We start from the raw sequence: 72,089 nt of genomic DNA, 5'->3' as shown, positions 1-72,089 counted from the left end.
TCCGGTTTACAGTCCGGTTCAAGGGAAATATGTTCTCCCACAAAGCTCTGAAGCGCTCAAATCCGGTTTAACAATGTCCGGTTCAAAAAGGGAATTAACCTCTCGCAAGTTCGAGTTTAAAGGCCGTCAGAAAATTTTCTGGCTGAAAATGAAGATTCCGGTTTAAAATCCGGTTCAAGGGAAAGATGTCCCCCACAAGCTTTGAAGCTCTTAATATCCGGTTCAAGATCCCGGTTCAAGAAGAATTTATCTCTTGCAAAAAGTTAAAAATTGCCAAAGAGGACCTGCTGCCATGATGCGCGGTTCAAACATGGGTATCCCGCCTTACTGGCCTGACATATTATTGATCACATGGGGGCTTTTGCTTCATAAAGCGGGGTCTCTGTTCTTTTACAGCATGTGTGGTTACACAGAGTTGTTCTAAAGCGGCCTCCGGTTTACCCCTTGAGTTCGCTTTGCTAAAAGCATCGTGTTATATCACTTGGAGGATTGGTCGTGTCCGAACCAATACCATACCTCTTGATAGGCGAGAGCCACCAGATCACTTGGGGACTTGGTCACGTCTGAACCACTCATGCCTCTTGATCGGCCTAAGGCCACAGAATCACTTGGGGGTTTGGTCGAACCCGAACCATTACCATGCCACTTGGTCGGCATAAATGCCACGATTTCATTTGGGGACCTGGCTGACTAGAACCATAGTTACACCTAACGGGAGCTTGGTCGTGTTCGGCCATGGTAACGCCATTTGATCAGCTCAAATAAACCTTTTTTGCAAACGGTTTTGTCATTGCCTTTGCTTCACAATTTTCTTTGATAGATATTTCTTTCTTTTTGTTGTGTTTTTAAACCGACAAAGTTTTTTAACCAATCAATTGACGGAACACAGTTCACATCAATCCGGAGACTATTTGCCCAGTTTGATCCTTGTTGTTAACATCCTCTTATGGAGTAAACCGATGTTTATCACAACCCGGTACGGTTTTATCATAAACCGGCACAATATGGAAGAAGTTATCAGTACTCAAGATTTGGGTTATCACCCTTACTACAAAAAGTTGGTAAAACCAACAATGTGATTCAATGTCACAGGTATGATATATTTCATATTTGATTATTCTTAAGTGCAGCCTTGGTTATAAACCCGGGTTATATGTTGGGCATTATGACCCGTCCGGCGGTAAACCGCCAGGACACTTTAAACGTGTTGTATGCAGAAACAGGTTTGTTAAACCGGCCTGGCTTTGGACTATAAGCCGCCGGTATATATATTTTTGGATTGTGCCATTGGAATCATGCGCTTATAAATCATTGCGTTATATTATTCAAATAGCCAAACTTGGCTGAATTTTCATTATGATATTGAATGAATAAGGTTTTCACCAGATTATATTATCTTAAATAGCCAACATGGCTGGATTTTTATGGTTATTAATAACTGGTACTATTGAGTTTTCAAAGTCGCTTTAGCGCAATGGCTATTATTTTATCAAAGGATATGATTTATTCTACAATGGAAGGAATAGTCCCGAGTCGCTGCAGGCTTACAACACGACACTTGGGGGCTACATTATTCAAATTGAGATTACATGCAAGTCTCATGTCGCTGCAAGCATGCATCATGACACTTGGGGGCTAATGCAAAGTCATTTTTACTAGTCTTATTGAAGACCCGACTCATCATATTATAATGAGCCGGCCCTTGGGGGCTACCAATTGCTCCTGTCAACAATTCAAGGTACACAAGTTTTCGTCCATAATATTGAAGAATCCATTGCTCAGTTGGTAAAGCACAAAGCTCTTAACCTTGTGGACGTGGGTTCAAGCCCTACGATGGAAGCTACATTATAATATGTTATTTTCATTAAAATATATATATCAAGTCCCGGTTCAAGTATTATCTTACTAAAGCCGGCCCTTGGGGGCTACACATCACTGCTCAAGTCTACATGATTATATTTACAAAGTCCCTGCTCATTATTGCATAATGACTCGGCCCTTGGGGGCTACACTGATTGAAGTTTTTATAAGCAAATTACAAGTCCCAGGTTGCTGCAAGCATGACAACCCGGCACTTGGGGGCTACATATATGGAGTATTCAGTTTATATGATTGAGATGAACTAATTGGATTTCTTCAAGGTTGAAACACTTATTGGAGCAAGTCTTAAGTTATCACTATGTTCTCCTCTTAAGACTTGGGGGCTACAGGTATTATGCATATAAAGGAGGAATATCTTCATTTTATCAGTTTTGAGCAAATCAGGAAGATCAATTACATGACCCAGTGTCGACAACAATTATGACCCGGTGCCATCAATATTTATAAACCGGCCATTTTGGTAATATTAAACCAGCAAGTTTTATATCTTCAAACCGGCTGGATATCAGACCAATGTCGTCAATGTCACAGCCCTAGAGTACCTGAGTGAAATAGTTGCATCTGCACTCATGCATCATGTCTAAATTCTGAAAGTTGAATTGAGGTTAGTTGAAACCATCATAAATCACTTCAAAAATAATCAACATTAAAATCTTTTCAAAGAAGTCCAAGAAAATGTTCCTCTTAGTCTCTGAAAATATTGGCAAGAGGTAAAACTTAAAACAATATTTTGGAATCTCAGAGATATTTATTTTGGGCTTTTAAATTAAATCAATAACTATTTGCATTGGATATATATTTATTAATTAATTAATATATGTCCAATAATTCTGATCTTTGCTGAAGGGCTTTGGAATAACCCAACTAGTCCCTACAAGAATTATCAGAAGCAACAAAAATGATTTAGTGTCTAAAACTAAATCAAAACAAATTACAGAAAAATAGAAAACATAATTTAATTAAAAGAGAGAGAGAAGGACTAACCTGGCACTTACCTCGGCCCACCTACCTGTGCGGCCTGCTGTTGAAGCCGGCCCAGCCCAGCCACCCCCCTGCCAGTTGTCTTCCTCCTCTCGCCAGAAGGCAGAGGAGAAGCTAGCCACGGCGCCGCGGCGTGCCACGCCGGCAGCAGCCTGCCTGGCTGCCCCCTCGTCGCCCTGGACTCCCTCTGCGACGCCACGCTACCCCCCTGGACCCCCTCGACCACTCCCTTCTCTCCCTGCCTCGCTCTCTCTCCCAAAGCCGAGCGGAGCCATCGCCACCGCTCGTCGTTGCCGTGTCCACCGCCTACCCCTCGCTTCCCCGACCAGTCCAGGCGCTCCGCCACATCGTCCCCGACCTCTCCACCAAGTCAAGCAAGACGGGACGCACCGCAGCACCGCCATCGCCGTCTTCTTCAACCTCGGTCCGCCAAGATCGCCGGCGATCATGCGCCCGCTCCGTTGCTTCCCCGAGCTCCCCAAGACCACCGCTGCACTTCCCGTGAGCTTCTCCTTCGATCCCCACTTCCCCGTTGCTCGTTTGCGCCGTGTAGTCACCGCCCTCTTCTAGCCCGAGAGCATCTCGCCGGCGGCCATGGCGTAGCCGTGGCCACAGCCGCGCAAGCTCGCAACCGAGCACTTCACCGCACTCGCTGTGTCCCCAGGAGCCCGCAGCACCCCTTCGCACCTCCTGCTGTGCCTCCTAGAGACGACCCCGAGCTCGCCCGAGCTCCGGCAGCCGCCAACGTCGTCGCTGGCGTCTTTTCCGACCACCCCGAGCCCAAACACCACCACCACTCGACGCGGAAGCCCCCCAGCTTCACGTAGATGCTCCCCGTGTGCCAAATAGGGCCCTGCAGCAAAATCCCGACTCCCTCCGCCGCGGATTTGGTCGCCGGCGGCTAAACGCCGGTAGCTGACGTGGCCGTCATTAGCGGTTAAACATCCCACTAACCAACCCCTCTAGAGCCACTGCCATGTGGGCCCTAGTGCCCAGTTAGTTAGTTAACTACTCTGTTAGATTAGCACCGATCTCAGGAGGGCCCCACCTGTCATTTTGTCTTTGCCACGTCACACGTTGACCGACCCCACACGTCAGTGTTGACTCGGCTGACGTGGCAGTTGACTAGGCCCACCTGTCATCCACCAAACCAGCCTGTGTCACTGACGTGTGGATCCCACACGTCAGGTTTGACCTAGAGCCGCCTATTGACCTGTTGAGGTCAGCATGACCTAATGCTGACGCAATAACTCATTTCCTGGATTTATTATAATTCAGAAAATTCCAGAAATTAGTATAAACTTCTAAAATTCATAGAAATTCAACCGTAACTCCAAATGAAATAAATTATATATGAAAAATGATCAGAAAAATCCAAGGAATCTGAATATGGCATTTCCATGCATGTTTGAACAACTTAACCTTACTGTCTAGTCCAAAACATGATAATGCACTATTTGAATTCATAGTTTGAATTTGAATTTGAACCTAGTGTTCAAACCAACTTCATTTAATTGTGTAGCTAGTTGCATTAGCTCAATCAACAACATATTGCCATGTCATTATCATGCATCATGTTGTGCATTGCATTGATTGTGTTCCTTCTCTATTGCCGGTGGTTGTCCCCTCTCGATAGACGTTGTACCGACGCGGTGGTCGTTGACACTGATGAAGACCCAATGATATCTTCAGAAGTGTCAGGCAAGCAAAACCCCCTTGTTCATTCCGATACAACCCCACTCTCTCGCTCCTGCTCTCTTTTACTGCATTAGGATAACAACGATTCATCTGTTACTTGTTGCGGTAGTTGAACCCCTTATCCTCTGCATGACTTGTCATTGCCACAGTAAATAGATGAAACCCACTAGCATGAGTAGGAGTTGTTTGAGCCCTGATGTGCCTACTCATTCATGATTGTTTGTCATGCCTGCTATTGCATAGAGTTGTGTCAGGTCTGATTCATCGGGAATGAATCGGAGGTGTGTGAACATGTCCTACTGTGTGTGAGCTAAGTGTGTGAACATGTTTTGGTAAAGGTAGCGGTGAGAGGCCATGTAGGAGTACATGGTGGGTTGTCTCATTGAAACCGTCCTCAGGAACTGAGTTCTGTGTGTGTGATCCATGAACAGCTACTACCACTCATTGGGATCCTTAATTGACCCTCTCGGCTTCTTAATCACCCTAGTACTCTGTCCAGGAGTTGCAACTAGTTTCTGGTGTTTGTAGGTTATGTGTTGGAGGCCGTGCGTAGCGCTGACCCTAGGGGTGGGCTATGTTGCAGGTAGATACACCGTGGCACGGTGTACCGGGCGCCCGTTTGGTGACTCGGGAACCCTGTTCACATCGTTCGGGAACGTATGTGGAAACCTCGGCCGCACTCCCTGCGGAAGGAACCTGGATAGGCGATAAACCTGGACTAGAGACTTAAGTGTTTAGGTAGGCCGTGGCCGACACCCTCGCCAGGCTTCCGCTTGAAGGTTGCCGAGATACATGACGTGTATATGGTGGTAAGTGGTGGGAGCATGTGTGAAGAAGTACACCCCTGCAGGGTTATCATTATCTATTCGAATAGCCGGATTCCTCGGATATGGAAATTTGGACCCCTTGCATAGTTCATAGACAAGTGAAAGTGGATACTCTAAAACTCGCAAGATAAGTGTGAGTGCTATGGATGGCCTTCTCGTAGGGAGACGAGAGCGGATCCATAGTGGTGTATTGAATGGTGAATATGTGGACTCGTGTGCGCCACCTCAAAAGAGTTGCTTGCAGTCGTAGTTCAGGTTAGCCACTGAGTCAAAGCTGGCTTGCTGCAGTTAAACTCCACCACCCCCCTTGTTGATACCGATGCATATGTAGCTAGTTCTGATGTAAGTCTTGCTGAGTACCTTTGTACTCACGTTTGCTTAATTTATGTTTTGCAGAGAGACTTCAGTTTCGCTAGTAGTTCCGTGTGGACTTCGACGTTTAGCTTGATACCTCAGCTACGATCTTGTGCCCTCGACAGGATCTGGTAGATAGTCAGGCTTCTTAGCCTTCTTCATTTGTAGATGTCTATACTCAAACATGTTAAGCTTCCGCATGTGCTTTGAATTGTATGCTATGATTGTTGGGTCATGAGACCCATGTTTGTAATTTCTCGCTCCTCGGAGCCTAGTGAATAAATACTTGAGTCGTAGAGTTATGTTGTGATGCCATGTTGTATTTACACATAGCGAGCATATTGTGTGTATGATTGAAATGCTTGGTATGTGTGGGATCCGACAATCTAGTTTTTTATCCTTGGTAGCCTCTCTTATGGGGAAATGTAGTCTAGTGCTTCCATGAGCCATAGTAGTCCGCTACAGCCCGGTTCACCGGAGTCCTGTTAGCCCAGCACTACTGCTCAGGACACTTGACTGGCCGGCATGTGTTTCACTTTGTTCCTGTGTCTGTCCCTTCGGGGAAATGTCACGCGGTGACATCCGGAGTCCTTCCTAGCCTGCTACAGCCCGGGTTCCCGGAGTCCTGTTAGCCCAGTGCTACAGCCCGGATTCACACGCTGCTGACCGACATGCTCGATGTGATTCATGTATGCCTGTTCCCATAGGTTAGTGCCGCTTTGGGTTAACGACTAGCCATGTCGGCCCGGGTTCTCTGTCATATGGAAGCTAGCGACACTATCATATACGTGAGCCAAAAGGCACAAACGGTCCCGGGCCATGGTAAGGCGACACCCGTGGAATACCGTGCGTGAGGCCACAAAGTGATATGAGGTGTTACCAGCTAGATCAATGTGACTTGGAATCGGGGTCCTGACAGCGTTGGTATCAGAGCATGACTGCCTGTAGGATTACCAAGCCAAGAAGGTCGAAGTCGTGTCTAGAAATGCTTTAGTTATGTAGGGGAATTGATTATGGAAGGGAACGTAAGGCTCTTTTTACTCCTTATTTCTTATGCCCTTCTGATCTGAGTCAACCTCTTCTTTTCTACGGGGATTAAGAACTAGGCCTTCTCATCTATCTATCAGGATGACGTGTTACTAATCCATAGACTTATAGAATTTTTAGTTTCAAGCCTCAGTTCCGTTCCTACTACCTCCGTATGTTGTCAGTTGATCTCGGAACCTTGATATTGTTGTTGAGTGGCAATGCCACCATTTTTGCAGGTTGTCTCAAATCTTTTTGAGCATTTACAACCGTTATGCTGTCCGAGTCATCCCAGGTTTCTAAGTAGTCTGATGCATTTGCAAACCCCTTCCTCCTGTTCCTGATGTCCATTTGGGCCAGATTAATCACACTAATCGGTGAGTTGAGGTACTTTGTTGCCTCGACATATATGCTGGAGCTATTACTATGACCCTAGGTGTTTTAGGGAGTCACCTAGTGATCTAGCCATGTTTTGTATCCCAGTGGGTGATTCTGGCCATTATTCTCAAAAGCATCCTGTGATGCCATGTAATGGTAGGTATTCTATTCATGGGTTCTTGAACCCGAGATTCACCCTACTTACCTCATGTTGATAGTGTTTGATAGTTCCTTTAGGATATTAGTAACCTTGCGACAGCCCTCGAGGTCCATGGTATTTCCTCCTTCCACATACCATGAACCATTAAGGCAGAAGTTCTTTGAACCAAAATATCACAATCAGAGTACTCTTGAGGAGTTCTCCATTCATAATTGTGATTATGTCAGTTCTACCTTTTTGCATGGGTTATCCGGAAGAAACCTGTTGAACTTGATTCGACATACTAATCTATGCATCCACAACTCAGAAAGTTATATGTTCCTTTGAGTTGTCCCTCTTTAGTTGTGCATTCGTGTTATCGATGCTTATTTTTCTTGTGGTCCGTCGAGCCATTCTATTTCAGAATGACTAGGAGAAACAAACTCCAGTACCTCATCCATATCCAGGATTGGGTCAAAGTAGTTGTGTTCTGCAGATCAAATGCCATCCAGCTTTTGCTCTGTTCTACCCTGGAGTATTACCCCTTTTATGTCAGGACTGTCATGAGAATTGCACCACCTCTTATGAATTCTTGACGTAGTAATGCTTCTTGCCATCATTGTTCATTCCTCAGTTCCTTGTTATTATAACCGGAATGCCGACAGGTGAACCGTGATGTGTGAAAGCAATATTCCTAGCAACTCCGTTGCTTGGTAGTTAATGGACAATACTCTCACTCTTAGTGTGCTGGTAATTAGATCACCATCCTAAGATTGATCGTGCTACCTAGTCCTAATTTCCTGGTGCACTCTTCGATCAACGAGTTAGGATTTTGACAAACCCTTGCTCTATTGATCATATCGTCTTGCTCTAAAAAGCAAGATTGATCTCGAGCTTAGTATCATATTAGTGGTTCGTGATGTTCCGATTATCTTCTCGGAAGTATTACCTGGTTGTCACCTGACCGCTATGTTGAGTTCCTGATCATGTTGGTTTTCCACCAAACCACCCATTCTCCAAGAATCTATGTTGGATACCCTGAGCTAGTTGGTTAAGCTTAACAACAACTTGGAGAGTTGGAAGATGAAAACTTGTCTGATTTAGCTCATCACTAAGGGATATCCTTGTGTGTGTGTGTGTGTTGAAGAAAGATGATGTCGTCATCGACTGATCCCCGTGATCAGCTGTTGAATCTATTATCTTGTCCAAACCTTGATTTGAGTGTGGGCTATCGTCAAATCAAATCAGAACCAACGATGTTCGTAATGTTGTCTTACTTGCGGTTGTCCCTCGAGCATACACCATTATATCTTTGGTCTAACCAATACTATCACATTGTTCACATAGTGGTGGAAGTCCAGTGATATGGAGATTCCGATGAGTTGCTGTTAAGCCCATCAGCAGCATTTTGTCTCCCCCATGATTCACGTTGAACATTACACTAGTGTTGGAAACTTTATAAGCATTGCCCTCATGTCCCGATCATGAAGCATATGTCCGGTTGAAAGATGTGACTTCCTCTAATTCATGTGCATCTGATGTAAGTTGCCGCCGTGAATTCGAGAAAGTTTGTTTTTGCTTCCTCTGGAATCATCCCAAGTCAGTCATGCATGTGCGAAGTATTCTATGGTCTGATAGACTGATCATCTACATTCTATACGTATCCCTAGCACACCAAGCCACTGATTGATTTGTTCAAGGAGAAGAAGTTTCTTCTTAAGAGTTAGACCTACGCAAGGACTTCGATATCCTCGTTGATGGTTCCCCCTGAACTCGGTAGTGTTTCATTTTAAGACTACCAGGTGACCATGCTTGTCTAGGACAATGTGTTCACATGCTTGTAGCAGAACCGGCTCATGTTTTGGAGCTTACTACCGTAGTTCATTCCCCCGAGAATCTCGCAACATTGTCTCGTCGATTTGTGTTGCAAACCTTCATTTTCCTTTCTAGACTCGATGAGTCTGGAATATCCTAACACCAACCAGATCTGAATCTCACGCAGATATGATGGTTGGAGCATTTTCCAAGAACTATAATATTGGTCTCTTGATAACCGGTAAAGTGGATGTCGTGGCCAACACATCCAGCCGGAAGACCTATTATTGTAGTATCTCGATTGAAGAAAGTTGGCCACCTTCCCATGAGGATTTCGTAGGATTTACCTCCGTAGTTAATCCTTACGGATTCTTGTGCTCCTGAAGTCCGACCTTTCACTTGATGTCCTAGATACCAAACCATATCAATAAATGAGTTATCCTAGCACATCAAGGAGAACATTAGAAGCGGAGTGCTAAATGTCTCTCGGTTGATTATCCAGATTTTGTTTCCTTGGCCTCGCTAAGGTGAAATCTGAGAAAGTGTTATCTTCCTTTGCATCGGCATCATCCATCACCATTCATCATGGTGGTATGTTGTGTTGCCAGGATCCTTGATACGGATATTGGTAAAACCTTGACGAATATGGAGATACTCAAGTTCTTGAGAAGACGCGCAAGCACCAGGTTTTACCGTTGGCGTTAACTGGGATTTGCCTCCAGTTTCCTCGGTTAGGTTATAACCTTTTCAAACAGTGGAATCACTCTCTACTGTTGAGTGTATCCCCACTTACTAGAATCATTCCCACATTTGCATTTTGTTCCCAGCTTGCACCGCCATTGTGCCATTCTATCTTGGACTACCTTCCTGGTAATTCCTGGTCAGGATCATCTTCAATAGTGGTACTACCATAGGTTCCATCCATTTCCGATGATAAGCAAAAATCATCCATTGCGCTGCCTTCAACAAGGTAGTTCACATCATCCATTCTAGTACGGGTATGCCATCCCTTCGTACTCCTCTAAGCGATTGTTGTGATTTGCCTTAGACTGGTATAAAAAGTTTCAATGATCTCTGAATCAAAAGTAATTCTTTTTGCCACTTAAGGGAATATTTTTGCGAGTCACCTTCCTTAAGATGTCTCGCTATGGTATCATGGCAACCCAACCCCTCGCTACGTTGACACCATTCACCACCCTCCTAGGTGTGGGAATTTCGCTACTTACTTAAACCTTGTCATATGCTCATTTCCATCATTCTTGATGTGTGTATCGTGTCTCATCTCGACAGATGTCGCTATGTCTCGTTCTGTGAGTTGATCGTCGGTTGCTCGATCTTCAAGAAGATCGATTCTTCGAGAGTTTCTTTTCTTCTCGTCATCGCGTGGATGAAGATCTGAAAAGCAAGGATGTCAGAGTCAACGTATGCAACGAATCAACAACCCTGAGAGGTGCAACCTGGATCATGAATATTGTGTTGGTCTTGTGCCCCTCTGTCTTCTTACCTCACGTCTTGAATCTCGGGATGAGATTCTTGTTTAGTGGGGGTGAGTTGTCACAGCCCTAGAGTACCTGAGTGAAATAGTTGCATCTGCACTCATGCATCATGTCTAAATTCTGAAAGTTGAATTGAGGTTAGTAGAAACCCTCATAAATCACTTCAAAAATAATCAACATTAAAATCTTTTCAAAGAAGTCCAAGAAAATGTTCCTCTTAGTCTCTGAAAATATTGGCAAGAGGTAAAACTTAAAACAATATTTTGGAATCTCAGAGATATTTATTTTGGGACTTTGAATTAAATCAATAACTATTTGCATTGGATATATATTTATTAATTAATTAATATATGTCCAATAATTCTGATCTTTGCTGAAGGGCTTTGGAATAACCCAACTAGTCCCTACAAGAATTATCAGAAGCAACACAAATGATTTAGTGTCTAAAACTAAATCAAAACAAATTACAGAAAAATAGAAAACATAATTTAATTAAAAGAGAGAGAGAGAAGGACTAACCTGGCACTTACCTCAGCCCACCTACCTATGCGGCCTGTTGTTGAAGTTGGCCCAGCCCAGCCACCCCCCTGCCAGTTGTCTTCCTCCTCTCGCTAGAAGGCAGAGGAGAAGCTAGCCACGGCGCCGCGGCGTGCCACGCCGGCAGCTGCCTGCCTGGCTGCCCCCTCGTCGCTCTGGACTCCCTCTGCGACGCCACGCTACCCCCCTGGACCCCTTTGACCGCTCCCCTCTCTCCCTGCCTCGCTCTATCTCCCAAAGCCGAGCGGAGCCATCGCCGCCGCTCGTCTTTGCCGTGTCCACCGCCTCCCCCTCGCTTCCCCGACCAGTCCAGGCGCTCCGCCACATTGTCCCCGACCTCTCCGCCAAGTCAAGCAAGCCGGGATGCACCGCAGCACCGCCATCGCCGTCTTCTTCAACCTTGGTCCGCCGAGATCGCCGGCGACCGTGCGCCTGCTTCGTTGCTTCCCCGAGCTCCCCAAGACCACCGCTGCACTCCCCGTGAGCTTCTCCTTCGATCCCCACTCCCCCCTTGCTCATTTGCGCCGTGTAGTCGCCGCCCTCTTCGAGCCCGAGAGCATCTCGCCGGTGGCCATGGCGTAGCCGTGGCCACAGCCATGCAAGCTCGCAACCGAGCACTTCACCGCACTCGCTGTGTCCCCAGGAGCCCGCAGCACCCCTTCGCACCTCCTGCTGTGCCTCCTAGCGACGATCCCGAGCTCGCCCGAGCTCCGGCAGCCGCCAACATCGTCGCCGGCGTCTTTTCCGACCACCCCGAGCCCAAACACCACCACCACTCGATGCGGCAGCCCCCCAGCTTCGCGTAGATGCTCCTCGTGCGCCAAATAGGGCCCTGCAGCGAAATCCCGACTCCCTCCGCTGCAAATTTGGTCGCCGGTGGCTAAACGCCGGTCGCTGACATGGCCGTCATTAGCGGTTAAACATCCCACTAACCAACCCCTCTAGAGCCACTGCCATGTGGGCCCTAGTGCCCAATTAGTTAGTTAACTACTTTGTTAGATTAGCACCGATCTTAGGAGGGCTCCACCTGTCATTTTGACTTTGCCACGTCACACGTTGACCGACCCCACACGTCAGTGTTGACCCGGCTGACGTGGCAGTTGACTAGGCCCACCTGTCATCCACCAAACCAGCATGTGTCACTGACGTGTGGATCCCACACGTCAGGTTTGACCTGGACCCGCCTGTTGACCTTCTGAGGTCAGCATGACCTAATGCTAACGCAATAACTCATTTCCTGGATTTATTATAATTCAGAAAATTCCAGAAATTAGTATAAACTTCTAAAATTCATAGAAATTCAACCGTAACTCCAAATGAAATAAATTATATATGAAAAATGATCAGAAAAATCCAAGGAATCTGAATATGGCATTTCCATGCATGTTTGAACAACTTAACCTCACTGTATAGTCCAAAACATGATAATGCACTATTTGAATTCATAGTTTGAATTTGAATTTGAACCTAGTGTTCAAACCAACTTCATTTAATTGTGTTGCTAGTTGCATTAGCTCAATCAACAACATATTGCCATGTCATTATCATGCATCATGTTGTGCATTGCATTGATTGTGTTCCTTCTCTATTGCCGGTGGTTGTCCCCTGTCGATAGACATTGTACCGACGCGGTGATCGTTGTCACTAATGAAGACCCAATGATATCTTCAGAAGTGTCAGGCAAGCAAAACCCCCTTGTTCATTCTGATACAACCCCACTCTCTCGCTCCTGCTCTCTTTTACTGCATTAGGACAACAACGATTCATCTGTTACTTGTTGCGGTAGTTGAACCCCTTATCCTCTGCATGACCTGTCATTGCCACAGTAAATAGATGAAACCCACTAGCATGAGTAGGAGTTATTTGAGCCCTGATGTGCCTACTCATTCATGCTTGTTTGTCATGCCTGCTATTGCATAGAGTTGTGTCGGGTCTAATTCATCGGGAATGAATCGGAGGTGTGTGAACATGTCCTACTGTGTGTGAGCTAAGTGTGTGAACATGTTTTGGTAAAGGTAGCGGTGAGAGGCCATGTAGGAGTACATGGTGGGTTGTCTCATTGAAACCGTCCTCAGGAACTGAGTTCTGTGTCTGTGATCCATGAACAGCTACTACCACTCATTGGGATCCTTAATTGACCCTCTCAACTTCTTAATCACCCTAGTACTCTGTCCAGGAGTTGCAACTAGTTTCTGGTGTTTGTAGGTTATGTGTTGGCGGCCGTGCGTAGCGCTGACCCTAGGGGTGGGCTATGTTGCGGTAGATACACCATGGCACGGTGTACCGGGCGCCCGTTTGGTGACTCGGGAACCTTGTTCACATCGTTCGGGGCCGTATGTGGAAACCTCGGCCGGACTCCCTGCGGATGGAACCTGGATAGGCGATAAACCTGGACTAGAGACTTAAGTGTTTAGGTAGGCCATGGCCGACACCCTCGCCAGGCTTCCGCTTGAAGGTTGCCGAGATACATGACGTGTATATGGTGGTAAGTGGTGGGAGCGTGTGTGAAGAAGTACACCCCTACAGGGTTATCATTATCTATTCGAATAGCCGGATTCCTTGGATATGGAAATTTGGACCCCTTGCATAGTTCATAGACAAGTGAAAGTGGATACTCTAAAACTCGCAAGATAAGTGTGAGTTCTATGGATGGCCTTCTCGTAGGGAGACGAGAGCGGATCCATAGTGGTGTATTGAATGGTGAATATGTGGACTCGTGTGCGCCACCTCAAAAGAGTTGCTTGCAGTCGTAGTTCAGGTTAGCCACTGAGTCAAAGCTGGCTTACTGCAGTTAAACTCCACCACCCCCTTGTTGATACCGATGCATATGTAGCTAGTTCTGCTGTAAGTCTTGCTGAGTACCTTTGTACTCACGTTTGCTTAATTTATGTTTTGCAGAGAGACTTCAGTTTCGCTAGTAGTTCCGTGTGGACTTCGATGTTTAGCTTGATACCTCAGCTACGATCTTGTGCCCTCGGCAGGATCTGGTAGATTGTCAGGCTTCTTAGCCTTCTTCATTTGTAGATGTCTGTACTCAGACATGTTAAGCTTCCGCATGTGCTTTGAATTGTATGCTATGATTGTTGGGTCATGAGACCCATGTTTGTAATTTCTCGCTCCTCGGAGCCTAGTGAATAAATACTTGAGTCGTAGAGTTATGTTGTGATGCCATGTTGTATTTACACATATCGAGCATATTGTGTGTATGATTGAAATGCTTGGTATGTGTGGGATCCGACAACCTAGTTGTTTATCCTTGGCAGCCTCTCTTATGGGGAAATGTAGTCTAGTGCTTCCATGAGCCATAGTAGTCCGCTACAGCCCGGTGCACCGGAGTCCTGTTTGCCCAGTACTACTGCTCAAGACACTTGACTGGCCGGCATGTGTTTCACTTCGTTCCTATGTCTGTCCCTTCGGGGAAATGTCACGCGGTGACATCCGGAGTCCTGCCTAGCCTGCTACAGCCCGGGTTCCCGGAGTCCTGTTAGCCCAGTGCTACAGCCCGGATTCACACACTGCTGACCGACATGCTCGATGTGATTCATGTATGCCTGTTCCCATAGGTTAGTGCCGCTTTGGGTTAACGACTAGCCATGTCGGCCCGGGTTCTCTGTCATATGGAAGCTAGCGACACTATCATATACGTGAGCCAAAAGGCGCAAATGGTCCCGGGCCATGGTAAGGTGACACCCGTGGAATACCGTGCGTGAGGCCACAAAGTGATATGAGGTGTTACCGGCTAGATCGATGTGACTTGGAATCGGGGTCCTGACAGTAAAATTGATTATGAAGCTGGTCTGTTGACCCGGATTTCCCAGAAGGAGGAAATGACAAGGACTTAAGGATGATCAGGTACCGGTTTACAAAAATTCTTAACCCGGAGCATAACCTGTCAAATTTGTTCTTGTGTTTATTTTGCAGCATAAGTTTACCATGAATAAATCCAAGCTAAACTTGGGGGCTAATGTCGGGGATATACCCCGCGGTGTAAACCGGCCGGAAGTTAACCCGGCCGGACTTGGCGGTTTATCTGAAGACCCTGCTGACACTTGGCGAGTTACTGGCGACCCGCCCTGACCTGGCGGTTTACAAGCAACCCACCTGGTCATTATGACTCACTGGTGATCCGGCGTGCGGGATCGACGGATGACAAGGCCCAAAGCCCAGAAGGCCGGTTCACGTTTAACGGTGGGCCGGTTTAAGAGGAAAGGCATGAGGAACATTATCTTACAAGGAGCTACGACCTGGACTTGTATCCGGTTTGTATTAGAGATAGACTAGTCCTAATCCTAATAGGACTCCACATGTAAACCGCCCCTTCAACATATATAAGGAGGGGCAGGGCTCCCCAAAAGGGGGACAAGATTCACAAGTTCCACAAGTTGGACAAGTTAGGTTTAGGCAATAGCTCTCAAGATAGAGCACTCTTGTAACCGTGATCATCATCATCAATATCAATGAAGCAGGATGTAGGCTTTTACCTCCACTGTGAGGGGCCGAACCTGGGTAAAACATCGTGTCTCTCGTCCCGCTCAACCCCTCTCAAGCTACCACATAGATGCGTTGGCCTCGCGACTAAGTCCTGACACTAAGGACATCTGCCGTGACAATTCCACGACATGATGCTTATGTAATGATCTTTGTCTAGATGTCATCATGATTATTTGAAGTTCTATCAATTGCCCAACAGTAATTTGTTTACCCACCGTTTGCTATTTTTCTCGAGAGAAGCCACTAGTGAAATCTACGGCCCCCACGTCTTTTTCTCATATTATTTGCCTTTTATTTTCAGATCTATTAAACCAAAATACAAAAATACCTTGCTGCACTTTATTTTATTTGGCATTTGATCTAGCTAAATTTACTACTCTCTCACGTCCGTTTGCCAATTTCGGGCGCCGCTAACCGAAAGGGATTGACAACCCCTTTTATACGTCGGGTTGTGAGTATTTGTTATTTGTGTGCAGGTACTATTTATGTAGTGTTGCTTGGTTCTCCTACTGGTTCGATAACCTTGGTCTCATCACTGAGGGAAATACCTACCGCCATTGTGCTGCATCATCCCTTCCTCTTTGGGAAATGCCGACGTAGCTTCAAGCCGCATCATGGCCCAACAGTTGCAGGCACCTCACACATCCCAAAAAAAATGCCTGAAGCATTCAGGCACATTTCCGAACTTGATTAGCATTGTATGAAGTTTACCTACTGCCTGATTGCCATAAGTTAGCTATCCACATTAATGACTGCCCTGGTGCCCGGCAAGTTAAAATCACTAAAATTATGTAGCTCCATCAACCTACTTTGGTTAGGAACTCGCATGACATAAGTATTCCCCCGTGTTTCTTGCACCTCCACTGCCAATTCCAACTGGACATGTAATTAATGTCTTCCAAGAACTGGGTTTCATTGATATCACCAGAAACAATCTTAATGATGGCCATTGGATTAACCTTCTCAATGTTCATTACTTCCTTGGAATTATGTACCAATAGCACCCCTAGCCCCCTGGCAGCATATCCCACAAACTTGGGTACTGGCTTCACCTACTTCAGCCAAGCACACTCCTCAATAATATGTGAGTTTTAACCACAGATGATGTAGTTGGACAACTTGCAATCACTTGTCACATGTCTGGGGTCCTTACATTTTTTGCAGACAGTTCTATATATAGTTGTTCCCAAGTTTACCAACTTCAGTATTTTCTTTTTGCAAGATCCTGTTGTTTTGCCCTCCACTATTCAACACCAACCTATTTCCTTTTCCAAAATCATTATCTCCCCCCTTGCCAGGGCCACCAGTCCCTTGAGGTATCACTTTGCCTCGGTTGATCTCAGTCTCTCTATCACTAGCAGGATTCAGATCTTTTTCCTCCCCCCAAAGAGCTTCCTGCTCCTTGTTGAGCAATTTACGCCAGCAGTGCCCCGAAACACTATTGTTGTTGCATCAGTTCCAAAGTTGGGGGGGACAACAATCATCTCATTCACCCCTCCATCTTTTCTAGTGGCCTCTACTTCTTTTGACAGCACCAACTCCCCCAGCACCATTGATAGTTAATGTATACTACACAACTTTATCCTTGTAGACATTGTTGGGCCTCCAAGTGAAGAGTTTTGTAGGACAACAACAAATTTCTCTCAAGTGGATGACCTAAGGTTTATCAATCCGTGGGAGGCATAGGATGAAGATGGTCTCTCTCAAACAACCATGCAACCAAATAACAATGAGTCTCTTGCGTCCCCAACACACTATAACATCCCAATTTTCAATTTGGATGTTATACATAGGTCATCATATGCATATCATATTTTATTTACCTTTTTGGTTAAGATCCTAGAAATCTTAAGCAACTCAAGGACCAAGGAGAGAGTTGGAGGTTTCACAAATTCTCATATTTGATTTTTTCTCAACTTTGAAAAGAGGATCAATTTGATTTCTAATATTTCTCTCTCCAATTATTTCCAATAATAAAAATAAATGAGAGAAGATAAAATGACTTCTTCAAAAGAGATGAATATTGGAGAAGAAATTTAAAAATCAAATAAATATTTTAATTGCATTTTATTCACTATTTTATTTGAATTAGAAAAATATGCATTTTTGAAAATTGCATTTTTAGGCCAGAAAAATGTTCACTTTGTCCTAAATATTAGGTTTGGAGGGTGAAAACTATTTCTGATATTTTTAGAATTTTTTGTATATTTTATTAGGATTTTTTTTGGGCAATTTTTTTAAAAAAACTTCTTGCCCGACTAGGCCAAAGGCCCAGCCGAGCCGGCCTGCTCGCCCGCGCCGCCTTCCTCCCGAGTGAGGAGTCCCGCCGTGCGTTGCCGCCGGCCGTGTCTGAGGCAAACACGCCGCCCAAGCAGCCTCTGTCCCCTTTATAAGCGGGCCCGGCCCCCTCCTCCTCATCGCCAGACGTCGCCGCTTCCCAGCAAGCCGCCGCCGTTGCCGCCGCCGACGCTCGCGTCACCTGCAGCCGCCGCTCGCCACCCCGCACCCCGCCTCGGCGTCGCCTCGCCGCCGATGCTCGTCGCCGCTTCCGTTGACCGCCGTCGGCCAAGTCCGGTTAACCGGTATAAACCGTCGGTTTTTCTTTTTCGTTTTTTTTGGTTAGTTAGGTTTAGATCGGTTTTATTTTCGGTTCGTTATTTGATGGACGTTCACCCATTAGTTTCTTTTTAACGAACGATTTCATTCGTTAGGTTTTCGTAGCGAAAGTTTGTTTGTTAGGTTTTTCTTTTTATTTTAATTTTCGGCCAGGAACCTATCCGAGAATACTTTTATCACAGTTTAGTCCCTGATCTTTAAACCCTCGTTACTTTTTGCTCGTTCGTCCAAATCCAGTGAAACCAACGCCAAAATCTTTGTCTTGTTCCCCTATTTCCAGATAATCAACTTGAACATGGTTTTGACAATCTTAAAATTTGGTTTCAAGAAGATTTGTTTTTGAACTTCTTTTGATCGTAGTTTGAGTTTCGTAGCTCCGATTTGATCGATTCTTTTTGCAGATCGAAGCTCTTCTCTTGTGTTTTCAGTTTGGATCTTTTCTCTTGATTTTACCCTTGCATATTATGCTTGAGTGCTTATGTATGCTATTGTTTGTTTGCGATAGAGTTTCCAGAGAGCGAAGCGTGCTACTACGAGTCACTAGGGTTTTCAAATCGTCAGCAAGGCAAGTAACACTTTGATCATACCGCTTTATTACCCAGTTTTTATGCATTAGTTTTAATCCTCAAACATTGCATTATTAGGGCTTGATAACATGTGGGTATTGGGAAGTAGTTGATGAGGTAGAACCTATTGTCTTGTATTCAACCCTGGGAGTTACTTCTACGTTATGCTTATACTGCTATGCTATGCTCGTAGACGTGGTTTGGTTTGAGTGATCCATGACAGATGTGAGATTCATCATTTATTAATGGTTAAACTTAATGTGGCTACTTTAATACACATCTAGGTGGATTGGATGAAGCACCCTGGAGCACCCAATAGTTGTCTGGGCACCTGGAGTAATCCAGTGTTGTCCTGGGATATCCCGGAGTGCCCGTGTGATCATCCTATGATTCGCCACCCAGGTTCAAAGGGATCATGAGATTATTCATGCTAGAAACTTTCGTGTGCATCCACAAGCCATTATGGGTTCTGGCATAGTTGAGTAAGTTGTGGGAATCCTTTCCATGATGGGCTAGCAGATGTAGGGGATTGTAGGTGTACCGGCTTATCTGTCGGTTAAGGGGACCTCTTCAGAAAGACTGTGTCTCGGTCATCCATTTCTCAAACATCATACAGTGCGAGAAATACAACGAAGTTGATCGAGTCTTGTGGGGAAAAGTGCGCAAACCTCTGTAGAGTGTATAAACTAATCATGATTAGCCATGTCCTCGGTTATGGACATCTTGAGTATCTGGCACTTGAATTATTGATTTGATCTCATCACTCTACTTAATTACTTTGTTGGGTTGACAATTATTAACCTTCTAAATGTTTTCAACAAACTTTGTAGTTAAATAAATGTTAGGACCCCGATTCTAAGTCACACTGATCTAGCATGTAACACATCATATCACTATGCGGCCTCATGCACGATATTCCCATGGGTGCCACCTTACCTGGCCCAGGACCGTTTGCGCCTTTTGGCTCATATATGATAGTGTCGCTAGCATCCATATGACAGAGAACCCGAGCCGACATGACTAGTCGTGAACCCAAAGTGGCACTAACTTACGGATACAGGCATACATGAACCAGCATCGAACGTGTCGGTCGTCAGCGTGTGAATCGATGCTGTAGCAACTGGGCTAACAAGACTCCGGGAACCCGTGCTGTAGCAGGCTAGCAGGACTCCGGAAGTCACAGCGTGGCATTTCCCTGAAGGGACAGACACATGGACGAAGTGTATCACATGCCGGCCAGTCTAAGTGTTTCGGAGCAGAAGTAACTAGGCTAGTAGGACTCCGGTAAACCGGGCTGTAGCAAACTACCATGGCTGAGTGGAGCACTAGACTACATTTCCCCATAAGAGAAGCTACCTAGGATAAACAACTAGGTTGTCAGATCCCGCACATACCAAGCATTTCAAAATCATACACACAATATGCTCGATATGTGCAAATACAACATGGCATCACAACAAGACTCTAGGACTCAGAGTATTTAGTCATTAGGCTCCGAAGAGCCAGATATTACAAACATGGGTCTCATGACCCAACAATCAAGTCATACAAGCAATAGCACAAGCGGAAGCTTAAACATGTCTGAGTACAGACAACTACAAATGAAAAAGGCGAAGAAGCCTGACTATCTACAAGACCCTCCCGCGGGTACAAGATCGTAGCTGAGGTAACAAGCTAAACGTCGAAGTCCACGCGGAACTACTAGCGAGACTGAAGTCTCTCCGCAAAAACATAAATTAAGAAAACGTGAGTACAAATGTACCCAGCAAGACTTACATCAGAACTATCTACATATGCATCAGTATCAACAAAGGGGTGGTGGAGTTTAACTGCAGCAAGCCGGCTTTGACTCGGTGGCTATCCTGTACTATGATTGCAAGTAACTCTTTCGAGGTGGCGCACACGAGTCCACATATTCACCAATCAATACACCACTATGGATCCAATCCTGTCTCCCTATGAGAACGCCATCCATAGCACTCACTCTTATCTTGCGCATTTTAGAGTATCCACTTTCACTTGTCTATGAACTGTACAGGCAACCCAGAAGTCCTTTACCGCGGACACAACTATTCAAATAGATGATGTTAACCCTGCAGGGGTGTACTTCTTCACACACGCTCTCGCCACTTACCACCATGTACACGTCGTGTATCTCGGCAACCTTCAAGCGGAAGCCTGGCGAGGGAGTCGACCACGACCTGACTAACCACACAAGTCTCTAGTCTAGGTTTATTGCCTATTCGGGTTCCATCCGCAAGGAGATCCGGCCGGGGTGTCGCTCATGGCCCCAAACGATGTGTACAGGGTTCCAAGCCCACCAAACGGGCGACGCTTGGTCTACCCAGCCAGAGTGCCTAGTCTATCCCAAGCCCACCTGTACCAGGTGCCACTTGGTAGACTACTAACACTACCTACAAACACCAGAAACTAGTTGCAACTGCTGGACAGAGATCATGTTGATTAATAAGTCGAGAGATCTTGGAGTGCCCGGAGCCCAATGTGTGGTAGTAACTATTCATGGATCACAAAACATGACTCAGTTCCTGAGGACGGCTTCAATGAGACAACCAACCATGTACTCCTACATGGCCTCTCACTGATACCTTTACCAAATCATGTTCACACACTTAGCTCTCAACAGTAGGACATGTTCACAACTTTCCAATTCATCCCTGATGAATCAGACCTGACACAACTCTAAGCAATAGCAGGCATGACAAACAAGCATGAATGAGTAGGCACATAAAGGCTCAAACAACTCCTACTCATGCTAGTGGGTTTCATATATTTACTGTGGCAATGACAGGTCATGCAGAGGAAAGGGGTTCAACTACCACAACATGTAACAGTTGAATCGTTGTTGTCCTAATGTAGTAAAAGAGGCAGGAGCGAGAGAGTGGGATTGTATCGGAATGAACAAGGGGTTTTTGCTTGCCTGGCACTTCTGAAGATAATATAGTTCTTCATCGGTGTCATCGAACTCATCGTCGGAACATGTCTACTGAAGGGGAACAAACACCGGCAACAGAGAAAGAACACAATCAATGCAATGCAACAATATGATGCATGATAATGACATGGCAATATGCTCTGATTTGAGCTAATGCAACTAGCAACAAGCTAAATGAAGTTGGTTTGAACGCAAGATTCAAATTCAAACTCCACATAAGGCATTTCAAATGCCATTAATTCAAATTGTCATATAAAGTAGCTTTAGGTTGCTCAAATATGCATGAAAAAGGTATAGATGGATAGATTGGATTTTTCTGATAATGTTTCATATATAAATTATTTCATTTGGAGTTATAGATTATTTTCGATGAATTTTAGAAGTTTTAACATTTTCTGGATTTTGCTAGTTAAATTTTAAACCAGAAAACGTATTATTGCGTCAGCACTATGTCATGCTGACCTCAGCAAGTCAACAGACCCGGTCCAGGTCAAATCTGACCAGTGGGGTCCACTGGTCAGCGACTCAGTCAACTAACAGGGTTAATTATTACTAGCTAACAGTTAATATAGGCTAATTAGTCCCTGGACCCACATGTCAGTGGCTGTGGGTTTAAAATTAAGTTAATTTAACACTTAGCTAATTAACAGGGGCCAGGGCCCACTTGTCTGTGGCTAACCTAAGTAACATAAATAGGATTTGCCCTAACTAACTTAGTTAGCCGGCAGGGCTCGCATGTCAGTGAGAGAGAGGGGTCAAACCCCTTGTCAGACGGGGTCAAACCCCGCCGGTCAAAGTGGTCAACCTGCCGGCATTTAGCCGCCGGCGTGGTCGGACGCGACGGAGTGCATCGGGATCCACCTACAGGGGCTCTATTGGCGCGAAGGGAGCAGCTACGGGAAGAGGGTGGAGTGGCGCATCCAACGGTGGCGGTGGCGGAGGCGGAGGCTGGGGTGGCCGGGAGCAGCGCCGGCGACGAGATTTGTGGCGGCAGCAGGTCGGGCTTGCACGGGCACAAGCGCTGTAGCACGAAAGGGAGTTAGCTGGGGTGCGTTTTAGGTTCGTAGCAACGCGGGGAGCATGTACGCGGGCTCGGACGCGAGGTTTGTCCTCTGCAACGACGGCGACAACATGGACGCCGGCGATGAGCTCACGGCCATGGTTGGGAGCGAGGCTAGCGAGTGGGAACGAGAGAGGGAGAAGAGGGGGTCGACGCAGGAGCTCACAGGGAGGTCGAAGAGCGGTTCAACGGGCTCGAGGACGACCTCTCGCGCGCGAATCGATGAGTGGCGTCCGGTGGGTGCCGAGGTTGAAGACGACCAGATGGCAGCGAAGTGGAGCTCTCCGGCTTGTTTCCTTCGACGTGGAGGTGTGGTGCTCAATGGCGGAGATGCCGGACACGACGGCGCGACGAAAGGGGGCGATGGCGACGCGGGTGAAGCACGACGACGGCGGAGCGCTCTCGGGTGAGCTCGGGGAGGGGGCTAGAGGGCGAGGGAGAGAACAAAGAGTGGGGGAGAAGGAACCAGGGGGCTCTGGGCGTCTCTAGGCGCTCGAACGAGGGCGGGCAGGAAGCATGAGGTGGAGGCCTCGAGTGCGCGCGCGTCGACACGCTCTGGCCACGCGCCCTGTCCGACTGGCGGGAGGAGGGGGATGACTGGCGGATGGGCCAGTGGGCCAGGCTTAGGCCGCAAGGTAAGTGGCCCAGGTTGGCTTTTCTATCTCTCTCTCTCTCTCTAATTCTTTTCTGTTTTCTATTTTATTTTGCATGTTTTGATTTAGTAAAAGTACTAAACCATTTTTATAAATCCTGGAATAAATTGTGAGCACATATTGGAATATTCCCAACATCCCTCAACTGCTTTCAGGATTAATTGGGCATTTAAAATATTTATAGCAGTTAAATGCCCAAATTCAAATACTCTATGGATTAATTCAAAATCCAAAGTGGCTTAGAAAAATGTGCACCATTTTTGGTAGAGGTTCTAGACCAATTCAAAAATGATGAACTTTTCCAAAGGCATTTTGGGTTCATTGAAAATGATTTAATTTTGATCCTAGTTGAATTTCATTTGCTGCTAGGGTTTGAACATCCCCCATTTCAAATTCATTGAATGTTAAACATGATGTAAGCAAGATGCAAACACTAAGCGAGTTGAATTATGCCACACACGATTTGGAGTTAGCAGCCGTAGTGCATGCGCTCAAGACCTGGAGACATTTTCTTATTGGAAACTGTTGTGATGTGTACACGGATCACAAGAGTTTGAAGTATATTTTCACACAGAAGGAGTTAAATCTAAGGCAGAGGAGATGGTTGGAATTAATAAAGGATTATGATATGAAGCCGCATTATCATCGAGGAAAGGCCAATGTCGTGGCAGACTCTTTGAGCCGCAAGAGTTATGCCAATACCCTCATAACTGGAGGATTTTCGCAGAAGTTAGTCGAGGATCTCAAGGAGCTTCGTTTGGAGATAGTTCCAAGAGGTTTTGTTGCAGCAATGGAGGTTCAGTCTACATTGTTGGGAAAGATTCGAGAAGCTCAGAAGGATGATAAGGAAGTTGCAGAGATAAAGGAAAAGATGAGCAAAGGAAAAGCCAAGGGTTTTCGCGAGGATGAGCACAAAACATTATGGTTTGAGGATCGTGTATATGTGCCCAATAACGTGGAGATCAGGAAGTTAATACTTCAGGAAGCCCATGACTCGCCATACTCGATTCACCCCGGAAACACCAAGATGTATTTGGGTTTGAGGGAACGTTTCTGGTGGACAGGTATGAAGAAGGATATTGCCGAGTATGTAGCAATATGTGATGTATGTCAGAGAGTGAAGGCAGAACATCAGAAGCCAGCAGGATTACTTCAGCCTATGCCAATACCCAAATGGAAGTGGGATAAACTTGGCATGGTATTTATCACCGGATTACCCAGGACACGATCAGGATATGACTCTATTTGGGTAGTAGTTGATCGCTTGACCAAGGTAGCTCACTTTATCCCCGTGAAAACCACGTATACAAGCGTGAAGTTGGACAAGATATATATCGCCAGGATTGTATGTCTGCATGGAGTTCCGAGGACCATCTTATCAGATAGAGGAACACAGTTTACCTCGAAGTTTTGGAATCAGCTGCACCAGACTTTGGTTACCAGGCTAGAGTTCAGTACAGCCTTCCATCCGCAGACAGATGGACAGACCAAGAGGGTCAATCAGATTCTAGAGGACATGTTGAGAGTTTGTGCACTAGATTATGGATCTAGTTGGGATGACAATTTGCCTTACGCAGAGTTCTCATACAATAATAGTTACCATGCTAGTTTAAAGATGGCCCCTTTCGAAGCTTTCTATGGAAGAATGTGTAGGACACCATTGTTGTGGGATGAAGTCAGAGACCGTCAGTTGTTCGGACTAGATTTAATCAAGGAGTCTGAAGAGAAGGTTAAGTTGATTCGAGATAGACTGAAGGTAGCTCAGTACAGACAGAAAAGTTATGTCGATACTAAATGCAAGGAGGTAGTCTATGAAATTGGAGACAGAGCATATCTTCGTGTGTCACCACTGCGAGGAGTTAAACGATTCGGAGTTAAAGGAAAGTTAGCCCCAAGATTTGTAGGACCATATCGAGTTTTGGATCATATGGGAGAAGTTGCCTACAAGTTGGAGTTACCCGAAGGATTGTCAGGAGTTCATGATGTGTTTCACGTTTCCCAGTTGAAGAAGTGCCATGCTGAGATGGCCGACATTCCTCTGAGAGATGCAGTGCCCCTAGAAGCAATTCAGTTGGAGAGTGACCTAACTTACTAGGAGAAACCCGTCAAGATACTTGAGTTTGCTAGCCGAGTTACACGCAACAAGGTTATCAAGTTTTGCAAAGTTCAGTGGAGCCACCATACCGAGGAGGAAGCCACCTGGGAGCGAGAAGAAGACCTCCGGAAAGACCACCCACACCTATTCTCTAGCCAACCCAAATCTCGAGGGTGAGATTCATCTTAAGGGGGGTAGGTTTGTAACATCCCAATTTTCAATTTGGATGTTATAAACAGGTTATCATATGCATATCATATTTTATTTGCCTTTTTGGTTGAGATCCTAGAAATCTTAAGCAACTCAAGGACCCAAGGAGAGAGCTGGAGATTTCACAAATTTTCATATTTGATTTTTTCTCAAATTTGAAAAGAGGATCAATTTGATTTTTAATATTTCTCTCTCCAATTATTTCCAATAATAAAAACAAATGAGAGAAGATAAAATGAATTCTTCAAAAGAGAGGAATATTGGAGAAGAAATTTTAAAATCAAATAAATATTTTAATTGCATTTTATTCACTATTTTATTTGAATTAGATAAATATGCATTTTTGAAAATTGCATTTTTAGGTCAGAAAAATGTTCACTTTGTCCTAAATATTAGGTTTGGATGGTGAAAATTATTTGTGGTATTTTTAGAATTTTTTGTATATTTTATTAGGATTTTTTTCTTCTGGGCAGATTTATTTATTTTTTAAAAAAACTTCTCGCCTGACTGGGCCAAAGGCCCAGCCGAGCCGGCCCGCTCGCCCGCGCCTCCTTCCTCCCGGGCGGAGGAGTAACGCCGCGCGCCGCCGCCGGCCGTGTCCGAGGCGGACACGCCTCCCGAGGCCGCGCCCCCTCACCCAAGAAGTCCCCCGGCCCCTTTATAAGCAGACCCGACCCCCCTCCTCCTCATCGCCAGCCGCCGCCGCCTCCCTGCAAGCCACCGCCGCCTGCTGCTGTCGCCGCGGACGCCCGTGTCGCCCGCTGCCGCCGACGCCGCCCACGCCGCCGCTCACCATCGCCACTCCGCACCCCGCCTTGCCATCGCCGTTGCCTGCCACCGGCCAAGTCCGGTTAACAGGTATAAACCATCAGTTTTTCTCTTTCGGTTTTTTCCGCTTAGTTAGGTTTAGATCAGTTTTATTTTTGGTTTGTTATTTGACGAACGTTCACCCGTTAGTTTCTTTTTAACGAATGATTTCATTCGTTAGGTTTTCGTAGCGAATGTTTGTTCGTTAGGTTTTTCTTTTTATTTTAATTTTTGGCCAGGGACCTATCCCTGAATACTTTTATCATAGTTTAGTCCCTGATCTTTAAACCCTTGTTACTTTTTACTCGTTTGTCCAAATCCAGTGAAACCAACGCCAAAATCTTCGTCTTGTGCCCCTCTTTCCAGATAATCAACTTGACCACGGTTTTGACAATTTTAAAATTTGGTTTCAAGCATATTTGTTTTCGAACTTTTTCTTATCGTAGTTTGAGTTTCGTAGCTCCGATTTGATTGATTCTTTTTGCAGATCAAAGCTCTTCTCTTGTATTTTCAGTTTGGATATTTTCTCTTGAGTTTACCCTTGCATCTTATGCTTGAGTGCTTACGTATGCTATTGTTCATTTATGATAGAGTTTTCGGAGTGCGAAGCGCGCTACTATAGTCACTAGGGTTTTCAGATCGTCAGCAAGGCAAGTAACACTTTGATCATACCCCTTTATTACCCAGTTTTTATGCATTAGTTTCAACCCTCAAACATTGCATGGTTAGGACTTGATAACATGTGGGTATTGGGAAGTAGTTGATGAGGTAGAACCTATTGTCTTGTATGCAACCCTAGGAGTTACTTCTACGTTATGCTTATACTGCTATGTTATGCTCGTAGACGTGGTTTGGTTTGAGTGATCCATGACAGATGTGAGAGTCATCATTTATTAATGGTTAAACTTAAGGTGGCTACTTTAATACACATCTGGGTGGATTGGTTGAGGCACCCTGGAGCACCCAGTGGTTGTCTGGGCACCTGGAGTAATCCAGTGTTGTCCTAGGATATCCCGGAGTACCTGTGTGATCATCCTATGGTTCGCCACCCTGGTTCAAAGGGATCATAAGATTATTCATGCTAGAAACTTCTGTGTGCAGCCACAAGCCATTATGGGCTCTGACATAGTTGAGTAAGTTATGGGAATCCTTTCCATGATGGGTTAGCAGATGTAGGGGATTGTAGGTGTACCGGCCTATCTATCGGTTAAGGGGACCTCTTCGGAAAGACTGTGTCTCGGTCATCCGTTTCTCAAACATCATGCAGTGCGAGAAATACAACGGAGTAGATCAAGTCTTGTGGGGAAAAGTGCGCAAACCTCTGCAGAGTGTATAAACTAATCATGGTTAGCCGTGTTCCCGTTTTATGGACATCTTGAGTATCTGGTACTTGAATTATTGATTTGATCTCATCACTCTACTTAATTAATTTGTTGGGTTGATAATTATTATTTTGGGATTGTGTTGGAGGAACCTTCTCAATGTTTTCAACAAACTTTGTAGTTAAATAAAATATATTCCTTTGTTGTAGGGAAAAACTAGCTTTATGCGAATGATAACCATAGAGCCTCCACCAACCATATATGCATATAGTTATAGTTGTTATTTCTTCATTGCTCTATAGTGTTATTTTGCCAGCATATTCCATGTGCTGACCTACATTGGCTGCAACGTATTATGTTGCAGAGTTTTCAGACGAAGAGTAAGGTGCGCTAGGTCGTTGTCGTGCACTTAGCTATGCCGTTGGAGTTGATAGACTCATTTACCTTCAAAGCTTCCGTTGTTATCTTATTTAGATGGCCTTCAGCCATATTATTGTAATAAGTTCTATTTTGAGACATTCGATGTAATAAGTGTGTGATTGAACTCTGTTATAAATCCTCGAGTACTGTGTGTGTCAGCATTACCAATCTAGGGAAGACACTTATGCACAGAGATTTGACCGTCTGAGGTCAGATCGCTACACACACCCAATACAATGGTAAATTGTATATGTGCACTAGTTTGGCAAAGAGAGGGTGATACAAGTATAATATGGATGGTAGATATAGGTTTTTGTAATCTGAAAATATAAAAACAGCAAGGTAGCAAGTAACAAAAGTGAGCAAAAACGGTATTGCAATGCTTGGAAACAAGGCCTAGGGTTCATACTTTCACTAGTGCAAAGTTTCTCAACAATGATAACATTATTAAATCATATGGAAATACCTAAACATGCGACACAGAGTCACTCCAAAGTTCCTATCACGGAGAAGATAAGATGAAATTGCTTGTAGGGTATGAAACCACCTCAAAGTTATTCTTTCCAATCGATCCATTGAGCTATTCCTGTAAGTGTCACAAACAACCCTAGAGTTCGTAGTAAAATAACACCATATGATACCCATCAATCAACCCTAATGTCACCTAGATACTCCAATGTCACCACAAGCATCTGTGGGTTAATTATATGATATGCATCAAACAACTTCAGATTCATAATATTCAATCCAACACAAACAACCTCAAAGAGTGCCCCAAGATTCCTACCGGAGAAACAAGGACGTAAACTTGCATCAACCCCTATGCATAGATTACCCTAATGTCACCTCGGGAATCCGCGAGTTGAGTGCCAAAACATATATCAAGTGAATCAATAGAACACCTCATTGTCACCACGGGTATCCCACACTACATCAAGTGTTCTCAAATCCATAATAGTATTCAATCCGATAATAGTGAAACCTCAAAGGTAAAACTCAATTCATCACAAGATAGAAGGGGAGAAACACCATATGGTCCAACTATAGTAACAAAGATCGCGGTACATCAAGATCATGCCAAATCAAGAACACGAGAGAGGGAGAACAAACACATAGGTACTAGTACATACCCTCAGGCCCGAGGGGGAACTACTCCCTCCTCGTCATGGAGACCGCCGGGATGATGAAGGTGTCCTCTGATGATGGTTTCCCCCTCCTGCATGATGCCGGAATGGGCTCCCGATTGGTTTTTCATGGCTAGAGAGGCATGCGGCGGCGGAACTTTCGATATAGGTTTCTTTTTGGAGGTTTTTATAGTTATAGGAATTTTTGGCGCCAGAAACAAGTCACGGTGGTGCCCGAGGGGCCCACAAGCTGTGGGGAGCACTCCTAGGCTTGTGGTCGCCTCGAGACTCTTCTAACCCAACTTCGATGCTCCGTGGGTCTCTTTTGGTCCATAAAAATCATCGTAAATTTTCAACATGTTTGGACTCCGTTTGATATTCCTTTTCTGTAAAACTCAAAAACAAGGAAAAAATAGAAACTGGCACTGGGCTCTAGGTTAATAGGTTAGTCGCAAAAATAATATAAATTAGCATATTAATGCATATAAAACATCCAAAATAGATAATATAATAGCATGGAACAATCTAAAATTATAGATACGTTGGAGACGTATGCATCCCCAAGATTAATTCCTACTCGTCCTCGAGTAGGTAAATGATAAAAATAGATTTTCTGATGTGGAATGCTACCTAACATATTTATCCATGTAATCTTCTTAATTGTGGCAAGAATATTCAGATCCATAAGATTCAAAACAAAATTTTAATATTGACATAAAACAATAATACTTCAAGCATACTAATAAAGCAATCATGTCTTCTCAAAATATCATGGCCAAAGAAAGTTATCCCTACAAAATCATATAGTCTGGCTATGCTCTATCTTCATCACACAAAATATTTCATCATGCACAACCCTGATGACAAGCCAAGCAATTGTTTCATACTTTGATGTTCTCAAGCTTTTCCAACTTTCACGCAATACATGAGTGTGAGCCATGGATATAGCACTATAGATGGAATAGAGTATGGTGGAGGTTGTGAGGAGAAGACAAAAAGGAGAAAATCTCGCATCAACTAGGTAGAATAATTGGCTATGGAGATGCCCATCAATTAATATCGATGCAAGTGAGTAGGGATTGCCATGCAATAGACGCACTAGAGCTATAAGTGTATGAAAGCTCAAAATGAAAACTAAGTGGGTGTGCATCCAACTTGCTTGCTCACGAAGACCTAGGGTAATTTGACGAAGCCCATCATTGGAATATACAAGCCAAGTTCTATATTGAAAAATTACCACTACTATATGAAAGTGACAAAATAGGAGACTCTCTATCATGAAGAACATGGTGCTATTTTGAAGCACAAGTGTGATAAAAAGGATAGTAACATTGTACCTTCTCTCTTTTCTCTCATTTTTTATTTTCTCTTCTTCTTTTTCTTGTTTGGGCTCTTTGGCCTCTTTTTTATCTTGGGCTCTTTGGCCTCTCTTTTTTTAAGTCCGGAGTCTCATCCCAACTTATGAGGAAATCATAGCTTCCATCACCCTTTCCTCACATGGGACAATGCTCTAGTAATGATGATCATCACATTTTTATTTACTTACAACTCAAGAATTACAACTCGATACTAGAACAAAATATGAGTCTATATGAATGCCTCTAGCGGTATACCGGGATGTGCAATGATCAAGACTGACATGTATAAAAAATATGAATGGTGGCCAAGCCACAAATACTATGCCAACTACATGATCATGCAAAGCAATATGACAATGATGGTATGTGCCATAATAAAGGGAACGGTGGAAGTTGCAGGGCAATATATCTCGGAATGGCTATGGAAATGCCATAATAGGTAGGTATGGTGGCTATTTTGAGGAAGGGTATATGGTGGGTTTAATGCACCAGCGAAAGTTGCACCGTACTAGAGAGGCTACCAATGGTGGAAGGGTGAGAGTGCATATAATCCATGGACTCAACATTAGTCATAAAGAATTCACATACTTATTGCAAAAAAATATTATTCATGAAAGTATAAATCAATGCAATAACCTTATCATTCTCTACTGTGGCAAATCACTAAAATTATTATTTAACACTACATACTAAATGCCTCTGCATATTTAATACTCCTATCCTCAAATAAAATCATTAAACAAGCAAACATAACAGTAATCAGTCTAAACAGAACAGTCTCTAAAGAATGCAAGAACATTCATACTTCTCTAACTCCAAAAATTCTGAAACATTACCACAATGTAGAAAATTTGTTGTTACTCATGCTTGAGTGCTTATGTATGCTATTGTTTGTTTGCGATAGAATTATCGGAGTGCGCAGCGTGCTATGACGAGTCACTAGGTTTTGCGGATCATTAGCGAGGCAAGTAACACTTTGATCATACTCTTTTCTTACCCAGTTTTTATGCATTAGTTACAACCCTCAAACATTGCATGAGTAGGATCTCTTAACTTGTGGGTTTTGGGAAGTAGATGATGAGGTAGAACCTATTGCCCCTTTTATTATCATACCGTAGGAGTTACTTCTACGTTATGCTTATACTGCCATGCTATGCTCGTAGACGTGGATTGGGTTTGAGTGTATCCATGACAGATGTGAGATTGTTAATTAATGGTTAACTTAAGGTGGCTACATAAACACACATCTGGATGGATTGGTTGCGGGCACCTGGAGAATCCAGTGTTGTCCTAGGATATCCCGGAGTACCCCTGTGATCATCCTATGGTTTGCCACCCAGGCTCAAAGGGATCATAAGATTATTCATGCTAGAAACTTCCGTGTGCAGCCACAAACTATTATGGGCTCTAGCATAGTGGAGTAAGTTGCATGACCTCTTCCAGTGGTAGGCTAGCAGATGTAGGGGATGTAGGTTGGTACGGTCTACCCGGGGTTAGAGTTAATGCTTCTGAAAGACTGTGTCTCGGTCATCCGTTTCTCAAACACCATGTAGTGCGAGAAATCCAACGGAGGAGATCGAGTCTTGTGGGGAAAAGTGGCAAACCTCTGCAGAGTGTAAAAACTAATCATGGTTAGCCATGTTCCCGGTTATGGACATGTTGAGTATCTGGATCTTGGATTATCATGTTGATCTCATCACTCTATTAATTAATTTGGTTGGGTTATCGATAATGTTTAATTGGGATTGAGTAGGAGGAACCTTCTCAATGTTTAACAACTACCATGATAGTTAAATAAAATATATTCCTTTGTTGTAGGAAAAAACTGGCTTTTCGCAAAACATTATAACCGTAGATCCTCCACCAGCCTCATATGCATATAGTAATAGCCTTTACTTGTTCATTGCTCTACTGTGTTATCTTGCCAGCATATTCCATGTGCTGACCCGTTTCGGGCTGCAACATATCATGTTGCAGACTTCTCAGACGAGGAGTAAGGTGCGCTAGGTCGTTGTCGTGCACTCAGCTATGCCTTCGGAGTTGATGGACTCACTTTATCTTCCAAGCCTTCCGCTGTTATCTTATTTAGATGGCCTTAAGCCATAATTATTGTAATGAGTTCTCTTTTGAGACTGTCCATGTAATAAGTGTGTGATTTCTACTCTGTTATAAATCCTTCAAAGTACTGTGTGTGTCAGCATTACCGATCCAGGGATGACACTTATGCGCAGAGATTCGGCCGTTTGAGGTTGGATCGCTACAAGGTCCCTATTTAAAGAATACTTCATCTATTTCCCTTCTTTCATTCATAAACATATCATTTTCATGGTCGAGCAAATATTGTTCTAAAGGATCACCAGGAGGCACGGCAATATAAGCAAGACCAATAATTTCATCTTTACTAGGCAATTCTTTATCATGGGGTTGTCTATGAAATTTAGCAAAATTAAACTCATGAGACATATCCCCCAAGCCAATAGTAACAACATCCTTTTTGCAGTCTATCTTAGCATTAACAATATTCAAGAAGGGTCTACCAAATATAATGGGGCAAACGTCATCTTGTGGGGAACCAAGAACAAGAAAATCAGCAGGATATTTAACTTTCCCACACAAGACTTCAACATCTCTAACAATCCCAACTGGTGAAATAGTGTCTCTATTGGCAAGCTTAATTGTAACATCAATTTCCTCTATCTCAGCGGGTGCAATATCATGCATAATTTCTTTATATAAGGAATGAGGTATTGCACTTGAACTAGCACCCATATCACACAAGCCATGATAGCAATGATCTCCTATTTTAACAGAAATAACAGGCATGCCTACAACAGGTCTATGTTCATTTTTAGTATCGGGTCTAGCGATTCTAGCAACTTCATCACAGAAGTAAATAACACGCCCATCAATATTATCGGCCAAGAGATCCTTAACCATAGCAATACTAGGTTAAACTTTAATTTGCTCAGAGGATGTAGGTGTTCTAGTATTACCCTTACAAACAACAGTTGAAGCTTTAGCATGATCCTTTATTCTAACAGGGAAAGGTGGTTTCTCAATATAAGCAGTAGGAACAACAAAATCATTATAAGTAATAGTCTTTTCTTCAACTTTAATAGGTGCAACTACTTTTACTTCAATGGGAGGATTATATTTAAACCACTTCTCCTTAGGGAGATCAACATGAGTAGCAAAGGATTCATAGAAAGAAGCTACTATCTCAGAGTCAAGTCCATATTTAGTTCTAAATTCACGAAAGGTATCGGTATTCATAAAAGATTTAACACAATCAAACTTTGGGGTTATACCCGACTCCTTACCTTCTTCGAGATCCCAATCTTCGGAGTTGCGTTTAATTCTTTCCAATAAATCCCATTTGAATTCAATGTTCTTCATCATAAAAGAACCAGTACAAGAAATGTCGAGCATGGAGCGGTTATCGAGAGAAAGCCGATCATATTTTTTTTGAATAATAATTTCTCTTGAGAGATCATGATTGGGGCATGAATATAAAGTTGTTTTAAGCCTCCCACAAGCTTGAGCGATGCTTTCTCCTTTGCGAGGCCACAAATTATATATATAATTACGATCACGATGAACAAGATGCATAGGATAAAATTTCTGATGAAATTCCAATTTCAATCGGTTGTACTTCCATGATCCCATATCATCACATAGCCTAAACCATGTCAATGCCTTTCCCTTCAAATATAAAGGGAATACCTTCTTCTTGATAACATACTCGGGCATACCTGCAAGCTTAAATAATCCACAAACTTCATCCACATAGATTAGGTGCAGATCGGGATGTAAAGTTCCATCACCTGTGAAAGGATTAGCTAGCAGTTTCTCTATCATACCCAAAGGAATTTCAAAGTAAACATTTTTAGTAGGTTCAATAGGTTGAGGAGCAACTCTTTGCTCTATTGTTCGGGGTGAAGATACCCCGAACAAGCCCCTAAAGGATTATGTTCCGTAGTAACAAGTGACAGTAAATTTCAGCACACTATATAAATTTTTCCTTACCAAATTCCACCTACCAAAGGCGCTTCACTCCCCGGCAACGGCGCCAGAAAAGAGTCTTGATGACCCAAAAGTGTAGGGAATCTATTGTAGCCTTTTAGATAAGTAAGAGTGTCGAACCCAACGAGGAGCAGAAGGAAAGGATAAGCATTTTTCAGTAAGGTATTCTCTGCAAGCACTGAAAATATCGATAACAGATAGTTTTGTGATAAGGTAATTTGTAACGGGTAACAAGTAAATAAAGTAAATAAGGTGCAACATGTAGCGACCAAACCTCAAACGGTCCAATCTCTGTGCTCAGGTGTCATCCCTGGATCAGTAATGCTAACACCACACAGTACTTGAAGGATTTATAACAGAGTAGCACTCACACACTTATTACATCGAAAGTCTCAAAAGAGAACTTATTACAATAAATATGGCTTAAGGCCATCTAATAACGATAACAGCAGAAGTCTTGGAAGATAAGTGAGTCCATCAACTCCAACGGCATCACTGAGTATAGAACCACGACCTAAAAACTCCTTAATCGTCGTTTGAAAAGTCTGCAACATTAACGTTGCAGCCCGAAACGGATCAGCACATGGAATATGCTGGCAAAGTAACACATAGAGAGTAATGGAATGAAACAAGCTATTCTACATGCATATTTGGCTGGTGGAAAGCTCTATGGTTACAGTTTTGCGTAAAGCTAATTTTTCCCTACTGCAAAGGAATAAATTTTATTTAACTATCATGGTAGTTGTTAAACATTGCGAATGGTTGACAGCATTCTCAATCCCAATTAAGCATCATCATTAAACAAAACCCAACAAAAATTAATTTTAGAGTAACATGTTGAGATTCACATGATAATCCAGGTACTTGATACTCAAGTTGTCCATAACCGGGGACACGACTAATCATGATTAGTTTATACACTGCAGAGGTTTGCGCACTTTTCCCCACAAGACTCGATCGCCTTCGTTTGGTTTCTCGCACTGCATGGTGTTTGAGAAGACGGATGACCGAGACATAGTCTTTCAGAAGCGCTAGCACCTTACGATCGGGTAGACCGTTACACCTACTTCCCCTACATCTGCTAGTCTACCACTGTAAGAGTTCACACAACTTAATCAACTATGTTGGAGCCCATAATAGCTTGTGGCTGCACACGGAAGTTTCTAGCATGAATAATCTCATTATCCCTTTGAGCCTGGGTGGCGGTCCAAAAGAAAATAGGCAATCGCTGGAATACCCAGGTGCCTCAATCCACCCAGATGTGTGTTGAAGTTGCCACCTTAAATAAAACATTAGTTAACAATATCACATCTGTCATGGATACACTCACCCAATCCACGTCTACTAGCATAGCATGGCATAATAAGCAAACGTAGAAGTAACTCCCAAAGGTTTGATAATAAACAGGTAATAGGTTCTACCTCATCTACTTCCCAAACCCACAATTTAATTAAATCCTAATCATGCAATGTGTGAGGATTGATCTAATGCAATAAATCTGGGTAGTGGGAAAGCATGATCAAAGTGTTACTTGCCTTGCTGATGATCCGAGAAACCTAGCGATTCGAAGTAGCAAGCAGCGCACTCCGGGTACTCTATCGCAAACAAACAAGCATACAATAAGTACCCAACTAATGCACAGGTAAAACTCAAATAAGAGGTCTAACTAGAAAGTTCAACTTAAGAACTCCGGTTGGCAAAAAGAATCAAACCGAACAAAGCAACGAAAGACAAATGGCAAAAGAACCAGGCTTCATTTACTATTCTGGATCTAGGGCAATTTTTTTACAGTAGCAAAAACTTGTTTGAGTTGGTTAAATGGAAAGAGGGTTTCGTGACGAAACTCCAGGCGCTTGAATCGCCTGATTCCGATAAATGAGCGAAAAGTTAGACTAAAACGAAAATCGCGATCAGAAATCGCGATCAGAAAAATCGCGGATTTAATCCGAGAAAAAGAAAAATGACAAACGTTCGTTAAAACAAAAGAACGGACGAACGCTCGCTAATTAAATAAACCGGAAAAACCGATCTATTTAAAAAAACGAAACTAAAAAAACGAACAAAACCGTCGGAAAAACGGAACGGTTTTTCGGGAAAAACTGGCGGCGGCGAGGTCTACCTCCGGCGACGAATCCGGTGGGCGGCGGCGCGGGCGCGGCGTCGGCGGGGCGCTGAGACGAGGGGCGGCGGCGGCGCGGGCGCGGCGTTGGCGGGGCGCAGCGACGAGGGGCGGCGGCGGCGGCAAAGGCGGCGGCAGCGGCGCGGGGCTAGGGCGGCTAGGGTTTGAGGGGGGGTCCGGCTGGGCCTCCCCGACTTATAAAGCCGAACGGGCCTAGTGTTCGGGTCGGACATGGCCCGTTAGGTCGGTTGGTTTTTTTAAATAGTTACGCTCAGAAAAAAAAACAAAAGGAATACTAAACGGACTCCAAAAATCCCAAAATAATTTTTCCCCGGCTTCTAAAATCAAGCTGCACAGGATGAACATTTATTTGGGGCCTAAATGCAATTTTGAAAAACGCGCATTTTTCCTAAATTCAAATAAAATAGCAAATAAAACCAAAATAAAATCTTAATTGATTTTTTTATTAAATCCTCAATATTTCTTTATTTTGGGAAATTCATTTTATTCCCTCTCTCATATTTTTGTAATAGAAATAATCGAAGATAAAATAAATAAAATCAAATGATCCTATTTTCAAAATTTGAGACAACTCAAATATGAAAATAATGAAATCCCCAACTCTCTCCGAGGGTCCTTGAGTTGTGTAAAATTTCTAGGATCAACCAAAATGCAATAAATATGATATGCAATGATGATCTAGTGTATAACATTCCAAATTTGAAAATTTGGGATGTTACAAACCTACCCCCCTTAAGATGAATCTCGCCAGCGAGATTCGGGTAGGCTAGAAAATAGGTGAGGGTGGTCCTTCAGCAATTCTTCCTCTTGTTCCCAGGTGGCTTCGTCCTCCGTGTGGTGGCTCCACTGAACCTTGCAAAACTTGATAACCTTGCTATCGGTGACTCGACTGGCATGCTCTAGAATGTTAACTGGTTTCTCCTCATAGGTCAAATCACTGTCTAATTGAATTGCTTCCAGAGGCACTATGTCTCTCAGCGGTATATCAGCCATCTCTGCATGGCACTTCTTCAACTGGGAAACGTGGAACTCGTCATGAACTCCTGACAATCCTTCAGGCAATTCCAATTTATAGGCAACTTCTCCCATACGCTCCAAAACCTTGTATGGGCCTACAAAACGTGGCGCTAACTTTCCTTAACTCCAAAGCGCTTAACTCCTCGAAGTGGTGATACTTGAAGATAATTTCTGTCTCCAACTTCATAAACTGTCTCCTTGCGTTTAGAATCTGCATAGCTATTCTGCCTGGACTGGGCTACCTTGAGCCTATCGCGAATCAATTTCACTTTCTGTTCCAACTCCTTAATCAGATCAGTCCAAACAACTGGTGGTCTCCAACTTCATCCCACGACAATGGGGTCCTGCACCTCCTTCCGTATAAGGCTTCGAAAGGGGCCATCTTCAAACTGGATTGATAGCTGTTGTTGTAAGAGAACTCTGCATATGGCAAATTCTCGTCCCAGCTAGATCTGTAATCTAGCGCACAAGCTCTTAGCATATCCTCCAAAATCTGATTGACTCTCTCAGTCTGTCCATCAGTCTGCGGGTGGAAAGCTGTGCTAAACTCCAGTCTGGTTCCCAAAGTTCATGCAACTGATTCCAGAACTTTGAGGTAAATTGGGTTCCTCTATCTGATACTATGCTCCTTGGAACTCCATGCCGACAAATGATTCTAGTCATATATATCTTTGCCAACTTTGCACTGGTATAGGTAGTTTTCACTGGAATGAAATGAGCTACCTTTGTCAAACGATCGACTACAACCCATATCGAGTCATAGCCTGAACGTGTTCTGGGCAATCCTGTAATAAAATCCATGCCTAACTTATCCCACTTCCATTCGGATATCGGCAATGGTTGTAGAAATCATGCTAGCTTCTGATGCTCTGCCTTTACTCTCTGAAATACATCACAAACCGCTACATATTCTGCAATATCCTTCTTCATTCCGGTCCACCAGAAAATATCCTTCAAATCCAAATACATCTTGGTATTTCCTGGGTGAATCGAGTACGGTGAATCATGGGCCTCTTGTAAAATTAACTTCCTGATCTCCGAATCATTTGGTATATAGACACGGTCTTCAAACCATAAGGTATCATGCTCATCCTCACGAAATCCCTTAGCCTTTCCCTTGCTCATTTTCTCCTTTATAGCGGCAATCTCCTTATCAGTCTTTTGAGCTTCCCTGATCTTATCCATCAAGGTAGACTGAATCTCCAATGCTGCTACATGGCCTCTTGGAACTATTTCCAAACATAGCTCTCGAAGATTTTCGGCTAACTCCCTTGGTAAATCTCCCGTCATTAGGGTGTTGACATGGCTCTTACGGCTTGACGTGTCAGCTACTACGTTAGCCTTTCCGGGGTGATAATGCAATTTCATATCATAATCCTTGATGAGCTCCAACCATCTCCTTTGTCTGAGGTTCAACTCCTTCTGTGTGAAAATATACTTCAAACTCTTATGATCCATGTACACCTCGCAATGGTTTCCAATCAGAAAATGTCTCCAAGTCTTCAATGCATGCACTACGGCTGCTAACTCCAAATCATGCATAGCATAATTCAACTCATGAGGCTTAAGTTGTCATGAGGCGTAGGAAACAACTCTTCCTTCCTGCATAAGCACTGCTGCAAGTCCTCGACGTGAAGCGTCACAATACACCTCATAATCCTTGGTCTGATCCGGTAAAATCAACACTGGTGAGGTAACCAAACATGTCTTCAACTCCTGGAAACTAGCCTCACATTCCTCAGTCCATATGAACTTGGTATCCTTCTTCAACAACTCTGTCATAGGCTTCATAGTCTTTGAGAAATTCTCAATAAACCTCCGGTAGTATCCTGCGAGTCCAAGAAAACTCCGGATCTCTCCAACTGTTGTTGGCGCTTCCCACTTGGTCACAGTATCAACTTTAGTGGGATCTACTGCTATACCTTCTCCAGATATAACGTGTCCGAGAAATCCATCTTCTTTCAACCAAAACTCACATTTGCTAAATTTGTCATATAATTGATGTTCTCTGAGCTTACCAAGTACCAAACGCAAATGCTCCTTATGCTCCTCTTCATTCTTCGAGTAAACCAGGATATCATCAATGAACACTACGACGAATTTATCCAAAAACTCCATAAATACTTTGTTCATCATGTTCATAAAATATGCAGGTGCGTTCGTCAGACCAGATGACATAACGGTATACTCATACAGCCCATACCTGGTGGTAAAAGTTGTCTTACGTATATCCTGTTCTCGAATCTTCAACTGGTGGTATCCTGATCGCAGATCGATCTTGGAAAATACCTTAGCTCCTTGCAATCGATCAAACAGATCATTGATCATTGGTACAGGGTACTTGTTCTTGATGGTTACTTCATTCAAACCTCAATAATCAACAACCATCCTTAACGATCCATCCTTCTTCTCCACTAGAAGTACTGGTGATCCCCAAGGCGATGAACTTGGGCGAATATATCCTTTATCCAGTAACTCCTTAATCTGTTTTCTTGATTTCCACCAAATCCTTTGCGGGCATCCTATATGGTCTCTTTGATATTGGCCCTGTGCCTGGCAAAAGCTCAATCAAAAATTCAATATCTCTATCTGGTGGCATGCCTGGCAACTCTTCCGGAAATACATTGGGGAAATCCTTCACTACTGGTACTTCCTCCTGCACAACTCCTGTTAGACAATTTACTTGAGTCCTCTTCGGCACATGCCGGGATACATACTTGATCCTTCTTCCTTCTGGGGTGGTAAGCAAGATCGACTTACTGGCGCAATCGATGTTTCCTCCATACAATCGACAACCAATCCATACCCAGAATTACATCCAAACCTTGTGATTCCAATATTATCAAATCCGAGGGAAATACATGCCTACCTATACTTAATGGCACTTGAAAACATCCTTGGCTAGCCATATACTCTGCTCCTGGTGAGCTTACTAACATAGGTGTTCTAAGAACTTTGGTGGGCAGGTTATACTTATCCACAAATCCCCTCGATATGTATGAATGCGATGCACCAGTATCAAAAAGAACGAGTGCAGTAAATGACTTAACCAAAAAACTTACCGATTACTGCATCCGGCTGCTCTTCAACCTCCTCCATGTTAACGTGGTTCACCTGTCCCCTGTTGAAAGGGTTCAGCTTCTTCCCGGAGCTTCCATTGCCATTTCCATTCTGGAATCCAGGACATTCATTGGCATAATGTTCGGTCTTCTGGCACTTAAAACAAGTGACTTGGCTCAGGTCTCTCTTGGCTGGGGTCGATGGGTTGGTGCGGTTCTGGCTGTTGCTTCCTCCATTCCCATTACCATTCTTGGTGCCATTGTGATTGTGCAAGCTACCTCCTCCATGGGTATGCTGAAAATGTCCTCCCGGTCTAGGGGTAAAATGTGGCTTCTGCTGAGCTCCTGAATTGTGCTTCCCTTGTCCATACTTCCTCTTGCGACTCTCAATCTGCTGTTGCTTCCCTTCAATCATGAGAGCACGATCTACCAACTCCTGGTAGTTGTTGAAGGTTGCTACCATCAACTGCATGCTCAACTCATCATTCAGTCCTTCCAGAAACTTCTCCTGCTTGGCTGCATCCGTAGCAACATCATCTAGGGCATAACGTGCTAGTTTACTAAAGTCCTCCACATACTGGCCAATTGTCCGTACTCCTTGGCGCAAATTGCAAAACTCTCGCTTCTTCATGGCCATAGCTCCTGCTGAAACATGGGCAGTTCGAAAAGCCTGCTGAAACTGGTCCCATGTGACAATGTCGACAGGGAAAGTGGCTGTGAAATTCTCCCACCATGATGCTGCGGGTCCTTCAAGATGATGTGTGGCAAACTTCACCTTTTCTGCATCCGTGCATCCTGTTGTGGTCAACTCCCTTGCTGTCTTGCAGAGCCAATCATCTGCTACTATCGGCTCGGTGCTACTGGAAAACACTGGAGGATTCAGCCTAAGAAAATAGGCTAAGTGATCAACAGGTGGTGGTGGTGGTGGTGGGTTGTTGTTGTTGTTCCCCTGATTCTGATTCTGGACTAACAACTGCATCAATGTGTTCTGCTGCTGGATCAACTGGGTGAGCTCCGGTGGAAATGTAAATCCGGGGTCACGTCTCGGAGGCATCTGAGGGTTTAGAAAAGATGAGATTTAAGAATAGAGGGGGGTCTAAAGAGAAAACACTACCCATATGCACATGAGGCAAAAGCAAACAATTCACTTCATTCAATCGATCAAACAAGGGCATACAAACGATCTAACTATCACAAAAGTGATTGGACTACTATATTTACATGGTGGACTACTACTACTGATGAGGTGGTCTACTAGAAATATTCTTCGGTTGCGGACTCCATGATATCTGCTCCAGCTTCATCAACATAGTCATCATCGCTATCATCTGGATCCGAGTCGGTGTCGTCGATGATGATGTAGTCTTCTGGACGAATCTCTTTGGCTGGTGTAGGGCCTCCCATGAATATTCCGATCTTCATTGTTAGGTCGGCATTCTTGTCCACTAGTACTTCGATTTCCTCTTCATAATCTTCACGAGTAGCCTTGAGTTCTTCCTCCAGTTCTTTGATTCTTGTCTTTGCCTTCTTCAGATCTATCATGTCGGCGCACATCTAGTTCTCCTGATGTCGAATGTGATGGTTTAACTCCTGGATAAAAGCTGCAATGGATCTATCCTTCCTAGTGCTGATCATCTCCCAGTGCTCATCTCAGCGCCTCCCAAATCTGGTAGATAGTATCCTTGAGATCATTGCGGTAGACTTCTCCAATGTGTCCCATGGTGATGTGAGCTGCCATGCTCTTTCCTAGACTCCAAGTTGGTGCATCAAAAGAAAACTCTATGGGCTCAGTGACTGGCATGAACGTCCTTCCTGGAACTTGAACTTGAATCATCCAGCACTCTTCTTCAGGTAAAGTGGCGTTGTACATTCCGGTGAAGCTTGGTACTCCTATGTTTAGGTATCTAGTGACTTCCTTCAAGTGACGTCCAAAGGGTGTATCTTCATCCGGTTGCGTGAACTTGTTCCTTGCATCCGCCATCCTAAAAGAGTAGAAAAGATGAGAAGTCAGAAGGAGAAGAGAGTGAGTAGTGATAAATGTCTCTAGCTTAGTGGTCGTGTCCTACAGTCAGCGTGTGCTCTGATACCATCTTGTAGCGACCAGACCTCAAACGGTCCAATCTCTGTGCTCAGGTGTCATCCATGGATCAGTAATGCTGACACCACACAGTACTTGAAGGATTTATAACAGAGTAGCAATCACACACTTATTACATCGAAAGTCTCAAAAGAGAACTTATTACAATAAATATGGCGTAAGGCCATCTAATAACGATAACAGCGGAAGGCTTGGAAGATAAGTGAGTCCATCAACTCCAACGGCATCACTGAGTATAGAACCACGACCTAAAAACTCCTTAATCGTCGTCTGAAAAGTCTGCAACATTAACGTTGCAGCCCGAAACGGGTCAGCACATGGAATATGCTGGCAAAGTAACACATAGAGAGTAATGGAACGAAACAGGCTATTCTACATGCATATTTGGCTGGTGGAAAGCTCTATAGTTACAGTTTTGCGTAAAGCCAATTTTTCCCTACTGCAAAGGAATAAATTTTATTTAACTATCATGGTAGTTGTTAAACATTGAGAATGGTTGACAACATTCTCAATCCCAATTAAGCATCATCATTAAACAAAACCCAGCAAAAATTAATTTTAGAGTAACATGTTGAGATTCACAAGATAATCCAGGTACTAGATACTCAAGTTGTCCATAACCGGGGACACGGCTAATCATGATTAGTTTATACACTCGGCAGAGGTTTGCGCACTTTTCCACACAAGACTCGATCGCCTCCGTTTGGTTTCTTGCACTGTATGGTGTTTGAGAAGACGGATGATCGAGACATAGTCTTTCAGAAGTGCTAGCTCCTTACGATCGGGTAGACCGTTACACCTACTTCCCCTACATCTGCTAGTCTACCACTGTAAGAGTTCGCCCAACTTAATCAACTATGCTAGAGCACATAATAGCTTGTGGCTGCACACGGAAGTTTCTAGCATGAATAATCTCATGATCCCTTTGAGCCTGGGTGGCGGTCCAAAAGAAAAACAGGCAATCGCTGGAATACCCAGGTGCCTCAATCCACCCAGATGTGTGTTTAAGTTGCCACCTTAAATAAACCATTAATTAACAATCTTACATCTGTCATGGATACACTCACCCAATCCACGTCTACTAGCATAGCATGGCATAATAAGCAAACGTAGAAGTAACTCCCAAAGGTTTGATAATAAATAGGTAATAGGTTCTACCTCATCTACTTCCCAAACCCACAATTTAATTAAATCCTAATCATGCAATGTGTGAGGATTGATCTAATGCAATAAAACTGGGTAGTGGGAAAGCACGATCAAAGGGTTACTTGCCTTGCTGATGATCCGGGAAGCCTAGCGATTCAAAGTAGCAAGCGGCGCACTCCGGGTACTCTATCGCAAACAAACAAGCATACAATAAGTACCCAACTAATGCACAGGTAAAACTCAAATAAGAGGTCTAACCAGAAAGTTCAACTTAAGAACTCCGATTGGCAAAAAGAATCAAACCGAACGAAGCAACGAAAGACAAACGGCAAAAGAAACAGGCTTCGTTTACTATTCTGGATCTAGGGCAATTTTTTACAGTGACAAAAACTTGTTTGAGTTGGTTAAACGGAAAGAGGGTTTCGAGACGAAACTCCAGGCGCTTGAATCGCCTGATTTCGATAAACGAGCGAAAAGTTAGACTAAAACAAAAATCGGATCAGAAATCACGATCAGAAAAATCACGAATTTAATCCGAGAAAAAGAAAAACGACGAACGTTCGTTAAAACGAATGAACGGACGAACGCTCGCTAATTAAATAAACCGGAAAAACCAATCTATTTAAAAAAACCAAAACTAAAAAAACAAACAAAACCGTCGGAAAAACCGAACGGTTTTTCGGGAAAAACCGGCGGCGGCGAGGTCTACCTCCGGCGACGAATCCGGCGGGCGGCGGCGGTGCGGCGGCGGCGGCGGCGCGCAGCGCAGCGGCGGTGGCGGCGGCGGCAAAGGTGGCGGCGGCGCGGGGCTAGGGCGGCTAGGGTTTGAGGGGGGGTCCGGTTGGGCCTCCCCGGCTTATAAAGCCGGACGGGCCTAGTGTCCGGGTCAGACACAGCCCGTTAGGTCGGTTGCGTTTTTTTTAAATAGTTACGCTCAGAAAAAACAAAAGGAATACTAAACGGACTTCAAAAATCCCGAAATAAATTTTCCCCAGCTTCTAAAATCAAGCCGCACAGGATGAACATTTATTTGGGGCCTAAATGCAATTTTGAAAAACGCGCATTTTTCCTAAATTCAAATAAAATAGTAAATAAAACCAAAATAAAACCTTAATTGATTTTTTATTAAATCCTCAATGTTTCTTTATTTTGGGAAAGTCATTTTATTCCCTCTCTCATTTTTTTGTAATAGAAATAATCAAAGATAAAATAAATAAAATCAAATGATCCTATTTTCAAAATTTGAGACAACTCAAATATGAAAATAATGAAATCCCCAACTCTCTCCGAGGGTCCTTGAGTTGCGTAAAATTTCTAGGATCAACCAAAATGCAATAAATATGATATGCAATGATGATCTAGTGTATAACATTCCAAAAATTTGTGATGTTACACAGCAAGATGGCCCAATCCTTTTTGTAGCAAAGGACAAGCCTCGACAAACTCTTATATAAAGGAAAGCGCTCCCGAGGACACATGGCAATTATCATCAAGCTAGTTTTCATCACGCTCATATGATTCGCATTCGGTACTTTGATAATTTGATATGTGGGTGGACCGGTGCTTGGGTACTGCCCTTCCTTGGACAAGCATCCGACTTATGATTAACCCCTATTGCAAGCATCCACAACTACAAAATAAGTATTATTAAGGTAAACCTAACCATAGCATGAATCATATGGATCCAAATCAGCCCCTTATGAAGCAACTCATAAACTAGGGTTTAAGCTTCTGTCACTCTAGCAACCCATCATCTACTTATTACTCCCCAATGCCTTCCTCTAGGCCCAAACAATGGTGAAGTGTCATGTATTCGACGTTCACATGACACCACTAGAGGAAAGACAACATACATCTCATCAAAATATCAAACGAATACCAAATTCACATGACTACTTATAGCAAGACTTCTCCCATGTCCTCAGGAATAAACGTAACTACTCACAAATCATATTCATGTTCATAATCAGAGGGGTATTAATATGCATAAAGGATCTGAACATATGATCTTCCAATGAATAAACCAACTAGCATCAACTACAAAGAGTAATCAACACTACTAGAAACCCACGGGTACCAATCTGAGGTTTTGAGACAAAGATTGGATACAAGAGATGAACTAGGGTTTGAGATGAGATGGTGCTTGTCGTTGGTTTGTCACGGCAGATGTCCTCGTGAAAGGACTTAGTCGTGGAGCCATCGCTACGGGTTAGCTTAAAGGGGTTAAACCGGACAAGGGGACACAAGGGGTTTTATAGTAGTTCGGCCCCTTCGATGAAGGTAAAAGCCTACGTCTAGTTGTGATTGGTATTGCTAGGGTTTCGATGACCAGGGAGCGAATCCGCTTTGCCTGGCTCTTGAGTTGTTGTCTGTCCTCCTCAAACCGCGGTCTGGTCGTCCCTTTACATACATAGGTTGACGCCCGCCCATTTAATGAGTACCGAGGCCGGATCATAGATGTGTCCAGCTCGGTCTCTATTCCTCTAACTTACAATACAAGTTATGTGACAGAGTCGGTTTACATCTACAGGCTTTAACCCGCCTTTGGGCCTTGGGCTTTCGTAAAGCGCCACCATCTTCACGTCTTCATGGGCTTCTATCTTCATGGAGCTAACCCGGCCACTCTGAGCCGGTTTACCTCCAGTAATCATATCCCCAACATTAGGCCCCAGATTGATTTGAACTTGTTCATGTCAATCTTGAATACTTAGAAAAATTCTTTCCCTGTCACCTTCATATAGATTTGGTAAACCACCGTGATGACATCCTTTAGATCCGTAGTAAACCGCCCTGACGTCCTCTATTCGTTGAAGTCAAAGATTCCCTTCATTAATGAATATGCAACCATCGAGGCGACATCCTTATTAACTATCCATTTTTGAGCTCCTCGATTCCCGCACTTGTCGCTTATCGCTTCGCCTTATAAATAGGACCACGGGCCCTTCTCTTTTTCCCCTTTGTCTCCTTAACTTATTCTTCCTCGTGCTGACCGACCCTCGAGCTCTGCCACCGCCGTCGTCCTTCGCCTCTGTTTCGACAAAGGCCGCTGCATCGACCTGACCATATCAGAGAAACATGGTGATCCTCCGCTGCTTCCTCCTGCACTAGTAAGTTCCTCTTCTTCTCACCCCAGATCCGCCATTAGGGTTTGGTGTTCTTCCCACTTGAAGTTGTTCCTCCTTCTATAATACCAATGGCCAGTTAGATCTGATTCTTTTCAGCGCCTTTTGTAGTTTATACTCCCTCCTTCTTGTTAAGGCATCTGCTTGATATCAAACTCATCTGAACTTACTGAACTTTTTGAGCGCATGAGATTAGACCAGAATATATTTTGATTATCCAATGCACGGCAGATCTAAAATTCCCATGCCAAACTTGTGAAATCTATTTTACCTTACTTAGTCATTTTTTCCTTAGATCTGTATCCTCTTTACCACATAGGCAGTTTACCTTTGTAAGAGCAATCCATCATATACCATTAGCCCCCTGGTGAACCGACAAGCCTTTTACCTCCGTTGTTATACTCCGGTTCAACAGTATGTGCATACCCTTGTTCTGATATTGCCTTGTCATTCATTGTTATATCCGCCTCCAGTTTACGCAATCTACATACCTGTATGTCTTTATGCCGTCGCATCTTATATATCACCATGAACGATTTGTAAACCGGTATTTCCTTTCAGCTTTTCGCTTTGCAATGGCCAAACAGTTCTATGCTTGTAACTGAGCTCGTTCCTGAGTCACCGAAGAACAACTTAACAAAATGGTCAGGATTGGTACTTTGCCAAAAAAGAATGAAATCCGGTGGCGGGTTCCTGGATCGGAGAATCCTCCTACTCCTAAGCAGGGTGAGGTAGTGGTATTTGTTGACCACATAGGACGTGGTTTCAAACCGCCCGGGTCAAAGTTTTTCCGGGATGTGCTTGCCAGTTTCTAGCTCCACCCCCAAGATATTGGACCTAACTCAGTTTCCAATATATGCAACCTCCAAGTCTTCTGTGAAGTGTATCTACAGCAAGAACCAACTGCTGAGTTGTTCCAGGATTTTTTCCATCTGAACCGGCGCACTGAATTTGTAGACGGACCGAACACTGAACTTGGGGGCGTCTCAATTCAAAAAAGAAAAGAGGCCGAATTTCCTCATGCCAAGTTGCACAGCCACCCCAAAGATTGGAACCAAACTTGGTTCTACTGTAAAGATACCTCCCCTGAAGACGAGAACCCTCTGCCGGGCTACCGTGCCCACCGGCTCTCCAACACTCATCCACTACCGCATCGTTTAAGTGCTACGGAACATGCCTCATATGCCCCTCAACTTGCCAAGCTCTGAGCCCTTATGGCCAACGGTTTATCAGGCGTCGACTTGGTACGTTGCTGGATATCCTGGAGCATCTTGCCATTAAGCTGCCGCTCCGGTTTAGTGAGTATACTGGTGAAGTAGAAGGCTCCCAACGCCACATTAACATTCAATTAACTGATGAAGAAGTTACTGAGGGTGTCAAGAAGATTTTGAACGAATCGGAATCTGTCTACCGCCAAACCGGTTTGAACCCCTTTTACACACAAAAACAAACCGCCTGCTGTAAGTACTGTCCTTCCTTTTTATCTTCGACATCTTTTTAAACTGTTCAACCTGTGAATATCCTTCTGCTTGTTTATAAACAGGGTGATGATCCATTCTGGAAGAAGAAACCTACAGAGAAAGCGGCAAAGCCACCCCGTCGCAAAACAAAAGCCGTCAAGAGAACCTCAAAGTGGAAGGCAGCTGAACGCATCAGCATCGAACTTGATGACGACGCAGATGAACCGGAAGTTGAGGTATAACTTGATTCACTTGGCTCCCTTTTCATGCATCTCATTAACAATGATACTTATCAGGAGGACGTGGAGGGCAGCCAGGCTGACGATGTAGAGGTAATTACCCTTTCCTCCGGTTCAGACTCTATGCCAACACAAAAAACCCGTCAAGCGGTCCGGAAAGTAAGCTTTTCTCATCCTCTTGCTTACTTGGATCCAACATTTATTTTGAAGACGCAGCAGCACGAGGATTGCCGGACAACCCGGCACAGCGGCCAACAGGTCACTTCAGCCGGTTTACCTGACACCCCGGTTTGAAAACACCGATCTGAGGTCTTCCCCACTTCTGACAATTCTTATCCCAAGGCAGGTTATTTCCGACAACCTCTTAATCCGTCCGATTCAAATTATCAGGTGACACCTCCCTCATCGTCTGGCGAGTCAACAGCGACCCAAGTTCCTCCTCTCAAAACCGTAGCTGGGTAAGTACTTGAACTCCTTCTTTTGATGTTGTTCATACTTTGTAGTGTGCTTTAACTTTTACATCTGTTGCTATTTTAGGGCCAAAGCTAGACCCAGCAAAAAGGCTCGGGTGAACAATCCGCCTGAAGACCAGGTGGTTCGTGAACCAGAGCAAACCGTTGAACCGGAACAGACGGCTAAACCGGAGGGTCCAAATCTAGAAGCCACGTTTGACGAACCACCCCCTCAAGATCTGAATATTGATAATCACCTAGAAGCTGAGACTGCTGTACCTGACAGTGAACCGGCAGATCCAATCCGGGCTGACGACAGGTCTTCCAGTCCGGTGAGAGCCACTGACACTCCACCATCACCCGTAAAAACTACTGGAGGCCAAGGAGACGATGTTATCCTTACCGGTATGGGCCACAGCTCTCCTGGCCATCCTATAATCTTGGACAAACATAGTGTAACGCCCTCGATGCGGCTATATCTCCCACGTGTCGAAGCATGACTTAGAGGCATAACCGCATTGAAAGCAATGTCGCAAGTGAGGTAATCTTCACACAACCCATGTAATACATAAGGGAAAGAGATACATAGTTGGCTTACAATCGCCACTTCACACAAATACAAGAATAAAGCATTACATCATCCAGATACAATCAAGGCCCGACTACGGAGCCAAAATAAAAGAAGACTACCCCAAATGCTACACAGATCCCCGATCGACCCCAACTGGGCTCCACTACTGATCAACTAGAACGAAACAACACAAAGGACAAGATCTTCATTGAGCTCCTCCTTGAGCTGGGTTGCGTCATCTGCACGGACTCATCGGCACCTGCAAGCTGGTTTTGGAAGTATCTGTGAGTCATGGGGACTCAGCAATCTTGCACCCTCGCGATCAAGACTATTTAAGCTTATGGGTAAGGTAAAGGTATGAGGTGGAGCTGCAGCAAGCGACTAGCATATATGGTGGCTAACATACACAAATGAGAGCGAGAAGAGAAGGCAAAGCACGGTCGATAAAAGTATGATCAAGAAGTGATCCTAGAACAACCTACGTCAAGCATAACTCCAACACCGTGTTCACTTCCCGGACTCCGCCGGAAAGAGACCATCACGGTTACACACGCGGTTGATGTATTTTAATTAAGGTCAACTTTAGGTTTTCTGCAACCGGACATTAACAAATTCCCATCTGCCCATAACCGCGGGCACGGCTTTCGAAAGTTCATAACCCTGCAAGGGAGTCCCAACTTAGCCCATCACAAGCTCTCACGGTCAACGAAGGATATTCCTTCTAGCAGGAAGACCTGATCAGACTCGGAATCCCGGTTACAAGACATTTCGACAAGTTAAAACAAATCCAGCAACACCGCCCGAATGTGCCGACAAATCCTGATAGGAGCTACACATATCTCGTTCTCAGGGCACACTCAGATTGTCTTAACTTCCGGTAGGCCAGCCCAGAGTTGCCCCTGGGGGCCACCAGCGGCTGACAGTTTGGACCAACACTCAGAGGAGCACTGGCCCGGGGGGGTTAAAATAATGATGACCCTTGAGTCTGCAGAACCCAAGGGAAAGAAAAGGCTAGGTGGCAAATGGTAAAACCAAGGTTGGGCATTGCTGGAGGAGTTTTATTCAAGGCAAACTATCAAGGGGTTCCCATTATTACCCAACCGCGTAAGGAACGCAAAATCTGGGAACATAACACCGATATGATGGAAACTAGGGCGGCAAGAGTGGAACAAAACACCAGGCATAAGGCCGAGCCTTCCACCCTTTACCAAGTATATAGATGCATTAATTTAATAAAAGGTATTGTGATATCCCAACAAGTAAACATGTTCCAACAAGGAACAACATCTCCATGTTCCAACAAGGAACAAAACTTCAATCTTCACCTGCAACTAACAACGCTATAAGAGGGGCTGAGCAAAGCGGTAACATAGCCAAACAATGGTTTGCTAGGACAAGGTGGGTTAGAGGCTTGGTTGAACAATATGGGAGGCATGATAAGCAAGCGGTAGACATCGTAGCATAGGCATAGCAAAAGAGCGAGCATCTAGCAAAGCAAAGATAGAAGTGATTTCGAGGGTATGATCATCTTGCCTGAAATCCCGCAAGGAAGAAGAACGAGTCCATGAAGAAGACAAATGGACGAAGTTGAACGGATCCTCACAAACGCGACGTTACCGGATTACCGAGAAGAAGTACACCGGAAAGAAGCAAACAACATAGTAAACAACCAACACATAAGCATGGCACGATGCGCAAACAAGTATGATGCATGTCCGGTTTAAATATGCATGGCATGGCAAGGGGCACAAACAAAACTACAAGTTAAGTGGAGCTCAATATGCAACAAGTTGCATATCGACGGAACACCACATGCCTTATTTAGTTCTCTCTCGTTTATGTACTCAACAAAATTAAATGTTGTTAGCATGGCAAGAGGGTGAAGCATAATAAAACTATCTAATCTAGGCAAGTTTAAATGAGGCCGGAACAACAAAACAACAAGTCCGGAAACTCCTCATGTGCATATTTTAGGTTTGGTACTGTTCTGCCCTAAACATAATTTTAGAGTTGTTAAACATGCTAGATGAGTGCATCATGTTAAACTAGGCATTTTTCCACCCCATTTACATATAAAGTTTATTAAATTCGGAGTTACGGTTATTTAGTTATGAATTAAGTCATTTTAGCATGGCATAGGAGCAAATTTAAACAAACATCATTTTAAACATTTTAAACATGGGTGAAAATGACATATTATGAAACTAGATGAAAATCTAAGCAAGTTTCATATATTAAGTTTTTACATTTGATGCATGGTTGGTGAGTTATTAAATGCATGAAGAACAGGGACTTTTCTGTAAAACAGGCAAACTCTAGATAAATAGACAAATTCACAGATCCTGAAAAAAACATCAACGAGCTGAATCTGGTGCACTGCTGGGCTGAACAGAGAGGAGGGGCTGGAGCTATGCTCACATTGGGCCACTGGGCCAGAAGCGGAGAAGCGGTGACGGGCCAAGGGGAGGCACCGCTGGGCCTTGGAGGCAGAGGGAGCTGGGCCGCAGCGTTCATGTGCTGACTCGGATCTGGTGGGAAGCAGGCCAGCTAGGTGGCCTGGGGAGGCACGGGCGTGGTCAACGCTCGCGGGCGCTGGATCGGAGTAGGTCGACGCAGACGAACCCACATCGCTGGGTGCAGAGGAACAGGAGGCAGAGGCGAGGCGGCGCCATGGGACTTGGGAGCGATGCCGATCTAGCGATGACGGTGCAACGACGGGAGGCCGACGGAGGCCGGGAATAGGCGGCGGCGCTCCAGGGTTGCAGGATTTGGCGACCTCCATCCATGGCAGCTTGAGGTCGGCGGCGCTGGGTGGCCTCTAGGAGACAGAGAGCTCCAAATGAGAGAGAGAGAGAGAGAGAAGGACGTGAAAAGAGGAAGGGATGGAGAAGGGCGACGAGAGGGGTCCTGATAGAGGTGGTGCCCAGCGTCGACGAGGGACTCGATCGGGAGATCCTCTCCCGTTCTCGATCGATGAGTCTGACGCAAGAAGGTGGCCTCGATCCGATCTGGATCGAGCACTGCAGAAGGCTCGGGCGAGCTGGTGGTCGTCGGATCCCCATCTGGCGGCCATAGATGGATGGGTGGGAGGCTGGATCTGGGCCGGATTCGGTTGGTGGTGGAGGAAAAACAAGGAGAGGGTTGGTCCGGCAGCGGTGAAGGGACAGATCCCCTAGGGATTAGGGTTTGACTAGAGTTTGGTCTGGTGAATATATAGCAGGTGGACTAGGCTTAGGGGCTATTCAGTCCATCCGATCATAATCGGACAAACCCGGATAATTAGGTTAGGGGGCCCAATTAACAAAACGGAGACGTTTTGTAGATGTTTGGGGATGATCCGGACACAACGGTGGCGACAGTCCGGGTCGGGTTCAGGACATCTTTCGGACGCGCGCGCGAGGAGGGCCGCGGTCTGACGAGAGAGGTTAGGTTGGGCTTGGCGGTAGGCAGTGGACTGTGTAGACGGTCTCGAGCTGAGAGAAGAGAAAAGAGAGAGAGAGGCCTGGCGACTATTTCCGGAGACCGAAAACGTCCGATGTTAGACCGGCTATAATGCCGCTATAGTTTAATGGTTGGGCTATCAAACGAACTCTGAATGCAATGAAACTTGACAGACGGTCTATCTACACTATAATAAGACCGCACACCAACTTTCAACCCATTCCGAGAACATTTTCCAGCCACTTATAAAATAATATTTCGGACATGCCGCGGGCGCGTGCAAGTGTGTCTGGGCTCAGAACGGACAACGGAAGGAACGAGGAGACCGGGACGGATGCAAGTTTTGAAAAACATGATGATGCAATGCACATGATGACATGGCAAGATGCAACATGCAAGCAAATGACATGGCAACGAGAGAGAATAACTGGAAGACACCTGGCACATCGGTCTCGGGGCGTTACACATAGTGCCAAGGAACAGCGTGCTGCCATGGAGAAGGGTAAATGGAGCACTGATTTGTCAAGCTACGCCCATCTCAGCGCTGAAGAACTCCACTCCGGTTTTTTAAACCGTCTACACTCAAACCGTGATTATGAAGCCGGTTTGGCGAACCTGATGAAGGAACGCTATGAGGTATTTTCATCACCTTTCCTTTCTTGATTCCAAAGTATAGACATCAGACCAAGTAGCCCCCAAGGGCCGGTTTATGATGTTAATCGTAAACTGGGACTTTGTAATATCTTAATCCTTGCATGTTGATCCTCAATATGTCAAGTCCTTAGTAAAAACAAAACCGATAATTTATCACTGTATTCATGTAGTTTTCATCGGTGTAGCCCCCAAGGGTAGGTTTAGCTTTGAGAGGTAAACCGGGTCTTGAATCAATGCCTCAGTTTTGAACAGATGTACATTAGCCCCCAAGTGTTAAGGATAATGCTTGCATTGTACTTGAGACTTGTGAAAGATTTGTTGATAACAGAGCAAATAGGCATTAGCCCCCAAGTACAAAGTGCATAACTTGTTATACGCTTGGTACTTAGAAAATACATATCCCGTTGTTGATATATCTTCGCCGTTGCAGGCCGAGCTGAGTAAGAGGGATGCTCAAACCGCTGATCTTCAAGAGAACGTAACATCTCAACAAGCAGAGGCTTCCAAAGCCAAAGAGGAGTTGACCAATGCCCTGGCAGCTATGGAGAAGTTGAAAGAGACCTTCAACAAGGAGCATGCTGGCTGGGAAACAGAAAAGGCCGGTTTAACCAGGAAAGCCGAGGACGCAGAAGCAGCCCTGAAGCCAGTGGTAGACGAACTGACCGGCTTGAAGCGGCAGATTGATGCCATGACGTCCGCTGTATTTGGTAAGTACCTCTACATGCTGTTTGTCTAGTTCATAAGATCTTACCATTGATCGGTTTACTGATACTAAACCGTGACAGGCACCCGCATTGCTCATATGGGCTCTGACATGCGGATGAAGCTTAAAGCGGCGTACACCTTAATGGAACAGCTATAATCTGGATCCCGGTGTGCGATTTGCACTGCAGCATATAACAAGCCGGCGCCATCATTGATAAAGGAAACACTTGAGAAGCTGGCCATGCTACCTGCTCGGATTACAGAACTGAAGAAAGCAGCCGCAAGAGCAGGAGTGCTGACCGTGTCGGATTTCGGGTTCCGGCAGACCCTTGAGGTTCGAACACTAGGGTGCGCACGGAGATTTCGCCTCCTACCTACCTGCGCCCCTCCGCCTCGCTAAGATCTGAGCTATGGAAAGAACAACACAAGAGACACAGGGTTTATACTGGTTCGGGCCACCGTTGTGGTGTAATACCCTACTCCAGTGTGTGGTGTGGTGGATTGCCTCTTGGGCTGATGATGAGGAACAATACAAGGAAGAACAGCCTCGCGAGGGTCTGTTCTTGGCTGTGGCGATGAACTGCTGGGAGGAGTTCAGTCACCTCTCTCTCTCTCTCTCTCTCTCTCTCTCTCTCTCTCTCTCTCTCTCTCTTCTATCGCTGGTCTCGATCCCCCTAAAACTCTCTCTCTTTCTCCCCCTTGCCCTGTGGGTGGCTGGTCCTATTTATAGAGGCCCTAGTCCTCTTCCCAAATATCGAGCGGGAAGGGAGCCAACAATGGCGGGCTAATTTGAAGGGGGACAGCTAGTACTAGATATCCTGACAAAAGTAGTCTTCGCCTGCACAAAGCTCTGGTGGTGGCGCCGTCTTGGGCTCCACAAAGACCTCCGTCTTGCAGTCCTCCTGGTCTTGGTCTTGTTGCACCGAAATGGCAACCTTTGCCTGATGCCTTGGTACTCCGCGGCTGCGCTTGCTCCCTTTGCACCAAAGAGGAAAGGAGGACACTGCGCGGGCTGGCACCCGCCTGGCGCCTTTGGTCATCATGGCTTGCGTCACGGGCACCTCGTGAGGTACCCCGCCTTGATCTCTCCGCCTCCTCGCGAGCCAGCCTGATGAGGCCGTGCCTGAGGAAGCTCCGTGTCATCCGCCCCGCGAGGCTTGGCCCCTCGCGAGGGTCTTGGGTCTGTGTTGATGAAGATGGGTCATGCCGGGCCCCCCCTTTGAGCCACGCTGCAGGCCGCAGGCAGGCAAGTCTGGGGACCCCCGTTCCCAGAACGCCGACAGTAGCCCCCGGGCCCAAGGCGCGCCCGGACTTGGCCGTGCAGGGAGGCGGAAGGGCAAGAGCGAAGCGCTGCGGGCCCTAACATCCTGCGGCCTTCGGCGCCGCGTGGCGGTTGATTGGACGTGGGCGGCACTGTTCCCCCACGCCCCCCTTCATGCTAGGAGGACTCGTAGTTATACACAGCCGCTCCCCCTTCTGTTGCTCGAGCGCCCTCTGTCCTTCCTCCGCTCGAACTCCAGCTTCTGTTTTCAACCCAATCTCGAACCTTCCCCCCCCTTCCCATCGCCATGGCTCCAACGAAGAAGGGAAGAGGGAAGAAACCCGTGCCTCCGCCTTGTCCACCGCCGTTGGCGGCCCCCGCCGAGGGCTTAGGCAAGGTTAGCTCGACTCTGGCCACTATCTTCAACGAATGCGGGAGGACGACGACCTGGCCCGCATCCCACTTCTCCACCGACAGGATAGTCACCGAGGTCCCATATTTTGCCGACGCCCTGTGGGCGGGTCTGGTTCCTCCCTTTTCTGATTTCTTCAATGTCGTGCTTTCCCACTATCAAATCCACATGATGCATCTGGGTCCTGAATCCATCACCCTCCTTTCGGTCTTCGCCTTTGTTTGCGAGGCTATGATGGGCATCCTTCCTTCGGTTGCCTTGCTGCGCCACTTCTTCTCGCTGCGCCTTGTCGACCCTACCCAATGCTGGGCGTGCGTGAGCTTCGTTGCCGCATCTGAGACAGCGGCCTCTGGGATTGACTTCAAGCTCCCCCTGCCCGCGGCTAGGTTCCGCGAGCGGTGGCTGTATGTGGACGCAGGGGTGCCCAGCCCCTGCTATCGGAGCCAACTTCGCATGCTGTCCCCAATTCGGGCTGGGGCCAGGAGACGCTTGAGAACCCCCGACTCTTCTTCGTCTGGCACCGCTTCGCGTTCTTGAGGTCGCTTGGCGTGACAGCGCCCAAGGTGGTGAAGGAGTTCCTGCTATGCCGCGTTGCTCCTCTCCAATTCCCCTCCCGCCGGATGTGGGCCTTCAGCGGGCGCGATGATCGTATGAGGCTCCAGGAAGAGGACCTGACTCCTGAAGTGCTGAGGACAACGCTCCTGACCCTGACTGGGGACCCCAACCCTAGCAGCATCTAGCAGGGAGGGGCCTTGTTGTACCTCTGCCAGAGTAGGGGTGATTTTGTGAAGCAGATGCCTATCTTTGATGAGTGGGGGTCGCGCCCTGCCGGCTTCCAGGGGCCTCGCGAGAACCCAGTGGTGGTGACTGCCCTTCCAGTCAGCCAAGGCGGCTCTTCCTCGAGCGGCCGAGCAGGGAGGCATGAGGCGCCAGAGGCCGAGGGGGCTCCCGACAGGGTGACGGCGCCGGGCGATGCTCATGAGGGAGCGGCTCTTGGGGCCTGTGCTACTGAGGCTGAGGGTGACGAGCAGCTGCCCTCAGCGCCTGCGACTGAGGCCCCTGAGGCTCCAGCTGCTTCCCTTGGCGAGGCGATTGGCAGCGTGCATCAGGCAGGCGCCCCTGACGCAGATTGCCTTGATGCTCCGTCTTCGTCGCAGGTTGATCCCTGCGCCCAACTCTTGGGCCGCTTCCGCGTGGACTTTGAGGCCCTTTGGAAGAAAAGGGAGGCCCTGGGCGACAATTACCCTTGTCGCCTACTGAAGCGTAGGAAGTACTTCGCCACTGATGAGTAAGCCTTCTCCTTTCCCAGCTCCCGATCCTTCTGTTGCTTTTACTGACCCTTGCTCCGCAGGCCCCTTCCAGCCGAGCTTGCGGAGACGGCTGAGGTGTCGTCCCCCTTGGCTTCGCCCCCTCCATCGTCCTCAAGCGCCCCGAGCAGCAGAGCCCTTGTGGTGAGGGCGATCGAAGAGGCGGTTCGTCCCGAGGCGCATCATGGACCTACGCACCTCGCGATCCTCTTCCGTAGGCCTTCTCGTGGCATAGCCAGCCTGCCGTGGGCTTCTAGCCTGGTCGTGGACTGCGATTGGCTGAGGTGCTCCCTGCGCTCTTCACCTGGGGACGGGCTGGCTCCAGGACGGGCTTCTGGCGCAGCGTGCCCAGCTGTCGCGAGGGTGCCAGCCCCCAGCCCCCAGCCCGAAGGGGGAGTGCTGATTCGTGGCCCCCGGCGCTTGCTTGGGGCAGATGATGGTGTGGAATACGTGCTCGAGCGCGCTCGGAGGTGTCGCGCTCTCCGCCAAGGATTCCTTTGAAGGGCGGCTGATACAGTAAGCCTGCTTGGTGAGGAGCTTGCTGATGAAGACGCGCGCCTTGAGGCTGAGGGCCTGCGCCTGGCCACAGAGAGGCGCGAGCTGGAGGGCGCCATCGCCCTTGTGCGCCGTCAGCGCGATCTTGACGACGCAGAGGCCAAGGTGTCGCTGGTGGCCTCTCGGGAGGCCCGATCTTGGGCCGCTGAGGAGGCCCGGGAAGCCGACCGGCGGCGAAAGGCGGTGGAGGAGCGGGCTCGAGAGCTCCTGGCCTGGTGCCACTCACTGGAGGAGCAGGTGGAGCTGCGCGAGGCAGCCCTCGCATCGATGAAGGTGGCCTCTGGCGACTCAGCAGAGCTCCAAAAGCATGAGGTGGCGCAGACGCTAGAGGCTGCTGAACGTACCTGCGAGTACGAGCGTCCGGAGATGAGGGAGCGCTTGGTGACGCAGGCGGAGGATGATGTCGCTGCACAGGAAGCCCGTGTCCTGGAGGAGGTCGGACGTCGGGTGGCGATGGCGCATTTGAACCTCGAGCACGAGTTCAAGGAGAAGCTGGGGTTGATCTGGGCCGAGGCTGAAGGCAGGACTGCTGCCTTGAGAGCCAAGCTGGAGGAGGCGACACGGCGGGCCGATGCTTTCCGGGCCGCCCTTGAGGTGGTGCAAGGTGAGTTAACCACCTCCCAGGCCGAGGTGCTCCTTCTTCGCCAGCGGGTGGAGGAGGCTGAGGCCGTCGCGCGCCAGAATGCGGATGAGATACGTCAGCGACGGATCCTAGAGCATGAGCACGGCCCCATGCTCACCACGCTCCGGGAGAGAGCCAACACAGCCTTGGGCAACATCTGCGAGGTGGCTGTTGGCGAGCCGCGTGCAGCCAACTACGCCAGCAATCTTCAATTCTTCACTGACGTGGTGACGCAGCTGGAGGCGCGGTCGGTTAGGGTTGATAGGTTGGTGGAGGAGAGGAGCCGTGCCTTGCTCGGGCGTGCCTTTTCTCGCGTCTTTAGCCATCTCCGGAACATGGATCCCCACTTCGATTTCGACGCCGCCATCGCCACAGTCCCCCAGGCCGTCCGAGGCGACCTGGCACACTGGGTGGAAGACAATGTGGATGCTTTTATCAGGCCTTCGCTTCAGACAACGATGGCGTGATCGTAGCTGCCGATGAGGGCGGTGTGGTGAACAGCCCTGACGCTGCTGGCGGTGACACGGACAGCGATGGCGAGTTTAGCGATGCCAGCAACGGCTCGGGTGGTGCTCTTGAGGACGCATTGGGGGATTTATCCGACTGATTGTGCATCGTTCCTGCTTCCTTACCTTGCATGAATAGAACTCAGGTTTTGGCCTGATGGCTGTGAGAGCATTTTGGAGGGGGAGCCCCTCATGTAAAACTTGTGTTCATCGTATGAGTAGACGCTACATTGCCCATGCGCCCGCGCCAAGTGGTTGGCTTAAGCGACGCGCTGGTCGGCTAGTTTACCTTTGTCATGTGCTGGCCCTGAGGTAGCCTGTGGGAGGTTGTGGTGTCCCGAGGTTTCCTGATTGGATCCGTAGGACCTGCAGTTAAACACCCTCCTGAGAGGACGCGGCGGCGACAGTCTGGGCTGCGCGCAAGCTAGGCCTGACCCGGCTCGCGAGGGGCTCACGAGGGGAGGCAGTTGAGGCGAAGTGGTAACCAAAACGCGAGAAATTGCTCGAACGAGACTAAGCACCCCTTCCCGGAACACACGCAAATCTCAAATTCGAATCCAACTTGAATCCAGCGGGGGAAAGCGACAACCAAAGGGAAAAGCAACGAAAGCATACAAAAGGCCGCGTCCGGCACCTAATCTAGTCTTGGACGTCTTCTCACCAGCGCGGAGCTAAGTGCTGCCACTGGGCGTGGGAGGGAGCCCCAGGGCCTGAGGCCGGCACCCCTGAGACTCCGGGGCGTGTACAGCCCTACTCATTATTACGTGAGAGTGTCACGGGGCGGCGAGCTTCACAGGCACTCGGCCTTCTTCACAGGTATTGGCCTTGCTTCATATCGCCAGATGAGGGCCCCGCCTTGCGCCACACTCTAGTGCCATCAACGACGATCGGAAACCAGGACGCCGCCGATGGGGTAGAGCGGTCGCCAGCGGTTCCCCCGACGACCACGGGTCCTCCGCCAGGGGCAGGCCCTGAGGCACCTCCCCAGCAGAGGGCCTACCTCCTGAGAACACCTTGCTCCGAACGCCACGGTGGTGATGTCGGATCTCGGCCCCTCTCCTCCAGCCCCCTGCGCCCTCCTCCCGAGGGGTAGGAGACTGTGGGAGCGGGGCAGCTGCTCGCTGTGGCGACCTGCACCTCCTACGATCCATGGTTAGCGTATGCCTGCTCCTGAAGAATTAGCGGTACCCGATAATCGTTGCCTCCAGCGTGGCCAGTGGGACCGTCCCGGGGCTCCTGGAAAGGCTCAGCTACTGGCGCCTCGTCCCCCCAGCTTGGGCTGAGGAGCGAGCCTTGCTCTCGTGAGGGTGTCCTTGGTCCATCATGAGGGGCACGTATTCCGCTGGCGCCGTCATCCCGAAGGCCACGCCGTAGTGCTCCGCATGCCACGCGGTCCTGCCTGACGCGCCCACCGTGGGGTGGCAGCGCGGCTGTCCACTGGGGCCGCGAGTCGCCTTGAGTCCTTCTTCTTCGCGGACCGGGAGCGGGGGCAGCGCCGCCGCTGGTCCGGTGCTGACAGCTTCGCTGGTGTTGGAGTAGCCTTGGAGCCCGCGGGCGCGCGCGGAGCCCCCCCGCGGGCCGCCCTGGGCTTGAGATGGGAGCTGGGTGCAGAAGGGGTGAGCACCCGAGGCGGCGAAGCCCAGGAGCTCTGCCACCCGCTCCAGCAGCACGTCGCGGCCGCCCTCCAGCAGCCTGCACTGCAGCAGCTCTCGGGCCACCGTGAGCGTGGCCCACGAGTTCGCCTGCTCCCGGCGGGTGTACGGTGTCGAGGTCGCGGCGTGATTGGAGGCCCTTGCTGCCGACCGCGCCTGCCGCAGTGTGAGAGCTGTCGAAGCCTGTCCGCGTCGCCCGCGGCCCGCAGCGCCCTGATGACCGCAAGCTGCCTGGGGCACGGGGTCGCCCGAGGCGAGCGGCTCTGCGCGGGCGGGCCACGCCGCCTATGGATCTGGGTTGCCCGCCTGGTCGCCGGACATGGTGATGACGACGCGATGGGGCACGAAGCGGTAGAAGGTGGATTCCGGCGCACCCCTACCTGGCACGCCAAATGTCGGATTTCCGGTTCCGGCAGACCCTTGAGGTTTGAACACTAGGGTGCGCGCGGAGATTTCGCCTCCTACCTACCTGCACCCCTCTGCCTTGCTAAGATCTGAGCTATGGAAAGAACAACACAAGAGACACAGGGTTTATACTGGTTCAGGCCACCGTTGTGGTGTAATACCCTACTCTAGTGTGTAGTGTGGTGGATTGCCTCTTGGGCTGATGATGAGGAACAATACAAGGAAGAACAGCCTCGCAAGGGTCTGTTCTTGGCTGTGGCGATGAACTGCTGGGAGGAGTTCAGTCAGCCTTCTCTCTCTCTCTCTTCTATCGCTGGTCTCGATCCCCCTAAAACTCTCTCTCTTTCTCCCCCCCCCCTTGCCCTGTGGGTGGCTGGTCCTATTTATAGAGGCCCTGGTCCTCTTCCCAAATATCGAGCGGGAAGGGAGCCAACAATGGCAGGCTAATTTGAAGGGGGACAATTAGTACTAGCTATCCTGACAAAAGTAGTCTTCGCCTACACAAAGCTCTGGTGGTGGCACCGTCTTGGGCTCCACAATGACCTCCGTCTTGCAGTCCTCCTGGTCTTGGTCTTGTTGCACTGAAATGGCAACCTTTGCCTGATGCCTCGGTACTCCGCGGCTGCGCTTGCTCCCTTTGCACCAAAGAGGAAAGGAGGACACTGCGCGGGCTGGCACCCGCCTGGCGCCTTTGGTCGTCATGGCTTGCGTCACGGGCACCTCGTGAGGTACCCCGCCTTGATCTCTCCGCCTCCTCGCGAGCCAGCCTGATGAGGCCGTGCCTGAGGAAGCTCCGTGTCGTCCGCCCCGCGAGGCTTGGCCCCTCGCGAGGGTCTTGGGTCTATGTTGATGAAGATGGGCCATGCTGGGCCCCCCCTTTGAGCCACGCCGCAGGCCACAGGCAGGCAAGTCTGGGAACCCCTGTTCCCAGAACGCCGACAGACCGCACTAATCCAGGCCAAGGCATGGATTCCGTATCTTGAAGCAGCAGATATCATTAAAGGATATCCAGGTGTGAAGGAGGACGGTTCAGACTTCAACAATGATGATCTCCGAAAGCTAACAAAGGAGATGCGGCCAATAGCCACCAAACTGGTGGAGGACACAGACTTATCTCATTTCCAGCCGGTTAGCGAAGCTGAAGGAAAGAGACAGCCTACCGTGATCCATGATGTTGAAGAACTTGTGCTTCCAATCCGTAAGCATACTTACACTCCTGACATTGATCCCTCCAGCCTTATACATGAAGAGGCCGTGTTTCAAGCTTTAACCGGGATCGATTGGTCAATGGTTGATTTCCAGCGTATAGGGAGGGATGAAGAAGATATGACTACACAAGATGACCCTCAACCGTCAAGCCGTCCTGATGAAGCATTTTAGACCAGCGACCGGTTTATCAGCTATAGTCTGCCACTGCTTGAAACAATTATTCAATTTGGGCCGTTTTGAAGCTCCATGTAATAGGATAGCAGAAACACCTTTATCTGCCATGTCGTCGAGCATGCTTGTGTTGCTTGATATTTTGAAAACGTGTTCCACTTTTGGGATCTATTTATGCATAGTCCATTATACTTTGTGTTCCTGGATATAAGAACTTGAAAGCGTCCTAGTGGTTTACCACTAGACGGGTCATGATGCCCAGAAGATATACATAACTTGGATGGATAACCAAGATTTATATTAACCAGATAAAATAAATAATATCTGTGACATACCTCATTGGCTGACCAACTGCTTGTATGGTAAAGGTGAAAAAACACCAATCCGAAGTGTTGTCAACTCCTTGCCCTCTTGCCGGTTCATATAGAAACCATATTGGGCTATAATAGCTGCATAATGCTGGTGACATCTAGTCAAAAACCAGACCAGAAGAATATACTACCGATTTAAAACTGATCATGTACTAACAACTAAGCGTTGAAAGTCATGCCGGGTTCTAAAGAACACCGGTTTATCAGAAGAAATTCATAAATCCCTTATCATAAAAAACAACAAAGACAAGAAATATGCAAGGCTTTTCATGGGCTGCCAGGCCCTAAGTCGAGGCTTTTCATGGGCTGCCAAGCCGCTGAGTTAAACCATTTTGCAAAGCCTTTTAAGATGGACCTCAATCTTTAACGAATCACCTTTTTAACTTTGACAAGTTCAGGGTCCATGGGATTGACTTGTCAAATGTTCGATGGGTCATACCAGGTTTACCTGGACGGAGTGGCTTACTTAAAGAGGCAGGATAACCCAGGGTTTTAGGTGAATACACCTGGCTTCCAAGCCTGGCTTGATAGCCTATTACAAGGGTTCAAGCTCACTGTTCTTTGAGAAGCAAGGAGCCCCCACATAATATGTGAGCTATGCTCAGTTGTTACCTATGTTTGAACTGTGCTTAATGTAACAGACTCTCTTTGGCTCCACATAATTTCCTTTTGGCTTAAAGCCTATCAAGAGGTGTAGCTATGGTGTGAAGACAACCAAGACCCCTAGAGATATTCCTTTTTGGTTTTAAACCGATTAAGAGGTGTAGCTATGGTTCGGATACGACCAAGCCCCCTAGTGATTTTCTTTATATCTGTGTGGCCGTAGAGGCCGGTTTAACAAAACTTCGCTTTGTCAGTAGAAGCTCTTGTAGGATCACACATGATGTAAAAAGAACAAAGACCCCGCTTTATTTGAGGCTCCGGTTTATTATATAATATATACATTGTCATAAATATGTACATAAGAAGAGCATGTGGCTCAAGTATAGTAAGGCTGAAGAAGAGCTATATTCCACGGCCGCTTGGTCTCCTCCTCCGATTTACGTGAGTCCTTGTGCTCTCGAACATCAATGAGGTAGTATGACCCATTGTGTAGATTCTTGCTGACCACAAAAGGTCCTTCCCAAGGTGAGGATAACTTGTACATATCAGTCTGATCCTGGATGAGCCGGAGCACCAGATCGCCCTCTTGAAAAGTTCTTGTCCTAACTCAGCGGCTGTGATAACGTCAGAGATCTTGTTGATAAATCGCCGAACGTGCTGCTGCGAGATCACGCTCTTCATCTAACAGGTCCAGTGAATCCTGACGTGCCTTCTCATTATCAGTTTCAACATAAGCTGCCACACGGGGCGAGTCGTGATGGATGTCACTAGGAAGAACCGCCTTTGCTCCATAAACTATAAAGACGTGTAACCCGTAGATCTGTTAGGTGTGGTGTTGATGCTCCATAACACAGAAGGTAACTCCTCCACCCAACAACCCGGTGTCCGCTTTAAAGGAACCATAGGCCGGGGTTTAATACCTCTCAAAATTTCTTGATTTTCCCTCTCAGCTTGACCATTAGACTGGGGGTGAGCCACTGATGCTACATCAATCCGGGTGTGCTCACGTTGGCAAAATTCCTCCATATCACCCTTTGCAGATTAGTACCATTGTCAGTTATAATACTGTGTGGGAAACCAAACCGGAATATCAACTTTTTGATGAATTGAACCGCCGTGGCTGCATCACACTTACTGACTGGCTCTGCTTCCACCCACTTGGTGAACTTGTCAACTGCCACTAACAGGTGTGTCTTTTTGTCCTTGGATCTTTTAAAGGGTCCAACCATATCGAGCCCCCAAGTCGCAAACGGCCAAGTTATTGGAATCATCCTCAACTCCTGAGCCGGGACATGAGCGCGGCGTGCAAATTTTTGACAACCATCGCACCTTTTGACTAAATCCCCAACATCAGCATGAGCTGTTAACCAATAGAAACCGTGATGAAAAGCTTTAGCCACCAAAGATTTTGAACCGGCGTGGTGACCACAATCTCCTTCATGGATTTCTCGCAAAATTTCACAACCCTCTTGAGGAGATACACAACGTTGAATTGCCCCTGTGACACTGTAACGATGTAACTCCCTATTGATTATGGTCATTGACTTGGAACGCCGGATTATCTGCCGGGCCGAGGTTTCATCCTCAGGTAACTCGCCCCGGTTCATGTAAGCCAGGTATGGGATTATCCAATCCGGTATAACATGCAAAGCTGCCACCAATTGGGCCTCCGGGTCAGGAATAGCCAACTCCTTCTCTATTTGTATCTTAACCGACAGATTGTGTAGGACGTCGAGGAAAACATTAGGTGGGACCGGTTTACGCTGAGAGCCAAGGCGACTTAAAGCATTCGCCACTTCATTCTTTAGCTGGTTGATATGGGCAACTTGATAACCCTTGAAATGACCAGCCACTATGTCCACCTCTCGTTGATACGCAGCCATGAGTGGGTCCTTAGAATCCCAAGTGCCAGATACCTGTTGAGTCACCAGGTTCGAGTCACCGAAGCACTTAACCCAGCTTAAGTTCATCTCCTTAGCCATCCGAAGACCGTGGAGTAGGGCCTCGTACTCAGCTGCATTGCTAGTACGAGGGAACATTAAGAGGAGAACATAACAAAACTTGTCACCTCGCGGGGAAGTTAATATAACTCCAGCCCCCGAGCCGTCCAATTTCCTGGACCCATCAAAGTGAATAGTCCAATACGTGTTATCTCGCTTTTCCTCTGGTGCCTGCAACTCTGACCAATCAATGATGAAGTCCACAAGTGCTTGAGATTTGATTGCTGTGTGAGGTGTATACTTGAGCCCGTGAGGTCCAAGCTCAATAGCCCACTTGACAATCCGGACAATTGCTTCTCTATTTTGAAAGATATCTCCCAGAGGGGCTGAACTGACCACTGTGATAGGATGACCCTAAAAATAATGTTTGAGCTTCTGGCTTGCCATAAACACCCCATACACCAGCTTCTGCCAATGTGGATACCTCTGCTTTGATTCGATAAGCACCTCACTGATATAATAAACCGACCATTGAACCGGATATTCCTTTCCATCCTCCTTGCGCTCCACAACAATAGCCACACTAACCGCCCTGGCATTAGCAGCCACATACATCAGTAAAGGCTCTTTATCGATCGGAGCTGCAAGCACAGGTGGTTCAGCTAACTGCCTCTTCAGATCATCAAACGCTTTATCAGCCGCATCGCTCAAGACAAAGTCATCCGTTTTCTTTAACATCTGGTATAAAGGGATAGCTTTCTCCCCGAGACGACTGATAAACTGGCTCAAAGCCGCAATCCGGCCGGCTAAACGTTGAACATCATTGATACACGCCGGTTTAGCCAAAGACGTGATTGCTGAATTTTTTCCGGATTAGCCTCAATGCCCCTGTTTGATACCAGAAAGCCCAAGAGTTTGCCTGCCGGGACACCAAAGACACATTTGTTCGGATTGAGCATCATCTTGTAAACCCGGAGGTTGTCAAAGGTTTCTCTCAGGTCATCTATCAATGTTTCCTCTTTCCTGGACTTTATCACAATATCATCCACATATGCATGAACATTGCCCAATCTGCTTATGAAGACAATTCTGAACACAGCGTTGATAAGTCGCCTGGGCACTCTTGAGCCCAAAGGGTATGGAGACATAGCAGAAGGCTCCAAAGGGAGTTATAAAAGTTATCTTCTCCTGGTCCTTAACTACCATTTTGATCCGATGATAACCAGAATAAGCATCCAAAAAACACAAGCGGTCACAACCCGCCATAGCATCAATAATCTGATCAATACGAGGGAGGGTAAAGGGATCTGCTGGGCAAGCCTTGTTCAAGTCTGTGTAGTCCACACACATACGCCAAGTGTCGTTTTTCTTGAGAACCAGCACCAGATTAGCCAACCACTCCGGGTGAAAGACCTCCACGATAAACCCTGCGGCCAACAACCGAGCTACCTCTTCACCAATAGCCTTACGCCTTTCTTCGTTGAAGCGGCGGAGAAACTGTCTGACCGGTTTAAACTTAGGATCAATATTAAGTGTGTGCTCAGCGAGTTCCCTCGGTACACCTGGCATGTCAGAAGGCTTCCATGCAAAGATGTCCCGGCTCTCTCGGATGAACTCGATGAGCGTGCTTTCCTATTTGGGATCCAGGTTAGCGCTGATGCTGAACTGCTTGGATGAATCGGCAGGAACAAAATCAACCATCTTAGTGTCTGTGGCCGATTTAAACTTCAATGTCGGATCGTGCTCTGTAGTTGGCTTTTTCAAAGAAGTTATATCTGCTGGATCAACCTTGTCTTTGTAAAACTTCAGCTCTTCCGTGGCACAAACCGACTCAGCATAAGCCGCATCACCTTCCTCGCATTCCAAAGCAATCTTCCTGCTCCCATGTACTATGATGGTCCCCTTATGACCTGGCATCTTAAGCTGCAGATAAACATAACACGGCCTCGCCATGAACTTGGCATAAGCCGGTCGCCCAAACAGAGCGTGATACGGACTCTTGATTTTCACCACCTCACAAGTCAATGTTTCTGACATTGAATCATGATCATCTCCAAAGGCCACCTCTAGAGATATCTTGCCCACTGGATATGCAGACTTATCGGGCACCACACCATGAAAAACGGTGTTCGACGGTTTAAGATTCTTATCTGTCAACCCCATACGGCGGAAGGTATCATAGTAGAGAATATTGATACTGCTTCCCCCATCCATGAGCACCTTGGTGAACTTGTACCCCCCAACCTGGGGTGCCACCACAAAGGCCAGATGACCTGGATTATCATCCCGGGGTGGGTGATCCTCTCTACTCCATAAAATGGGCTGCTTAGACCAGCGCAGATACTGAGGCACTGCCGGTTCAACAGTGTTTACAGCCCTCTTGTGAAGCTTTTGATCACGCTTGCACAAGCTAGTGGTGAAGACATGATACTGCCCACTATTCAACTGCTTCGGATTGCCCTGATAACCCGACTACTACTGCTGCTGCTGATTCCCCTGATGGTTATAACCTCCCTGGTTGCCCTGGTTCCCTTGATTGTTATGGCCGGGTTAGCTCGATGAAGATAGAAGCCCATGAAGATGCAAAGATGGTGGCGCTTTACAAAGGCCCAAGGCCCAAAGGCGGGTTAAAGCCTATAGTTGTAAACCGACTCTGTCATGTAACTTGTATTGTAAGTTAGAGGAATAGAGACCGAGCCGGACACATCTATGATCCGGCCTCGGGACTCTGTAAACCGGCGGGCGTCAACCTATGTATATAAAGGGACGACCCGGCCGCGGTTGGAGGAAGACAGACAACAACTCGAGAGCCAGGCAAAGCGGATTTGCTTCCTGGCCATCAAAACCCTAGCAATACCAATCACATCTAGACATAGGCTTTTACCTTCATCGAAGGGGCCGAACTAGTATAAAACCCCTCGTGTCCCCTTGTCCGGTTTAACCCCTTTAAGCTAACCCGTAGCGATGGCTCCACGACTAAGTCCTTTCACGAGGACATCTGCCGTGACAAACCCACGACATGATACTGCCCACTATTCAACTGCTTCGGATTGCTCTGATAACCCGACTGTTGCTGCTGCTGATTCCCCTGATGGTTATAACCTCCTTGGTTGCCCTGGTGAAGATGTTGATGGAGATTGACCCCCTCCCGATGATAAGATCGATGGTGATGAGATGGTGATGATTTCCCCCTCCTGGAGGGAAGTTTCCCCGGCAGAACTGCTCCGCCAGAGCCCTAGATTGGTTCCGCCAAGGTTCCGCCTCGTGGCCGTGGAGTTTCATCTCGTAAGCTTGCCTATGATTTTTTCCAGGACGAAAGACTCCATATAGCCAAAGATGGGCATCAAAGGGCTGCCATGGGGCCCACGAGGTAGGGGGGCGCGCCCAGGGGGTAGGGTGCACCCCCACCCTCGTGGATGGTGGGTGGCCCCCCTCTGGTACTTCTTTCGCCCAATTTTTTTTATATATTCTGAAACGTGCTCCCGTGAAATTTCAGGACTTTTGGAGATGTGCAGAATAGGTCTCTAATATTTGCTCCTCTTCCAGCCCAGAATTCCAGCTGCCGGCATTCTCCCTCTTCATGTAAACCTTGTAAAATAAGAGAGAATAGGCATAAGTATTGTGATATAAGGTGTAATAACTACACATAATGGAATAAATATCAATATAAAAGCATGATGCAAAATGGACGTATCAGCGTGCGGACCCTACGGGTTCGAGAACTATGTAGACATGACCGAGACACATCTCCGGTCAATAACCAATAGCGGAATCTGTATGCTCATATTGGCTTCTACATATTCTACGAAGATCTTTATTGGTCAAACTACATAACAACATACGTTGTTCCCTTTGTCATCGGTATGTTACTTGCCCGAGATTTGATCGTAGGTATCATCATACCTAGTTCAATCTCATTACCAGAAAGTCTCTTTACTCGTTCCGTAATGCATCATCCCTCAACTAACTCATTAGTCACATTGTTTGCAAGGCTTATAGCGATGAGCATTACCGAGAGGGCCCAGAGATACCTCTCCGATACACGGAGTGACAAATCCTAATCTCGATCTATGACAACTTAACAAACACCATCAGAGACACCTGTAGAGCATCTTTATAATCACCCAGTTACATTGTGACGTTTGATAGCGCACAATGTGTTCCTCCAGTATTCGGGAGTTGCATAATCTCATAGTCAGATGAACATGTATAAGTCATGAAGAAAGCAATAGCAATAAAACTAAACGATCATTATGCTAAGATAACATATGGGTCTTGTCCATCACATCATTCTCTAATGATGTGATCCCGTTCATGAAATGACAACACATGTCTATGGTCAGGAAACTTAACCATCTTTGATTAACGAGCTAGTCAAGTAGAGGCATACTAGGGCCACTCTGTTTGTCTATGTATTCACACATGTACTAAGTTTCCGGTTAATACAATTCTAGCATGAATAGTAAACATTTATCATGATATACGGAAATATAAATAACAAAGTTTATTATTGCCTCTAGGGCATATTTCCTTCAGTCCCCCACTTGCACTAGAGTCAATAATCTAGTTCACATCGCCATGTGATTTAACACCAATAGTTCACATCACCATGTGACCAACACCCAAAGGGTTTATTGGAGTCAATAATCTAGTTCACATCGCCATGTGATTAACACCCAAAGAGTACTAAGGTGTGATCATGTTTTGCTTTTGAGAGAACAACGGGTCTACCACATTCAGATCCGTATGTATTTCAAAAATTTCTATGTCTACAATGCTCTGGATGGAGCTACTCTAGCTAATTGCTCCCACTTTTAATATGTATCTAGATTGAGACTCAGATTCATCCAGATCAGTGTTAAAGCTTGTGTCGATGTAAATCTTTACGATGAACTCTTTATCACCTCCATAACTGAGAAACATATCCTTATTCCACTAAGGATAATTTTGACTGTTGTCTAGTGATCCACTCCTAGATCACTATTGTACCCTCTTGCCAAACTCATGGTGAGGTACACAATAGGTCTGGTACACAGCATATCATACTTTATAGAACCTATGATTGAGGCATAGGGAATGACTTTTCATTCTCTTTCTATTTTCAGGCTTGGTCGGGTTTTCAGTCTTTACTCAACTTCACACCTTGCAACACAAGCAAGAACTCCTTTGACCATTCCATTTTGAACTACTTCAAAATCTTGTCAAGGTATGTACTGATTGAAGAAAAAACTAATCAAGTGTCTTAATCTATCTCTATAGATCTTTGATGCTCAATATGTAAGCAGCTTCATCGAGGTCTTTCTTTAAAAAACTCCTTTCAAACACTCCTTTATGCTTTCCAGAAAATTCTACATCATTTTCGATCAACAATATGTCATTCACATATACTTATCAGAAAGGTTGTAGTGCTCCCACTCACTTTCTTGTAAATACAGGCTTCACCGCAAGTCTGTATAAAATTATATGCTTTGATCAACTCATCAAAGTGCATATTCCAACTCCGAGATGCTTGCACCAGTCCATAGATGGATCGCTGGAGCTTGCACACTTTGTTAGCACCTTTAGGATTGAGAAAACCTTTTGGTTGCATCATATACAACTATTCTTTAATAAATCCATTACGGAATACAGTTTTGACATCCATTTGCCAGATTTCATAAAATGCCGGAATCGCTAACATGATTCGGACCGACTTTAAGCATCGATACGAGTGAGAAAATCTCATCGTAGTCAACACCTTGAACTTGTCAAAAACCTTTTGCGACAATTCGAGCTTTGTAGATAGTAACACTACTATCAGCGACCGTCTTCCTCTTTGAAAATCCATTTATTCTCAATGGCTCGCCAATCATCGGGCAAGTCAATCAAAGTCCACACTTTGTTCTCTTACATGGATCCCATCTCAGATTTCATGGCCTCAAGCCATTTCGTGGAATCTAGGCTCATCATTGCTTCCTCATAGTTCGTAGGTTCATCATGGTCAAGTAACATGACCTCCACAACAGGGTTACTGTACCACTCTGGTGCAGACCGTACTCTGGTTGACCTACGAGGTTCAGTAGCAACTTGATCCGAAGTTTCACGATCATCATCATTAGCTTCCCCATTAATCGGTGTAGGAATCACTAGAACTGATTTCTG

The sequence above is a fragment of the Triticum dicoccoides genome, chromosome 1A (genome assembly GCF_002162155.2).
Source record: "Triticum dicoccoides isolate Atlit2015 ecotype Zavitan chromosome 1A, WEW_v2.0, whole genome shotgun sequence".
Taxonomy (NCBI): Eukaryota; Viridiplantae; Streptophyta; class Magnoliopsida; order Poales; family Poaceae; genus Triticum; species Triticum dicoccoides.
Note: the sequence above shows the minus strand (reverse complement) of the source record.